This window comes from Candoia aspera, chromosome 10 (genome assembly GCF_035149785.1).
Source record: "Candoia aspera isolate rCanAsp1 chromosome 10, rCanAsp1.hap2, whole genome shotgun sequence".
In the NCBI taxonomy this organism is placed as follows: domain Eukaryota; kingdom Metazoa; phylum Chordata; class Lepidosauria; order Squamata; family Boidae; genus Candoia; species Candoia aspera.
The window spans coordinates 11,134,053-11,198,204 of record NC_086162.1 but is presented as its reverse complement, the minus strand read 5'-3'; the positions used below and the strand labels follow the sequence as shown (position 1 = coordinate 11,198,204).

Below are 64,152 nucleotides of genomic sequence, written 5' to 3'. Positions count from 1 at the left end.
CAAGGAGTGAGCTCAGCCTCAAAGAGCTTCAGAATTCAAGAAATGAGGATAAAAGTGGCCCCAGCTTGGTGGGAGAAACCATCCATCAGAACTATAGCATGGGCAAAAGAAGGAAGGAATGCAGGAAGCAAAGAACCACTGAAGGGTGAGTGTCCAGGAAAGGTGCAGAGGTGCCTCTGTGGGTCTACACAAAATTCCCTAACCCACCTCCCTCCCTATCTGTTGGACTACAACATCTTTCCTCCCCACTCAGCATGGTCCAGGGGTATGGGAATTATAGTTCAACTTGTCTGGAAGGCACCAGGCTAGGGATCCAGTTGGCTAGTTGGAGTTTCTTTGTCTCCAACGTTGTATCTGAAAAAGATCTTTAATTTGGTGATTGAACTGAACCATTTACTGGGACTGCAGTGTATATTGCACTATAACCCAATTTCACACAACACAGTAGGCCACCAACATCTCCCTCCCCCTCCCTGCATACACACATAACTAATGCTTAGTATGCTGTGTGGAGGCAGCCTCTAGATTTGGAACTGATCTGGTTAAGTATGTTTGTAATCATAGCCCAGGGGCTCATAATGAGACTTGCACATTCTGATGTTATTGCTGTAATTTGGTGGGGAGAGATAGTCAAGTGGAATCTTCATATGCAGAACATTCCAAAAGTAATTCCTGGCATCCTTGGCTATGGCTGGGATGACTTCAGCCTGACTGAATGTTGTGGGAGCTAACGTCCTTTAGATGGTACCAGAGTTGGAATAAAATGGACCAGGGATCTGAGTTGACAGTTGCTTCTACTACAGTTCTACTGGCTGTATTTTCACAGTGAGCAAAGCTTGGTTATAGGGATCTGCAAAAGTCCGTGTAGAATAGTTGGTTTTCAGCACCAATGAAAGTTGCACAGCACAACAGGAAACTTTCTCAATAGATATGCCTGTTATAAAATCCACTCTCCATAGCTGTTATCTCTGGATTTCCATAAAGATCCCCCACCCCTCAATCAAGTGTGGTAAAACAAGGGACAGCTGTGACTCGAAGGCATAATGTAATGTTTTTCAACCTTGGCAACTTTAAGATGTGTCGACTTCAACTCCCAGAATTCCCCGGCCAGCCATGGGATGCTGCTACAGTCTTTAAAATATAACTAGCTGACATGGGCGGAAACAGCATTCTGGAGGAGCAGTGGGATTTAACTCTCTGCTGTCCGTTTGGTCTCTAGTTTGGAGGCTTTACAGGTAATCCTCACTTAACAACCATTCATTTAGTGATGGCTCAGACTTACAGTGGTGTTGAAAAAAATGACTTATGACTGGATCTCACACGTACGACTGTTGCAGTGTTCCTGCGGTCAAGTGATCACAATTTGGATGCTTGGCAATCGGTTTGCATTTATGACTGTTGCAGCATCCTATGGTGATTTGATCGTCGTTTTCAACCTTCCCAGCTGGCTTCTGGCAAGCAAAATCAATGGGGAAATCACATGATGTGCTTAACCACGTGGCTTGCTTAACACCACAGTGATTCACTTAATGACCGCCACAAAAAGGTCATAAAATCAGGTTGGATTTGCTTAATGACTGCTTCGCCTAGCAACCAAAATTCTGGTCCAAATTGTGATTGTTAAGTGAGGACTGCCTGTATATTTACTACTCATTCTTTTTTAAAAAAGGCCATTCCTGTAATAAAGATCATTGCATGTTTCAAACAGTGTAAAACTTGAGCACACATGTTTTCATATAAGCTTTTGCCACCCTTGCCCGTGTTTTAATTTTTTCTAAAAAGAACATGGAGGGTTCCAATTCTGCACAAGACGCTAATGCAGACATGTTGCTTTGACCTCAAGTGAGGTATTTAAAGCAATGGGTGCATTTTTTCTTTGAAAAAAGAAAGCTTGCACTTGAAAAAGTAAACAGATCAACTCCAAACTCTTTCTGAAGTCTAGCTTTAAATAATTGCCATTATCATATTTTTCAATGCATATAACCTCAGGAACATTTTTAGGCATCCATTTATTTTCCAAACTGGTATTCTGGAACAGTTTCCAAGTAATATGCTGCTGGATTGCTTCCAAATTTCAGCAGGTAACTGAACTTCAGTGACAAATTCATGGCAGATGAAGGGAAGGAACGAGATTGTTCATCAAAGCGCCCCCCCGTTTGCTGACACTTGCTCTAAACAAGCTTGATAGTTATAGCCAAAGGCTTGCATCTGATGACAAACGTAGATTTGATTCAGAAACCGTGACAAAGTGAACGTCACCAATTCATCTGTTGGGCTTCCTCTACCTTTATTGCCCTCCTTTCCACTTTGAAAAATGCTGAGAATGTTCCACTGGCCATGTTGACAGGGCATTATGGGACTTGGGAATCCAAGATGCCTGGAGGCTACTAACTTCAGAAAAGTTGGCATAAGCTCTTTTGATTGTTTCAGGAAACAAGCAGCAGCTGAGTCACTCCCTGTTGCTCAGAGGGATCATCTTTCAGATTTTATTTTGGTTTCTACCTCAAGAGTTTTGGTTTTTTCTTTTTTTGTGCTGTTTTGCTTCCAGTTTCGGCTGCCAGTGAACACCAACCAAGTCTTCATTGCTCTTTGCCTGGCTTCTGCAATGGTTTGGAATCCCTTCAGTCACCTGACTCCAGGCTGAGAGTGGCAGAATTTTAAACTCAAAATGTATTTAAATTATTTATAAGCCCAACTTGTCTATCCTGTCCAACAGCTGATGATTCTCATTTGAAACCATAAAGGTGAAAGCATGTGATAGAAATCCAGTGAGCAAAGTCAGCATGAATTAAATGCACACCCAACAAACAGCAAATCTTGAAAACAGCAGAATTAATAATATGATGATCTTATAGCAGTCTTAAAACATGTGTGCTGGAATGGGGAAATAAATAATGCTTTCTCTGCAGGAACTGTCATGAAGTGGCTCTACCTCATACTAATGTGTACTACCCCATATGATGCCAGTTTAGCGGCTAAGATGCTGGGCTAGAAACCAGGAGACTGAGTTCTAGTTCTCCCTTAGGCATGAAAGCCAGAGTAATGGTATGTGGGAATGACCTTGGGACACAGGAGGGAGAGCCTCAGACTGGACAACCAGTGTGTAAAAGGTGAATCAGCCCACAGAAGGAAAAGGGGCATGGGAAGCGTTTCAGAAGGGACCCCCCCTAGTTTTCCAGAGAGTAAAAGGAAAGGAGAAATACTTTCAGTCTTGCAAGATTCTGTTAATGTAACCCATTGTTTCTCAACCGTGGCAACTTTAAGACATGTGGACTTCAACTCCCAGAATTCCCCAGCCAGCATGGGAGTTGAAGTCCACACAACTTAAAGTTGCCAGGGTTGAGAAACACTGATGTAACCTTATGATAAAGATGGACAGGTTCTCCTGTTGTGCTTCTTGTCTGGACTACCTCTCAGGGCTAACAGTCATCTGGATGACTTTGTCACACCTCAGTCATATTTTTTAGGTTATCAGCTAGAGAAGAAAAGTAGCAGTCTTCCATGCAGGAGCCCTTGGCTGTTGATTTCTGAAGTATTGCAAAGTATACACGGACACACCTGGAAGAGAGGGACTCAGCCACAGTTGGCTGGATTCACTAGATTTACCAAGCCATAATCTGTGTGGCTGGGTTCACCCAGCACGCTGATAGAAAGCCAAACCAGCCACATTCATTCTTCATCTGCTGTATGAACTCGTCTAGAGAAAAATCCTTGCCCTTGGCAGTCTAAAGAAAGAGTTCAGCCAGCTGATGCTGCCCAGAGCAACACTACACATCATCCTTGCGCTTCACCCCCGCTGAGTATGTCTGCTGGGAGTGGAAACCCCAAATGCCAGAAAGCGCCAGGTTGACTGTCTCCAACTGGGAGGGGTGTAAAGCAAAGATGAATCACTGTGCTAATGCTGTTGTGATCTCCACTTCCCCTCTGAATTCAACACTTGTTTTTAAAATCTTCCTCCAGAGCAAGGGAGAAGGATGTAAGCCCTGCCTGTGGGAAGCATGGTGTTGCAGAATCCCCAACCTCCAAGAGGCTGCAGAAGTCGGCATCAAAGGTCAGCCTTACTGCTGCCAGGGCAGATCACACTGAAAAGATTCTTCTCTTTGGGGGCACTTTTGGGGGGAGGGGGGAGGTATCACTCCGGCAGGTGCAGAAGACACCAGTTTGCTTCAGACCTTCCCCCACCTGGTCTCCTCTACATCTGCCAGGGTGCAATTTTTACTCAGGTGCTTTAGGCTTCAACTCTGTCTTACTGAATGACCCCTGCAGGCACATGTTCAATTGTTCTGAACGTTTAGAAAAATTCAGAGATGAGTTTATTGGTTACTTTCCCTGGATAAGGGTGCCCTCTACTGAGAGCAGAGTATAACTGTATGGAGCTGGGCCCTTGACAATGTGCAGTACTTCCTTTCAGTATATACAGTGACACAGGTAGTCAACAACCATTTGTTTAGTGATGGTTCAGATTTAAAACGGTGCTAGAAAAAATGACTTGCGACTAGTCCTCATACTTATGACTGCTGCAGCATCCCCACAGTCACATGATCATGATTTGGGCTCTTGGCAACTGGTTCACATTTATGACCAGCATAGCATCCCGTGGTCACATGATTGCCATTTTCTACCTTCCCTGCTGGCTTCTGGCAAGCAAAATCAATGGGGAACCACGTGATTTGCTTAATGACTGTGTGGTTCGCTTAACACCTATGGTAATTCACTTAATGACCACCACAAAAAAGATAAAATTCACTTAGTGACAGTTTCACTTAGCACCTGAAATTCTGGTCCCAATTGTCATTAAGTGAGGACTACCTGTGGTATCACACTGTCAGGTGGTTTTTATATTGATGCTTGTTGTCAGGATGGCAGATCTCTCTTTGAATACACGTTTCATTCATTTGTTTTAAAGGTGTTACTCTGCTTGTCTGACCATTTGGCAGTCTGCAAACCTAACTGAAGCATCATAAAATTGAATGTTTGCTACAGTGCCCTTAGGAACATGGAACACAAGTGAGTAAATCCATATTAGAGCAGAACCCTGATTCTCAGATGCATCACTGGGCTTCAGGTTGTGTTCCAGTGACTTCAAATCACAGAGAATAGGAAGTGAAGGCTGTCCGAGAATAAGCATTTCCACTGTAAGATCTGGATTGAAAGTTCTAATTTTAATGCTTCAGAAGTCTTGCAAAGCCTGTCCTGCTTATCTTAAAAAGAGTCTGTGCACATACAAGGAGTGGTGCTCAAAAGTCTTTGATGTACTTGATTAGTTCTTGCGAAGCTTGCAGAAATTTGACTTCTGCATAGCTTATTTCACTTATCTTTAGCAAGATAATTTAGGAACCTTCATCAGGCACCTCCACAACAAAATGGAGGCATGTGAGATATCCTTCGAACCAGGAGCAAGCTCAGAGAAATTACAACAGAAACTGAAAATCAAGAGATAATGCTGGGAAAAGTTGACATTTGCAGAGGTGTAGTTGCAAAGTCTTGAAGAGGGAAAAAAACCCCAAGGATTGCATAAAATATACTTGGAGGGCTTCACTACCCTAAGTAACCATTAAAAGGATGAATGGCATGGCATGGAATGCTATCAATATTTTAAACAAAATAAACGAACATGCAAGTTGAGAAATAAGCGCAACAAAGATCCTAAACAGGGAAAGGTATTTTGATTTGGTGATTCACCACCACTGAACATGGCACTGGACACAGTTAAAATGACCAGAATCAGCTCAGTTGGCTTGAGGCTGAAATCCTGTGTCCCCCTATTGTACAGCATGTGTGTCAGGCTAATGGCGGAGGGTGGCTTCCCTCTGCAAGGGGCCCAATCCGATATACTGTGAACGTAGCAGTTGTTCCATTAGAGAACAGACCAGACATTGCAGAAGTTCAAGCCTTGGCAAAGGTTTGGAGGGCAAGAACAAAAGATCTTACAGACCGTTGTTCAATGGAAGAAGTTTGAAGGGCTGAAAGCTAAACTAGAAAAGTCTGGGTGGTCCAATAAAGCTTCTGTATTTCACATACAGGTAGTCCCTGCTTAACTACCACAATTGGGACTGGAATTTCAGCTGCTAAGCAAAATGGTCATTAAATGAATCCAATCTGATTTTACTACCTTTTTTGCAGTGGTCGTTAAGCAAATCACCACAGGCGTTAAGTGAATCACACAGTTCCTCATAGATTTTGCTTGCCAGAAGCTGGCAGGGAAGGTAAAAAAATGGTGGTCACATGACCACAGGATGCTGCAATGGTCATAAATGCAAAACCAGTTGCTAAGCACCCAAATTGACTGCAGGGACATGGCGATGTTCATGTAAGGACCAGTCATAAGTCAGTTTTTTCAGAACTGTCGTAAGTCCAAACCATCACGAAATGAATGGTTGTTAAGCAAGGACTATCTGTCCTGTATTCTAATCTGCAAAATAGTGACTACTAGAGTTAAACGCACAGAGAAGCTAGGAAAGGATGCTATTAAGCAACTGGACACAACCCTTCTGTCATAGCTGCCCATTAGAAGCCAGGATGATGTAATGAGTCTCATGATGTCATCACTCACCTCAAGTGGCTATTCATTTGTTTGATGATGTCATGCGGCTTGTGATATTGCTTGTCCCTTTGCTCCCCCATAGTCTCCCGTGCCTTCATTGGTGCTGTCCTTGATAATAGGTAAAAGGATGGGATGTGTTTGAAAATTCTGCTGTTCCTTTGGAAGAAGCGGCACCAGACTTACCAACTGCCTTTCAGAAGGAAAGCCATCCAGAAATAAAGCCTGTTCACAGAACGTACTAAGACATAACGTGCTTTTTTTTTTTTTGCATTGTCTTGGCTTAGCGTGTTACACAATTCCAGTCCACACGGCTTGTGAATTGTGATTCATGGCTTAGCATTTTATATAAACTCAGCCAGCTGTGGTTTATTCAGGAAATCAAGATAAAGTAAATCGTGGCCTCTCATGGATCACAAATGCAGCCTCCAATGGGAAGAATGCCCAAGCACTTTGACAGCTGTCCTAGAGTTCTTCTGAGCCACAGACAGGCCTGGAAGGGAAGATATTTTAACTGGATGAGTAAAAATTGGCTTTCCAGAAAGCTGAAAAAAGGTGTCTCCTTGGTATATTTGTGGCACTGTTGGTGGTACTGCCAGTGTTAGATGGCAGGGGAACCTGTTGGGGTGGTTATGCTCTCAGAGCCTCTGAGCGCTCAGGAAATGAGAGCAACTTCTCCCTGCAGAAGGGTGTGTCAGTAACTAATTCAGTTCAAAGTAATTTTAGTGAAGCTCTCAAAATGGTTAGTAAATCTCCCCCCCCCCCGCCACAAGCCCCCTGCTTTTATTTTAGAGAGAGAAGTGTATAGGCCTAAAAAATCCTGAGTTCTTGTAGTTCCTGGCCTGGAGCCAGGGCTGCCTGCTTAGGAGAGAGTCACCTGAGCTGAGTGCAGTCTACCTCATAGCTCAGTGGAGGAGCATGGGCAGAAGGAAATTGGCTCTGGATAGGGCTGAGCAAATATTCCTGTATAAAAGTTGGGAGGGGCAGTGGCAGTCAGTGCAGATAATGTGAGCTAAATCTATAAATATGTATGTGTGTTGTATCTGAATCAACACTAAGGTGGGTCCTTTTGAGAGAAGATTTGGCAGGGATTTTATACAAGCAGCCCTTCCTCATGCTTTGCATACCGCCTATTGCATATTCAGTTTTCTGCATCCCCTTGAAAGAACTTGAAAGAACTTTGTTTCCTAGTCAGCGTAGATCTGGCTGGGAAATTCTGGGAGTTGAAGTCCACTCATCTTCAAGCTGCCAAGGTTGAGAAACCCTGGCTTAAAGAACTGAAAATAAAAAGAGTAAGGTAAAAATTGACACTGTTGTCTGGGAGGCCTCAACATCCATTCTGGACCCTCCACTCCTGCTGTCATTTTCTCTTCCCCAGCCCTTTTTCCAAAGAGGAAAACAGGAGCAGAGAAATGGAGGCGTGAGCTAGTTAGAGAAAACCTGGAACCTCATCCGGTTTTTTCTTAATATGGAAAGGTGGATTTGCAGCTGGATTTCCTCCCCTCTGCCCCTGCCAGCTGTCTGGACCTGCACCTGAAACAGGCCCAGCCTCAGGAACTCTACTGCAATGCATCAACATGCACAAGCAGCAAAATCCCACCTGCTTTTTCTGCAGTGGGTGAGTGGGGCACTCAAACACAACTGCACGGCGAGGGGCTGCTTGCCATCCTTCAAAGCCAGCTGGCTTGCCCGGGGGAGGATGCAGGTATGCCTGTGTGGTAGCTGCACTCCCCAAAGGTGCGTGTGGAATTTGAATAAGAGGATGCTTATTATCTAACGATTTCCTGCTACCTCAGCAGGTCCTCTGGGTAGGGCACCCCTGAGCTGTTTTTCAGTCACCAGAGTCAGCCCTGAGGGAAGACATGACTGCTCTCCAGGCATGGTTCACCTGTTGCAGGTGAAGCCACCCACTTCCTGGCCTGGCAAAGGGGCCAAGGAGGATTATATAAAAGGAAGCAGAATGAAATTAGGGCTGCTATAAATAAGAAAAATTCAGCCACACAATAGCAGGCCTGCCCCAGGAACATTTTTAGGTAATGGGATTTTTCACGGCCATAGAACCTGAATTCCTGAGAACCTTGACTTCAGTGTAAGGGCCAGGAACTAAGTGGTCAGTCCTCATGACTGGATTGCAACTTAAAACAGGTAGACAGGCAGAGTATTTTAAAGTGTCTACAGGAGGTGGGGTTCCTGGGCCCAGGATAGGAGTTTGTCTTCCTTTTCTGTGCCCACTCAACCCATTTTATAATTTGTTTGTTTGTTTGTTTGTTTATGTTTTATTTAAAGTCTGGGCAAAAAGACCTCCAGGGGCAGTTTACAAACTAGTATAAATATACAACAACACTCTATAAAATATTATAAAATAATCCTTAGATCTGAGAAGTCCAGCTAAATCATTCATGAAATTTTTATTTCTAAACTTCAGGGAGGAAAAGAATGAAAAATGGATGGGTGCTTGTAGGTGCATTCATCTTTGAGCGAGGGAGAGTAGTTTGTGTAACATAATGGGAACTGCCAGGTTTAGCTTAGCTTGTTATGTAAGCCTGGCCAATTGTAGTTTGTGAAAGAAACCGTGATTTAACCAACCCTGGCTTAGTGTGGTCTGTGTACCCATGGAGAGCATAGGTGCCCCACCATATCCATTTCAACAGTTAGTTTGTTTATATATACATATCTCAGTGGCCCAATGAATTTATTTGATCATATTTATTAAATTTGTTATCCTCCCAATAACCCTGTGAGGTAGGTTAAGCTGAGGGATGTTAGTGACCTGTGAATTTCATTGCTGGGTGCAGTGATGTGCTGATAAATGTACAGATAGTCCTTGTTTAGTGACCACAATTGGGGCCGGCAACTCAATCGTTAAGTGAAGCAGTTGCTAAGTGAAACTGCAACTTTCTTTACGATCTTACTTCAGCTTTCCTTTGCTTTACATACCCGTGAAGGTCATAAATGCGAGGATTGGTCGTAAAGTTACTTCATCATCACTGTCGTAACTGAATGGTTGTTAAACAAGGCAGTTGCTAAATGAGGACTACCTGTATAACAACTGGCACTGTGAGCCACCAAACAGCTGATCAGTATGCTATGTGTTGTGGCTCAGCTCTGCTCTCAACGGGCTTGCAAAATTCCTGAAAATTTATCAAGTGGCTCTTGTAAGCTGGTACAAACCAGCTCCAGCACCCCACTGGCTGGGTAGGATGCTGAACTTGGGTCTCTGCTGTCCAGGTCCACTCAAACTACTTTCTTGTCATTCAGCTCCTCTACCACTATTTCCCAGGGGAATGTGACACATGTAAAAAAGGATGGGCCTTTGCACACATGGCAGTGACTGCCTGTCAGCTCTTCAAGGTAGACCAGACTAGGAAACCAGAGTTACAAATGCTAATATTACTTTTATTATAAGGTTTAGTAACAGAATCTTGCAAGTCTGAAAGCGCTTCTCCCCTCCCTCCCTCCCTTTATCTTTGTGAGAGCTAGGGAGGTCTTGTCTGAGACGCTTACTCAGATTACAGTTCTGCCCCAGACTCAGATTTCTTTCATCTGACTGTTGTCTTGGTTGCGGCGCTTCCTCCTGTGCCTCAAGGTTATTCCTTCTGCCCATTACACGGCCATCTTCCCTGTATGATCCCACCTGCCTGATCCAGAAGCAGGCCTTGGCTCGGTTGTGTTCCAATTGCCTTTCCCGTCTCAACATTTTCCCTTCCGTTCTACAGACCCGCTCACTTAGCTCCTTGGAGCCCAGTCTCTGGAGAAACAGCCTCTTGAACAAGTTCAGAAACTTTGCTTGGCACAAGCGCCGCGGCAGCCATCTTGAGCTCTCAAAATGTGCTGGAAATGCAGCAAGTGATTCTTGGCCTTCAGGGCGGCTTCAGAGACCGGCTGTTGGCAGCAACATGGATATGAGGAGTAGGCCTGACCTCTGCCCTCAACCCCAAGAGCCTGAGAAGGGGAAACTCTCATCTCAATCAAGTGAAGAGGATTCTGTATGGACAGGTTTGGTCCCATCCATATCCTTAGACTCTTTGTATTGCTGGGCAGACAAGTCCTTCTCCACTGGCAATTCTTCTCTGGACTGTCCAACAGCGTCCGAAGGAGAAGCAGAAGTCCTGAGGGAAACCAGCAAGGCTCCCGAGCCTTTCTCTGACTGGGTTGAAAATATGTTGGAAGAGTATTTCACCTCAGAAACTTCCCTGCTTTCTGCTGTGGGGGATTCAGAAAACCCGAGGGACCACACTGGGCTCAGAGAGCCTCGGCATTTTGGCAGGGCAACCGGACTTCAGAGTGTTGTGGCAGGCCCACATGCCCAGTGGCCTCCGAGAGTAGCGGAGGATGTCAAAACCAGCCCAGCCAAGAATGCTTCAAAGATTCGCTACAAGATTATGATCACAATGACTAAGAAAGAAGAAGAAGAAGAGGAGGAGGAGGAGGAAGCCAAACCCACAGCTGGCTGTGGTGAGCAAGGCTCGCCATGCCACCCATCTGGGAAGGCAGCACTTTCTCTGGGGGTTGCTGAATTAGAGAAAACAGAGGGACAACGTCACCAGAAACCAGCCAGACCGGCTTCCCTGTTGTCAGTGTGCAAGGAATTCCAAGACTGCACTGGGCTGCACGGGGTGGAAACCTGTCAGGCACGCAGCTTGATAGTAACGCCTGCCACTGAGTGCCGGGCAGTTCCGTGGGGACTGGAGACCAGCCCAAGGGAGGGAGAAGAGCAGAAAGAAGCTGACCAAAGGCAGTCAAGGAATGGCATCCTGGCAGAAGGGACAGGGAATATAGCATTGGGAGCCTTGGCCAATAGGTACGTGGGGAACGGGGCTGGGAAGCTGGGCATTGCAGCAGGTTTCTTCTCTGAGCCAGCCCTGAGCAGCTGAGAAGGACTCAGGAGACATGTCTCGGCAAAGAAAAAGGGAAAGCTGGAGGATTGTTCCTCACAACACCCTGGGAGGTCCTCGATGCCTGTTGGTATAGTTTATCCCACAACAGCTCAAGTAGGGCATTTTAACCCTTGACCTGCCAGCAACTTGTGGTCGGGCACCAAATGAAGCCGTTGTCAGGGGAAAGAAGAGATGGAGAAGGAAGCTGTAGACAGCTTTTGGGGCAAGGTCCCGGCTGAGTTCAGGATTTCTGCAGAATGCAGGGTTTGGGGGAGGTGCAAAGGTAAGGAATCAGGATTCTCTCTGTCCCATTTGCTGCGGTCCTTGTGACATGCTTTTTGGAAGGAAAGCTCGGGTTGGATTGGAAGGGGATTATGGAAATTGTACTTCAGCATCACTGGAGGTGCTAGGTGGCAGACGGCTGGCCACCTTTATCGCTGGATGCTTCGATCACTGTATAGCTGAAGGAAGGGGAAGGAATGCCATTGAAACAGTGCCTTTTTCCTCTTTAAAAAGTTTGAATCCAGCTTCCTTCCGTAAAGCTGTATGGCAAATGAAATCCCATTGAGTTTGGAGGGGATTATTCCTTGGCAAGGATGCCCACGATTATAATTACGGGGTCTGCAAATGACAGGCACGCTTTCTCATTTCAGAACATTTGGATTTTGCAAAGGACTGGGAAAGAAATCCATGACTTGGCTGTTGATGGGGGCTGAGGTTTGTTTATTCAGCGGTTGCCTGGCCATCCTGAGCTGGTGCCCACTTAGGCATCACTCAAAATAAGGAGAAAAGAGAATGACAATTTGCATGATAGTTGTAAAAGTTAATTTATAGGTAGAGATGTACAATTGGAAATAATGTTATTTTTATTCATCATACGTATATGGATACCCATCTCACAAACAAGTGAGATAATGACTATAGTGTAAACAGACATTAAAGGTAACTCAACCTACTGGAGAAAGGCTGTGGCCAAGTGACAGTGCAATTCTTGCACGCTGTTGTTGATGGGTGATTTCAAAGCCTGTGTCCTTCCACCTTTTTTCCCCTCTTTTAAGATGGATTTAGGATGGGCAGCCCTTTAAAATCTATTAGCCTTTTGGAAGGCTGTGAAGGTCATCCTGTGGGTGATGCTAAGCTGCCTTTTAAAACAGAACTGACTATTGAACAGTGTTGGTCTTTTGCTTTAGCTGGGTTTCTGGCTGTCTATGTGAGTATTGTTTTAGCATGAGTGGTCTCGTGCTGTAAACTACCATAAGCTCGGAAGTGAGTGGTACATAAGTTATTTGTAGACACCCTTAAACGAGGAATACCTTCAAATAGAACACTCCCTGCCATTCAGATGAAAGTCTCTTTTCTAGAGCAGGACACATGACCCCCTTATTTCCTTTAAGAACTTCAAAAGATGTCAGTAATAAGCAGTGGTTAGTGGCCAAAAGTACACAGCTGTAGGCTAGATTCCAATAAATATTCACTTAACTGGATATTTAATCATGTCTATTGGACTCAGAATTTGTTTCTGAGTGGATACAGACAGAATTGCATTAGAGTCAGATAGAAGGTGAGTGCTTTATCAGCTGATGTATCTTCAGATAGATCCAGGCATCAAGCTCCGTATTCTAATTGCAGACAGATCCACACTGTTTCCTGTTTGTACTCATGATCTCTCTTGTTCACATTACTGGGGCTCTATAAAGCATGGAGGAAAGAGGGATGTGTGATGCCTGCTTCTTTTAGGAGGGCACTTGCTGCAGCAAATAGGAACACGGCAGAAGGAAGTTACATGCTTCTTTCTCAGTAACCCCTACGGGAGAATTCCACAGCGTTTGCCTTTTGCTGATGGGAATGCCTCCTTGGGTGAATTCTAGTTCAAAAGTTCAAAAATATTGGCTGCCATGTAGCTGAAGGGCTAAAAACTTGCCTTGGGATGTTGTCTTGGGAGAAAGGTAACAAACAATTAAAAAAATAAACAAACCTAAGTGTGAATGTAGCTTTAAACAGCTCTCTATTATTTCAGAGCCAAAGCCTCTAATTGAACCAAAGGTACATCTGTCTATTAATTGTTGAATGTGGCAGTCAGTCAGAGGGTAGAAACCTGCTTGGCCAACGGGAGATACAGTCACATCCCCTCACTGCCCACTATTGGCCAGAAAATATCAGAGGAAGAGGATTTGGGAGAAAGAAGCCCCTCTCATTCCTGTGGTCTGTTTCTTCTGCCTTCTGGCCCTTTCTTCCTTTGCTGGAATGGAGATCTCAAGCTTCATTCCGAGTGGAGGAGAGCCAGTGACGGCAGCCTCTGTTATGGACTAACTAGAGTTGGGCCTAGAAGCCTTAGGGAGCTTACAAAGGGAAAGGGCTTAGGGCAGTGTTTTTCAACCTTGGCAGCTTGAAGATGTGTGGACTTCAACTCCCAGAATTCCCCAGCCAGCTTGCTTGCTGGCTGGGGAATTCTGGGAGTTGAAGTCCACACATCTTCAAGTTGCCAAGGCTGAGAAACACTGGCTTAGGGTGTTCTAAAGGAGTACGCTTTCAGCAGGCAAGTAACAAATCCCCAGGTACCATCTTCACTGTCACATGTTTCATCCTTGGGAAAGATTCAAGGCATGGGATGTGAATCCAAAGCTTGCAAGTACTGGTATGGGCCAGCCAGCTCTTAATGGGAACGGGCAGGGGAGGCAGAGCTGGGGTGGAGGACCGTTGGGGAGCAGGAAGGGCCTTGCCTGAGCCCCCTAGGCCAGATGGAATACTCTAGAGAGCTATATTTACCCATGAGTTAAAGGCTTTCATGCTAGAATTAAGGCGTATATAGGGATATGGGTGTGTGTGGCCACCTCCAGAGCTTTTTTTTCCAAAAGCCAGTCATCAAACTAGTGACTGATTTGAAAGGCAATGGGAGAGTGCCTGCCAAGCCCAAACAGCTGCTCAGGATCAAGGAGGCAAAGTCAACCTAGAGTCCAGGAAGGTGGCTTTAATACTACTCTTAGGGGTAAATGCAGACTTGGAAAATGCAAGAGGAATATTTTAACGAGGTCATTCAGGTGGAGTCTCAGAATATTTTGAATCATTTCTTCCCGGGTTTGTTATCCCCTGGGCTGAGTTGCTGTTTATGAAATAAGCTACCAATGGTCCCTCCTGTCTCTTGGTTGTTTATGCCTAAAACTCCTTCCATTGCTCTCCCAGTTTTCCCACAGTCTCTCCCAGGGCTTCTTGGTATCCCTCCATCAATATCCTGCAAAGTTGTGGTTGGCAGGTGGTGAAGGATTGGCTGGTGGTGCTGAAAGCAGTGAAAGTGTACTCCTTTAGAACACCCTAAGCTAGGGCTTCTCCACCTTGGCAACTTGAAGATGTGTGGACTTCAACTTCCAGAATTCCCCAGCCAGCAAGCAAGCTGGCTGGGGAATTCTGGAAGTTGAAGTCCACACATCTTCAAGCTGCCAAGGTGGAGAAACACTGCCCTAAGCCCTTTCCCCTTGTAAGCTTCCTAAGGCTTCTAGGCCCAACTCTAGTTAGTCCATATCAGAGGCAGGTGTTAAAGGCATTGGAATGATAAAGATGGCAGCAGCTGCATGTCTCTCACTGACACTTTCTCTTCACAATGCTAGTCTATAAAATAACGCCAGGTTGCAATTTGTTTTCAACTTTGTGAAAACTGTAGCTGAAATTCCAGATATCAAGTTTGTCTCTTTAATTGGTTATCAAGCTGTTGCTGTTAGTTACAAAGCTAATTAAACAGCCACACATTTAGAGAGATGAAGCTAGGATCATTCTACTTTAGTGTCTGCAGAAGGGAACCTCTAGCCAAGCCATCCTCAGGAGAACAGAAGACAAAGACAAACAGATATCCATTTGGAAGAACTAAAGACTGTTCTTCCTAACCAATTCCAATGTAACTTCACTTTCCTTTCCATTTCCTTGAGTATTACTTGCAAATCACACCTAATCCAAAACCTGTAGGAATCAGAATGGTCTGATGAATGACATGGCTGCTCTGTTGTGCCAAATGAGTTTCCTATATTTGTCATTTATTGGGAACATCAACCAAAGTGTTTTGATATCCTTGCTGCTCTCTTAAGTGTTTACCATATTGTATTTATTACTTTATTTGGGCAGAATCGAGATTGGTACTATTCAACAGCTGGACTATTTGGAAAAAAAAAAGTGTAGGAGTAGGGGAGTGGAAAGTGGGAATACCTTCAAGGAACCCTAGAACTGACGTAAGTTTGTCCTTTGAAGATGAAGGCACACTTATAGAAGAAAAATCCCAGATTCGTCTTCTAGCTCTCAGGAAGACTTTGGACGCAATAAAAACATTGGTCCTGTTTATAGAGCACTATTCTTGTTTTTAAAAGATTTTAAGAGCATTCCTCAATTTAAAAGACTGTTAGAAGACTATCCTCCTTTGCAGGGCAATTGTAGACAGTCCTTTATCTGAAGCCCTTTATCTGAAGGACTATTAAGTATAAATCCAGTTTACATTCTTCACTAAGGTGAGATGTGTAAGATTTCTATTTACATAATTAGTGTCTAATATATGTACATTTTATGTAGACTGTGCCCTTTTTGATCTATTTTTGATAAGGCATTTACTCTTTTTTAGTTGTACGTAGGAAGCTACTCTTCTTCAAGAACTGCTGATCATTCAGACTAGATTGGCTACACTGTGAAGTCATCATTGTGACTCAAGTTAATCCTTGTATTTCATGCTCTGGGGCTTGGCGCTTCATAGATTCTCCACAGAACAGCTATGGGCCGCTGGACTTCAAATTATGCTAGTGAGCAAGGCACAGATGCAAATCTACTGATAGAACTTTGAGGAAGTACAGTAGATGATCAAGAATTACTCCCTTCTTGTCTTAAACTATCTTTTTGAAAGAAAGGAAGTTTGGATTAATGAGATGTAATTTTTTATGAAGAAAGATTATGAATTTCATTCCATTTTGGTCTGAAAACAACTTTCTGGCTTTGAAATTAATTCCAGGTGCTTTTCTTCTACATCAAGTTCAATTTAATAGATCTCTTGGGGAACGGTACTAGCAAAAAAAAAATCCATAGACACTGCAAGTCTGAAGCAAGTTGCTCACTTCTGGAATAAGGGGACTCAAGATTTGTGTGTTTCTGGATCTTGAAGCAGATTAGGGTAGATGCATGATAAAAGCTTCAACGTTTTATCATTTTAACATGGTTTTCGTCATGCTAAAATAATGGCCATACTATTTTGCATAGGGTGAAGAACCTTTAGGGTTTCTGCTGTGATAGCTATGCCCCTGCATTGAAATTTCAAGTACCCATATTATACATCTTATCTTCTTATCTTATCTCATCTCATCTCATCTTAATGTTGCCTATTGATTCCAGAGAAATAACCATTTAGTCTGTTGTAGCAAAATTGAATACAATACTTCAGGAGAATAAACCTGTATGGTATACAATTATTTTGACACTTTATTGTCTTATATAATCTGGCTAGAGAAAAGTGTTACTAGGCAATATAACATATATTCTATTTATCGCATACAGATTCCAAAATATTGCATTTCATTTACATCTCTAAGTAATAAATCCAGTTTTAATATATCTAGTACAAAGTGGAATTTCATGTTGATTTTACCTATTCATATATTTCATGTTTCATATATTTCCATGTGTATCGTAAAGAACCCAGATAATATCTATAGATACCTATAATATCTATTAATTCTCACCACACACCTCAACCATTTTAAGTAGCAAAGGACATGCTCAGGCCCACTTTCTGAGTAGAATTCCATTCTGTATTATAGTTTACTTATTTATTAGTTTATGAATATTTATTAGTCAGCTTTCAGACAGACAGCCCCCTAGCAACATACATAAATTTGATAAGAGTCCACTGGAGATGGGCAGCCAATAAATTTAAATAAATAAATAATAAGCTGTCCCTGTACTAATTTAGTTTAACTTTTCTGAATCTGATGGTCTTGAGATATGTTGCATTACAATCGCCTGACTTTTATCCTTTAGGAAAAGAAGTCAGCTGAAATACCCATTGTCCTTGTTCCCTGAAAGATCCTTTGATATGCATTTTCCTTCTTAAATTCCCAGTCACAGAGATGTCTTTCCTTTTCTCCAGACATTCTAGTCACTGCTCACACCCAGCCCTGTTAAATATGCATGTTTGCTCTTGCACATATATTTTAACATTTGTATATGTAAAAGCAGAACATTATCTTGGGCTTTGCTGCATGGCAGAGTAGGGCGTTTTGGTATTGCTGGACACCAATGAGGGAAATAGATGCTAGAGAATGGTTGCTTCATTAAAGGGTAGCTGGTCTACAGAGCACATTCCCCTCTAAGAGCATTTGCTCAAGTGACTTTCAAATGCTGTTCTATAGGGTTCCTCAGAAGCTTGCCTGGGGCGCTCCCTGATGAGAAAATCAATAACAGCCCATGGGCATCTTGAAGGATGATTTGTCTGTTTCTGCTGCTCTTTCCCTCTTTTATGCATCCACAAGAGAATGATGATTTGGCATATTCTAACTTACTCTCCCAATTTATGTAGGACTGTGATGATTCTCAGAAAGTTTGAATCAGCCTCTTCCAGCTGGTGGCTGGAATGATGGATGTTGTAATTTAACATATTCAGAGGTGACCATGTACCAAGTATGTGTTTTCAGACATGTACCATCTCCTAAGTATGTTAGGTGTCATGGAAATCTTAGAGCTTTGGTTAGGAAGTTAGCCAGGACTGTTTTTGTCTTTCTCCCAGAAAAACAATAGGCTAGGAAAACTCTTTTGACTTCCCCAAGACACAACTAAGTCCATTGCCACCTAGTGACCACAACATTATAATGATACTATCCCCATGGTTGGTTTCTGTAGGAGATATGCAGGGGTTTCTCAATTGATCTCTAAGGATAAAGTTTCTCAAAGGCCATTTCCTCACTAGAGATGTATAGCCTCTTCATAGCATCGTCTATCGTTAAAGTGATATAGAGCTTGTCCTCATTACTGTTATTTACACACAGCGATGGTTGGATGACCCCAGAAGACTCCTTAAGTTACTAGTAGGCAAAGCCTAAAAGACTTGGATAGATTATTGTATTTTCCCCCCAATGTTTACATTTGTCATTTTCTTTCCCTTCCTCATTTTATATTAGCCAAGTTCTGGTGAAGTGAAATATCAACCTCCATTCCTTAGAAAGCAGACAGAGCAAACAAGGGAGAGGAAAATCTGCGGAAAGAATGTCTTTATTCTCTGAGTTTCGGATTAAGTTGATCCTTTTTCAAGAAGGATGAACTTAGTCCAAAACACGTTGGCCATAGAATAAAGACATGTTTTCTTTCCCCGCATGTTGCTCTTCAGTCCAGTTTGGAACACTTCTAAAGAACTGCAATTTTCTAAGATAATGTAAGGGTAAAGAGCCCACAGTCTAACAGTCACAATAGAAAAGGAAAAGGGAAATGGGAGGTTAGAGGAAAGCCAGCATTAGAGCAGCTGCTACATGGTGACTACCTGGTGACTTCACAGACATGCTCCACTGGTTGATGGGTGACGCTCTTCTTGGAAGAGAAGCCAGGCAGGCTCCCCGTTGCCTTAGTGTCTTGGCAGTTTGCCATCTATCCCAGCCTTTCTCAACCTTTTGACCCCGGAGGAAACCTTGAAATGCTTTTCAGGCCTTGGGGAACCCCTGCACATTCAGGCTCAAAGATAGGCCAGAACTTATAAAATTATTATATTTGTTTCATGGGTAGGCCTGTATGTCTGCATTAACAGTGTTCTTAAACTATAAATAAAGAATGAAGCTTACCTCTTTAATGTGAATTCGGACAACTTCACATTAAAATAATTTTAAAAATATATTGTGATCTCCCAGGGAACCCCTAGTGACCTCTCGTGGAACCCTAGGGTGCCACAGAACCCTGGTTGAGAAACCCTGGTATCCTATCACATGCTGGGCAGTTGCCGGTTCTTTCTGGCAGGGAGGAACAACAAGTGTTTCACAAATGCTTCTTCCACACTGTCCAGTTGAGGGGTCCAAGGTTGGCTTTGAGAAGGTCCCAGGGACCAAACTGGAGGCTTTCTGCATGCAGAGAAGTCCAATATCATATGCCTACAGCCTTTTTCCTTTTCTAGTCTCCTAGGAAGAAGCAGCCTATTTTAATGTCATTGTGAGGGCTCCTTTTCTTACTTCAATACTGTTACCACTAATAATTAGCCTCGTTGTTGTTGTTGTTGTTGTTGCCAAAAGATTAATATATTAAGCATGTATTTTGTACAGTACTAGGCAATATTGGCCTTAATTGCAAGGGTGGAATCTGAATTCTCCAGCTGCTGTTTTGTTCTGGTGGAGAAGAATGTTATGTGAACATAGCAATTATGTTTGGTAACCTGGATTTAGTGTTTTGTGCGAATCTAGCTGCTGTGTGGCAACCTTCTCCAACCTGCTGTTTTTCAGTTCATAACCACTGCCTGGGAGTTACGGAACTGCATTCAAGATTAATGTGGAAGAGAGATTGTGAGGAGGCTGTGAAAGGAATGGAAGACAATGCAGTGGGCGAGTCAGTTTATCTCATAAATAATAATTCAGCCAAGGTTGAAGGAAGGAAGTTTTCAAATCCCTCAGAGGCTCTGCCTTAATTAACTCCCTATAAATGAGTTTAGGAGATTCCTCTTATAGTTTCCAAAATTCTGTATTTATCCCAAATTAGCATTAAAGAGACTTTCTTGAAATGTATGTACTTAGATTATCTCTAACGAGATAAATGTATCTCCTTAGATTTGCCCGGCGGCATGGGGCATGGCAGAACCTGGAAAAGCTGTTGGTGGTAGTCATTCCTCCTTTTTTGAATTAGGCAGCTCAAAATATCTGGACCCAGTAGGCTTTAGGTTGGCAGGACACAGAAGCATGTGCCTTCTTTGAGCTAATGCCCTATGCAATATTGAAGGGCCCATGGATTTGGAATTATAGATGGTGAATTAAAGAGAATAAAGGAAATGAACAAGAAATGCATACACCCATCATTCTTTCATTACTCTATATTTAGCATTGGATTATTGAAACTCCTAAAGGGTTGGCCTAATGTCTTGTATTTATTTTTGTAGCACTATTGTTCAAGGGAAAATCAGTTTAGTGTAGGGGTTAAAGGCTCTGGGCTAGAAACCAGAAGATGGTGAGTTCTAGTCCCGCCTAAGGCATGAAGCCAGCTGGTAACTTTGGGCTTGTCACTCTCTCTCAGCCCTAGGAAGAAGGCAACTCACTACTTCTGAAAAACCTTGCCAAGAAAACTGCATGGACTTGTCCAGGCAGTTGCCAGGAGTCAAGACTGACTCAAAGGCACAAATCATCATGATCTTGATCATCATCATCATCATCATCACTATAGAATGACAAGAACTAAATCATAGATGGGCAACCTTTTAAGTAGCTAAGGGCTGTATTTCAAGAAAAAAAATTAATGCATTTGACAGCCTTTGTGTGATTGTGGTATTGTGGTACAATACTTGTGGTACAATGAGTGCTCATGAATGGCTGAGTAAGGATATTTGAGTTTCGGCTGTGATTTGCTTGGGTTTTTTGAAATGACCTTCTCTTCAAGCAATTTTTAGGGATATTAGGCCAATCTGGTGGCTTATACCTTTTTACAGCAGCAGCAGCAGCAGCAGGAGCTCTTTTTGAAAATTGGTGGGAAACCATGTCTCTGCAATGTGGTGGTTTGCTCCTGAATATTGGGCTTCAAATAGAAGGCTTGAGAGCAGTCTATAGGACACAAGATTCTTAGTGAAAAGGGACAAGAAATAAACTAAAAGGCCTTTTGTAATTCACCAGCCTCTATACTTACTGTATGTGCTGTCCAGTTATGCAGTCAACCCAACTCTTCAGTAGGGTTAATTCTGCAGTTTGAAAAGACAGTGTTTTAAAATATTTTAAGACCATCAAATTTAGCACAGCATAAATGTTGGTGCTATGAAATCCACTTTATCAGCTGCATGAATATTCCTTATTTGGGGAATAGCTTGTAAATCAAGCATTTCTACCTTCTTCCCTCTAAAGCACTTGGACATTAAGAAAGGAGGCTTAATAAAACAATTAACGGCAAATCAGTTTGGACAACACATTGTAGAGGGCATCTTCCCAATGGTTAGATGGTGCTTTAGGTGGGCACCTTTGAGCCAGTATAGACTCTGGTGTTTGAGAAGGGTGTTGCTGACCATTCTCCATGGGCACCCCACGTGTTCCAAAGCCTTTTTTGCCTTGGAATCCAAAGCAGATAACCTTGGGGTGCTGTGGGGTGTAACATGGAAAGGGGGGTGGATGAGGACCACAGTTGGGAGGTGGTGACAGAAACTGAGTGAATAGTACTAGGACTACAGTGGGCTTTTCTTTTGGAGAGTGGAGTCATGGAGAGTGGAGTTTGGTTTTATTTATTTTACTTTGTTAAGCCTATTTTAAGCATAACCTGCAGGTTTTGTACGTTTCATGTCTCGAAATGACAAAAGTTCAAAATTTAGAGACAGATCTCCAGAGATTATAAATTGCCCACCCCCTGTGAAAAATGGAAAGATGATAGTTGCAGCCCTGTAACTCATTTTGTGGGGTTAAGCTCTGTTGAGTTCCTCTCCAGTGTTGGTCAGACTGTTCCTAGAATATTGCATCCAGTTTGGGGCACCACATTTTAGGGAAGACATTGAGAAAGTGGAACATGACTAGAGAAGAGCAAACAAGCTGATAAGGGTCCTGGAAGGAAGGGTTTATGAGGAATGGTGGGAGGTGTTGGGTACGTTTAGCCTGGAGAAAACTGCAGGAAGACACGGTCAGTGTCCTCAAGGATCTGAAAAGCTGTTATGTAGATGATAGGGGAGAATTTCTGAAGAGTTGTTGTAGGAGGACAACAAATAATGCATTTAAATTACAAGGAAATTGATGTGGCTGGATGTCAGGAACAATTGCTTAGAATACAAGTGTTCAGCAGTGGAACCGATTCCTTCGGGAAGTGATGGTCTCTCATCCACTGGAACTGTTGATAGCTGTCTGAGAGCACTGTTTTATCCATTTTCTGGGCCATCTTGAAGGGGCATCTGTAGCAAGAGTCACTGGCTTCAAAATGGCAGCCACAACCATGCCATTGAAGCTCCATCCCTTTTTACATGTGTGTAATGCGTGTGACTTACACTAAACAGGGGTGGGACTTTGATCACCCAGTTGCTCCTGCCATTTTGAAGCCAACGACTCTTGCTGCAGATGCCCCTGCTACTTTGGTGCTCCTTCTGCAGCCACCGCCCCATATACTCTTCCTCTTGTCTCTCTGGCATGCCATCCGGTGGGGGATCCTTCACCACCTTGCCCATCGCCCTCTTCTTTTCGGCAATGGGTGCTGCTCAGGAAGGGGCTCCATCAGGGATGGGCTTGCTGCTGAAACCAGTCTCTCACCATCTGACTTGGCAAGGAGCTACCAAAGGGAATATTGACTTTCTGGAAAGTCTTCTAGGAGGCTGATACTCCCCAACCAAAGAAACAAAGAAAACCAGAATTGCCAGGTTAGGGTCTGTTCTCTCCAGCAGTCAAGGGAGAAAGAGCTATAAAGACATAGAGCCCCGCAACAGCGGGGATCAAAATCTGCAGTGTTTAACCCCTATGAATGTTGCTAGAACAAGTGGCCCTGCAATAAGCTAATTGGAGAGCAGACCATCATTCTTCCACGGCCTGCCTCTCCATGCAATATAGAATGTTCACCAAAGAGGGCAGGTTCCGTTTCCAACTGAAAAACCCCTTTCCTCTGGTTCAGGCTGGCACTGAGTTGGAGGATCCACTGTGAGGACGGTTCAAGCAAGCTGTCTTAGTGGCAAGGAGGCAGTGTGGGTGGGCCTGATTTCAGCAAAGGTCTCCTGCAAAGCATGATCCATCTGCCCATCCAAGTCTTTGTGTGCAAACAATGATCACACATATACAAACAAGTCTAATTCTGAAAGAATTTTGGAATTCTGGAAAGATGCATTTGCTAGCATGGGGGTGAGTTTCTGAACTGACGTTATTGTTAGTGTTTTGAGAAGTTTTTGGTTCATGGCAATGTTGAATGAAATGGACTTTTCTTGATCTGTTTCAGTTTGCTTTCAGAGAATGTTTTGAAATAGCAATTGACTTGATCCAGAAGAGGTTGGATGTGGGGCATATCAGTGTTTCCCAATCTTGGCGATTTGAAGAGGTGTGGACTTCAACTCTCAGAATTTTCCAGCCAGCTTCAAGTCCACTCCTCTTAAAGTTGCCAAGGTTGAGAAACGCGGTATTACATGGTTCTACTCATAGCTGATTGTATACAGTGATATTGGAAGATTGTTGCTTTGCATGGTTGTGTTATTGGATCCTCTGAGTTCTGTTTTGCTCTCTACATTTTCAGCTAGGATGGGTCAAAACATTCCAAGCTCAAAATAGCCCTTCGAGTGTTTTGAACTCGGAATTAAACATTCCATGCTCAAGATTCATTAATTGAAATACATCAATAAACAACACCATGAATATGAAAAAATATAAAAGTAAGTAGCCCAGCATAGCAGTGGTGGTCCTTCCTGAGCAGAGAAAGCTTTGCAACTGTTATTCAAGCACTGGTCACACATTTTTTTTCTAAGCAATTTCCTTTCAGAGAATGTAATTTTGTGCAGACCTTCCCTTCATGTATGTATGGATTTTCACACTGTTCTATAATGTATGTACATTGTTGAGCACACTCTTTGAACTTTGACCTTATTACAAAGACCAGAAAATTTTAGTGTTGGGGCCAGTGAGTTTGCGTGTTCTTTGAGAAAAGTTCATATCAAAAATGAACAAATTTCTTAGTCACCATTAGTCCCAGAAAACTATATCAAATGGCCAGAATTTGAATAACTATTTTTAAAAATAAATTATTTACAGCCTATTCAGGTTTAAGGATGATGTTCCGTGGGAATGAATTAGCTGTCTTCATTCTGATTCTGCTAATGTACATTCCACTTGCAGGTATTTATGCTTAACAGCAGGTGGCAGCAGTGAGGTGATCTTGGGGATAGGAAAACCGCTAGGCAGGATCAGCCCTTAAATCAGGGCTTCCCAAACCTTTTCCTTCATTATCCAAAACCACTTATCAGAAAGTCCTTTTTACCCAGTATACGTAAAACACTTTAAGTCAATTTAAATGTCCCCGTTGTGATTGGGTAGTGGGTTTGTGTGTTGTTACCCAAAGAAAAACCACTTTTACCCAATTTTGGGTAGTCTACCCAGGTTTGGGAAGCACTGGCTTAAATGAAACACTGCTAGGAAATTCCAGGGATGTTTAAGATAGATGAGGGAATCGTGAAGCTTGAATAGGTTGCTGGATTCAGTGGCTGAGTTTATCCACTGTAGTAAATCATAAGGTGGTTTAAGCAGAGGTGAGCAACTGGCTGCTCAGAGGCCAAATGTGGGTGCTAAACCCCAGGGTATGGGCCCCAGAACTCCCTCTGGGTGAAATTCAAAACTTGATGATGCAACTCAGCCTTATTAACTAAGTGGAAAGCCTCACCAATCCTAAAACCCTTAAATAGACTGAACACATCTAAACACCAAGTTAGGGAAGGCATGCAGGGTGGGCTGCATGTGCTCTGCTCTTGGGCACATCACCAGAACGGGGCTTGGGACAAATTGTTCCCATAGGGAAGCATGGGGGATCTTTTTCCAGGATTTTTTCTCTGCAGACCTCAACTAGATTGAGCCCATTTTCAGAGTGGATCTTTCGTTTGCCTGCTGTTGCAGCAGTTTTCATTTGCCCAATTTGGTCCTGTTCTGTTCATTTCATTTCAGTGGCATTTGCAAGACTGCTGTTTTCATCAGAATGACTAAAGCAGCTCTGCACTTTGATGCCACAAGCTCCACCCCTTTTGGGCACATCTGTCATCATGACATATGTAGAAAAGGGGTGGAAATTGTGTCATGATGCCACGATGCTTCTTATATTAGTCTGACCCCCTATGGACAGTGCTGGTTGTCATGCTGTAGAGCAGTGTTTCTTAGCAACTTCAAGATGTCTGGTCTTCAACTCCCAGAATTCCCCAACCAGCTGAGATATGCAGGAACCATTGCCTAGGCAAAAGAGGCTGAAGCATTTTTTAAATCCAGAGCAACAAGATGACATTTGGAAGGGGCTCAGACAGAGACCTCCCTAATTCACTTGAATATAAGAAGAGGAAGGAGGTACAGCACAATCAGACTTACAAGATTCTGTTATAGCCTATATAAAAGTAGCTTTAGCCTTCCTGTGGCACTGATTTCCTGGTCTGGTGTAGTGGTGCTGACATCTGCTGAGAGATGCCCCTTTCCTTAAATTGTTTTCAACATTCTGTTGGCTTGGAAAGATTAAAAATGACCACCAGATCATAGCTTCTCTAAAACCAGGAAGAAAGGAAACATCACTCTGTCCATTCTTTATCATCAACCCATCCAAAGTAGTCCTGAGTCCCTATTCCTCCCCCCACACACAACAAATTAAGTGTAGCTGCTGTCCAGCAAGATGAAATACTGACTGTAAGGATATGCTCTAAAGAGCCAAAGCAGAGAGCTAATTCATGTCCACCCCCTGGGTTTTGGAGCAATGAAGGATATTCTGAACTTGAGAAGGCATCCATATTGTTCTCCCCTTCAGAACTGGGCATGGCTGAAAGGGCTCTATTTCTCTCCTGTACCTGGAAGTTGCTTCAGCTCTTGAGAATGAACCACTTAGACCAGCCTTTCTCAGCCTTTTGACCCTGGAGGAACCCTTGAAATATTTTCCAGGCCTCAGGGAACCCCTGCACATTCAGGCTCAAATACAGGCCAGAAGATACAAAATTATTATATTTGTTTTATAGGTAGGCCTGTATCTATGCATGAATGGTGTTCTTAAATTAAAGAATGAAACTTACCTTCTTAATGTGAAGTTGCCTGAATTTGAAATAATTTTTAAAATAAATTGTGATCTCCCAGGGAACCCCTTAGTGACCTCTTGCAGAACCCTAAGTTGAGAAACCCTGGCTTAGATGGTCAAAAAGTGATCTTGCTGGATATCCATGGCTGGCAAAGCACCCGTTGGGTCCAGAAGAACCTGGGATTTTTTAAAGCTGTCTGTTGCTGAAAAAAAGAGGAGAGGACTTCGTCTACGAACCGAGGTATAAGTGCCTGCTGTGGTCCTTCAGTGCCAAGCAAGAGCAGTTTTAATTTGCGGCTTTATCTGCTGCCACTTGGGAAGGGCATTTTACCTGCCTCATTATACCATACTGTCCTCTGTTGAATGTCATCTGGGCCTTCTGCCAACAGAAGTCAAGAAAGAACAGGAGTTGAATGATTTTATACCAGTTTCAAGTCTGGTGCTGATCACACATTTTCTCGGGGACCTGCGGGGCCAGAAGAGACTTTGGGTTTAAATTGGTAAATTGTTACCATTTCTCAAGTGTTGTGCTATTATTTGATTTTGAAATTGTCTTTACATTGTTACAACATTATCATTCAGGGGTGTCTGCAGGGTATGGTCCCCAAAGTCAAGAGGATGGCATCACACATAAAAAAATAGACCTTTGATCACACTGTTGTGGCCATCCTTTTCACTGTATGGCCCACACCCTGCAGACTCCCCTGGTGTCAGTCCTTCTGTTTCTATATTCTGTAATAATAATAATGAGTATATTATTTCAAAATGTGGTGAGGGGCAGTGTTGGGGAGCTTCCTGTTTGTCCAGCTTTTCAGGGTTCTGGGTATCTGCCCCTAAGTTTTGCCCCAGTGGCAAGCAGCTTTGATCTTTTGGAAAGAGTAAAATAAAAACAGATTTTAAATGTGGATGTAGTAGGTTGTGACCTCTGAAAGCCTACTGCTGGGTCTTGTATAGGTATAAGACATAAAGATCAGCTCTTTTTTTAGAAGAAAGGAAGTGCCTTTCTTGGTGGAGGCTGGGGAGATGTGGAATGCTGCCACCCAGCACCTTAAACACAAACACAAGTCTGACTCATCCTGGAAATTAACAATGCTTCCTGCTAAGTAGGTCAAGACACTCTGAGTGGTGCAACCTGCTTCTTCTACACTAGAAATGAAGGGCTCTGTCAATCTGGCTCAGCTGGATTTTACAAGAATCAGTCAACCATTCTGGATAGAACAACAGCAAGTGGCCTGTTGCTTAGGTTGCTGTCTTTGTTTTTGTTTTTTGTTTTTTTTACTTGGCAGGTTCTGAAGCAGGTGAATGTCCTGCTAGGAGAAAGGTGTCTTTATCAGAATTCAGTGTGCAGCACTAGGTCCTCCTGCAGATGGGACTCTGGACATTAGAGAATTCCCTGAGAAACATGGCTTGTGCTGGCGTGCTACCACCATGTGCTGGCCAGAGGAGGAACTGTGTTCAAAATTCAGACCCCTGCCCTTGGTGTGAAATAGCACAATCTAGGATCTGACCACCTCATTTTATTGCAGAGTGGAGAGGTCACTTCAGGACTGAGTTTGCACAACATACTAAACCTATTGAATATATGTGGAATGCATCAGGTTGGGAAAGCGCTATTTAGCATGTTTTCATCCTACTTTGCAGCCAAAGTTCCCATTTTTATAAGGCTAGATTCACACAAGATCCCACAGCAGATTCTGTGATATACAGGTATAATAAAATAAACATATTAAACCCTAAATGCAGGATAAGCAAATTTCAATCAGTGTATTCAGATACATGCCCAAGCAAATAAACTATATTATTGCTTAACAAGATGGCCTAGCTCATACAACATGCTTAGACTTTTGATGGATTCCCATAACACGCTGAACCACAAAGTCTCCAGTTCCACTTTTAGCCTATTCTGCTGTGCAAATCCAACCTGATTACTCCCAAACTCTGCAACAATTGGATGGAGCACCACTACAAATCCTGGCACCACTTGCTTTCTGGTTTGTCAACATCTGGGGTGCATATCTTGCTTATCTTTGCTATATTTGAAACCCAGTTCTGTCTCAAGTGTGGTGGGAATCCAGTATTCTCCCATATATTGCAGGACTCAATTTTTTCCAGAGCCCCAGCCAATAAGATCAGGAGTAGCTAAGGTTGACAAAAGCTGAAGACAATATCTGGAGGACCACAGATTCTCCTCCCAACCTTAAAGGACTTTAAAAAATAAATAGAGGGACTCCCAAGCTGCCCCTTGTAAATGCACCTGTGGGATCTACTCACAAACATGATTTTATTGTTTATTAAGGGGATATGAACTATGGCTACATCTAACTCCACTCAATCAGAAAGTAAAGCTGGAAGCAGCTGTAAATGGGGATCTCCAGGAGGGTAGAAAAGTCATCTAGGAAAATAAATGCCCCACCCCTTTGGACAAGAGGGGTAGGGCTCCAATGGCATGGTTGCAGTTGCTACCTTGACTTTTTTGAACCCGCCCCTGCACAGATGCACCTGCATTGATTTTTTTTTAACCAGTACGTCTTTTTAACCAGCACATCATGATTTTTGTAGCTGAGCGTGGCTTGGATAGGAAAATGACTCATAAGGAGTCTCATCTTAAAAAGACGAAATAAAATTCCACTGGTGACTTTTCAGATGACCCACACCATGCCACAATGAGCAAAGTGGGCAAAATGGAATGTGTTTGGCTACAGGATTGTTTACAACCAGATGTTAGCAAGCTTTAGTGAGTCCTAGACAACCTGTGACCTGCTGGAGATGTTTCCTCACCTAAACAGAGAAACACAAGAATGACCCCAGGTGGGCAAAACAGCAGTGGGAGCGGGAGTGACTTCTGATTCCCTGCCGCCGACTCTCTGCCAGCTTCCCCATTGACTTTGCTTGTGGGAGGCTGGCAGGGAGCATTGGAAATCACTCTTCCTCCTCCTCCTCGGCTGAACTGCCTGCCTTTGCTGGTAGGAGGGAAACAAAGGGAGCTGAAGACCACAAGGAAAACTGCACCCCTGCTCCCCCTCCTGGCATGTCCCCAAGGGCCACCGCCCTCCAGGGAGGAAGAAGGCTTACCTGTTGACTGCTGGTGCCCCCAGCCAGCCCTACCTCACCAGCAGGCATCCAAGCCACTCCCTCATCCTTCCCTTGCCAGCTGCCATTAAGAGATTTCAAATTTAAGCCTCAGTTCCAAAGCAGCCAATTGCCGCTAGCCCCTTGGGCCTTGTTGCTAGCCGATTGGGCACGGGGACCAGAGGGAGGCGGAAGAGAGGGCAGGGATATGCCCTTCCCGTCTTTCCTTGTGCCATGTAACTTATGGGTTTCTGGGAAGTGTAGTTAAAAGGTGCAGCAGCATTGAAGCAGCCACAACTTTGCCAAATAACAATCTCCCAGGAGTAGTGGGTCCTGGATTTTGGACACATTCTTTAAGTTAGCCCGTTTGAGGTACCTTGCTTCAAAAATTGTTGCCCTATGATGCACCATTTCACCCAACTGAAGGTTACAAACAGACACAAGAGTTTTAGTAGTATATAGATTCACATGATGCAAAGGGCCTGGCTAGGATTTAGCCAGTTCCTTTGTGTTTAAAGCACTGACATCTCAACTTCTGACCAGTTTAGCAAGCCAGCCAGAGATTTTCCTTCAATCTGGCACCTTCCAGATGTCTTAAGTCTTTGGAAGGATGGATATTGCAGAACCTAACAACTCTGTAGGGGCTTATCTTCCAGAAGGCTATCATAGCCCATAGGTTGGTCCTAGCCTTGTTCTTTTTTTAAACCATACCCAACTGGATTGACCCAGACTCAAAAGCACTGGATCCTGGACAGGTGTTTTCTTTATAACTCCCTATAAGGGTTGGGGAGCTGTTTTATTTTGTAAAAACAAACACCTAAAAGTGACACGTGAGTGCTTCATGTTTTATTGCTATCTCTGTACTATTACTAAGATAATTACAATTACTAGTTATTACTATTCAATTACTATTCAAATAATGTTTATACTATACTGTATACTATTTCTATTCAATATACTCTATTACTCTTTCCTATTACTCTATTTTCTATTACTCTATTACAGTTACCTCTATAATGTGCTCTATACTATTACCAGTATGCATCAATGTTTCTTTCTTAAGCCTGTTTTGCCTTAAGGCCCCTCTTTTTGAGATTTTTTCTTCTTTTCTGTTAATGGCCAGAAGGTAGGTCTTGCACCTTTTTTACATTGTGCTTTGTCCTGCTGGGCCTCTATATCTCCTCAGCAGTCCTCTCACATCTGCCTCAAAGTTGCAGCTTTATCGGCAACTCTGCCCTGCTGATGCCAGGGGAAACGCTCAGATGGGAGGGGAAGAAGGCAGCACAGGGGCCTGCAATTTTGGCAAGCAGCCTACTCTTCCCCACCTGCATTTCACTGTTGCTAGTCGGAGGACAGTTTTGCCATGCAAAGTCAGAACAACATAGCAATCCTGAACACTGGAAGGATTAGCAGTAGGAAGGGATTTAAACATTGGAGATACATTTACTTTGGGAAATCTTTGGATCTGTAATGGAGGGAGTTCATAATTAGACTGTTGAGCAGATTTAGAATTTGGATTTCATTCTTCGGGTGCTCTCACAAAATGGTGCCATGGGAAGGAGGTTCAGTCACAAACAACCCATTTATTGAAAGCAAATTAGCAAGGCTGCTCTCTCTGTCCACAGCCTCACCCCAAATGCCCTCTATTAATTCAGCCTATTTTTGTCTTTTCATGGGCAGAAGGCCACCCTTCCACATAAGGCATTAGACTGGTTTTTAGTAGGGACCCAGAGGCATCTTTGAAAATAAAGATTATCCTTGAAGCTAGCACCTCATTTCGCAGTATGCCTGTTTCATTGTTGCTGTTGTTGTCTTTAAGTAAGGTTCAAGGAAATCAGAGGGAGGAAGGACCCTGCCAGGCTCCAAGAGAAGTGGCACACTGGGGACCAGGGTTAATCATTTGCTTTCCTTTTCTCCCACCCCACCCCAACTCTAGCTTTTGTAAATCCAGAGGAACCTCTTGGGAAGGCAACAACAAGCAGCTTCAGCCTCAAAGGGGGGCAGATATTGGCAGAGACCTGCTTTGCTTTCATCCCAGCATGGAGAAAGTTGCCAACAGTACACCCTCTTGTCAAAGCAGGCCAAGAGGACATGCCCCAAGACCTCCGCTGCGACCAAAGAAAAATGCTCTTGACTCTCTCAAGAAGAATGTCAAAACTCCCTTTGGCAAAGTGTCAGCAGCCTCCCTGACGGTTGAGGGAGAAGGCGCCAGAACCAGCAGCCCCTCTAGAGTGTCCAAGCTGCTTGAGGCCTGGGAGAAAGGACTTGTGGGGATGGACGTCACTGGCCCAGCTCCTTCAGCCGAAACCAGGCCCTCCCATTCTCCCATACCTACCAGGCGCTTACTTTCAGCCCCAGATGATGCCCACTCTTCTCACCCCGCCAGTTCCAAGAATTCTGTTTCACCATCCAACTTGGCCTCAGTAGATGCCAAGCAACGCCTTTCTCCAGCAAATGCCAGGAAGTCTTGTTCTCCAGCAGGGAGAAGGCAATCCCCTTTCTCAGAGGATGCCAAGCAGTCCTCTTCTCCTAGTCCTCAGCGTCCTTCTGGTACAGCAGAAAGCCAGAGGTCCCACTGTCTGGGAGGTGGGGCGCAGCCTCCCTCCCTAGCACCAACGCAGCAGCCCCTTTCCCCAGCCAAGGCCAGGCAAACACAGGTGCCCCCCTTGCCAGCAGGCAGCAGCCATTCACATTCTCCAGTAGGGAGGAGATATTCGCCTTCCAGAACAGAGAACCAGTCCTCCTCTTCCCTGGATGATACCCAGCACTCATCCTCCTTGTCAGAAAACAGGTCCTCCTATTCTGTGGCAGATATGAGGCGTTTCTATTCTGGAGGAAGCATCAGACAGCCACCTTCTCCAGTTTCTTCAATGGTGGAGACCAAGCAGCCATTCACCCCAGCAGACAGCAGGAGCGTGTCTCCCTCATCAGATGCCAGGAGCTCACCTTCCCCAATAGGTGCAAAGCGTTCATCACCCTCCTCGGACACCAGGTGTCCATTCCACCCACCAGTCAATGGATGCTCTTCCTCCTCTGCAAGTGCCAGGTGCTCAGCTTCCCCAGCAGAGGTCAACTGCTTGCCTCCTCCACCAGATGTCATACCTTTATCCTCCCAAGCAGACAGCTGGCATTCTTTGTCCAAAATGGACACTGAGGGCTCACCTGCCCTGGTGGAGCCTAGAGGCTTCTCTTCCACAGCAGTTGAGGGGCATTCCTGCTCTCTCAGTCCACGGAGAAATTTTACAGCTCATGGGCCTGTGTTTGCTCAAGTTTATTCCCGGCCTCCCAAGCCGAAGGACCAGTTGAGGACAGAGGCGCAAGATGGCAAGAGTACCAGAGTTACTGAATCACCGGGAACAACTCTCTGTCATGCTGCTGTTCACAGTCCTGGAGATGCTGGATTTCCAAAAGAGAACCATGTCACAAACACTGATGGTCTCCAGGAAGAGAAGAATCTTGCTGTTTCTCCTGACAGTATTGGTGGAACCATGTCCCAGAAGGAAAGCCATATGCTAAATGGTGATTGCTCCATGGCAGACAGTAGATCCTTGAGGGAAAGCAAGTTGCCTGGTGCCATTGCTCTTCGATCCTCAGCAGAAAGTTCTCCATCCAGCACCCTCAATGCTACTTCATTCTCTGGATCCTCAGGGGGAAATCACATATCCTCTGCCACAAGCACTAAATTTTTTGAGGAGCCTTGTGTGTTCAAGCCAGTGCCTCATGTTGTGAGTTCCAGCACTGTAGCCAAATCCCAAACCCAGTGGTATGGGCCCAAGGGCAGCAGTGTGGTTGTCTTGAGAGCCAAACAACAAGTCATTGTGCCCCAACCTGGATACTCTACCATTTATCAAGCCGGGCGAGAGATTATTCTGTCTGCCCCTGGATCAGGGAACCCCAGCCAGGGCTGGCAAGAGAAGTCCCCTGCTCCAAGCTCCACCACCAGCAGTCTGCTGGAAGAAAACAGGCAAACCCAGGCTGATCTCCCTGATGCTGAGTCCCACCAAAGAATCCACTCCTCCTTCCCCAGATCTTGCATCTGCTCCATGCCAGAGTCACAGCCGGAGAATGGCATGACTCACTCTCAAAATGCCAGTGTGATGGATGCCCAGAGGCCAAGGTGTGTGCTTGTGCCGAGCCCTGCTTGCGCGTCAAACAGAGAGGCTACCATAGTCAGGGAGGGAGTAACTCCCTTCAGCACACCCCAGAGAGACTGCAGCTTGCCCAGCAAATCTGCCTCCCAGAAGCACAGCAACCTGTTCGCAGGGAGCAGGTCTGAACCAGAGCAAGGCATGCCCAATGCAGGAGACCCAATAGCAAATGGGTCAGATCAAGAGAGCAGCTTGTTAGGCGTGGGAAAAGCCAGCTTGACTGCAAACAGAAGAAATAAGGGCCCGTTGGACGCTGCAGGCGAAACTGGAATCTCTGTGGCATCTCAGCAAACTTCTCCAGGGCATCATGAAGCCAGAACGCAGGATGAACTAAAGGAAGAACAGCAGACTGCAGGCAAAGGTTCTCCAGTATTTGCACCAGAACAAAAGGGTCCCCCTGATGGTACGCTAACTTCCTTGTCATTGCCTGAACCTCCAAGGGGAAACACCAGAAGCAGCAACCAGACATCAGAACAGGAACCTGAGGAAGTGGAAATGGAGCATTTTGTAGACACCCTACGCAACATGGACCCTGCTGACCTCCGGAAGCCCTCAAAAGTCCTCCTGAGGCCTCCACGCCCTTCTATCCTTGCCAAGCCCAAGGTCCTTCCACCTATCGACGAGAACCACATCACTCCCAAGTCGAAGGTTCCTCTCCCAGCAGCATTAGGTGAGCTGTTTGTTCTGACTGAGGCAAACTCAGAGAAGGGAACAGGACCCAAGGGGGAGGAGCCAGGATGGGCAGAAGAAGACACGGAGGAGATTGAGAACCCTTATCTCAGTAAAGAAGATAAATCGTGGGATTGCAGCATAGACAGGAGATCTTACTCTTGGGAAAACCAGCAATACAAGACTGAGGAGGAGATTGGGGCTTTTCTTGGAAAACTCCAGCGAAGCCCAGGAGATACCAAGGGCAAAGTTATTGCCCCCAAAGCTATTGTGAATCAGACCAACTTGATTAGAAGCAATATTCTCAAAGGGACCTCTCTTTTGTCCAACTTCGTAGACCGAAGGGTTGTGGAAGGCAAGCCTTATTCTCGCTTGGACAACAGCTTTCTCTATAGCAAGTTCATCTCCCCAGAAAAGGCTGAATTCAAGGCCCCGACAAAAAGGAAGAAAATGAGCTCATTTGTCCAAAAAATCAGTAGAGAGTGCCAGATGTCTGCAAATGGGCATCAGGAGGATGCTGTGCACAAGGGGTTATCACCAACTGCACTCCACTTCAGGGCACCAGATACCAATGGCAACTCCAGGCAGATTATTCTTCTATCCAAGGAAGCAGAAACCTTGACCCAGTCAGAAATTCAGGTGAGTGAATTGATGCTGGGCAGCATGAAAACTAGGTCAAGTTGACTTTAATGCAACTGTTCTCAAGCTTGTGCCTGCACAATGTCTTGGTCTTCCACTCCCATCATTCTGTGTTCTTTGGGGATTTTGGGAATTGAAGTCCAAGGCATCTGGAGAGCACCAGGTTAAGGAAAACTGAATGAAAATGTTCTGTTTGGTCTTTGCTGGTGAGAGCTGTAATATGGTCCCTTGCCACATAGTGTGTTCAAGAGCTGGGCTGTTTGAAGTCTCTGTGAGTCTGTGATGCGGAAAAGAACATGTAGCCTGTTGCATGCAGACATGTTTTATTCCTAGAATCTCCACTTTCAGCCAGCTGTAGAACTGGTGGCACAGCTTAAGTTCAAAAGGATGATTACAGGACCAAACCCACCACTTTGCTGAACTGCAGAGCACTTATTGAAGCCATTTGACTGTTGTGCCTGAATGAAGGTCATTACTTAGATCTTTAAATGAATGATTACAGAGTCAGTGATGCTCATTAAAGAAATTGAAGAGAAGCCCAGTGGTCATCTTAGACAGGAGCAGAAATAGGTCTGCATGACAAGACCATGGCAATATTCAATTTTACAGAGCTAGAACCTCACCCTGAACCACAATTTGTAGTGTGAGGTCACATTTCATTCATTGCTGTACATGCCCAATTCCCTCCCCCTTTTCTTTATTTTTAAACAAGAATTTTCAGAGGTAAAGAGAGCAAGAAGAATAGGGGAGACCCAGATGTTTCTGGAATGTAATGCTTTGTCTTGGGGCATTACAGCCTGCCAGTTTCACAACAGCCTCCTTTATGGAACACAAGACACAGGTTCCAACTCGTTTTCCTTGATAAATATTTCTGCCCCCCGCCCCCAATTGCTTTTCTGCAAGGTCCTTCAGGCAACCTGGATTTCCATGCAGGGCTGGGTGCCATATGTTTCAGAGCTGTGGTTGTGCTGCTAGAGAAAGAAGAATGCTCCTTGTGCAAGCAAGAGTACATTAAGTGGGAGAACTTACTGTTGGCCTTGTGAAACTGACTTCAATAGATTAGGACATGGCTAGATGAGTTCTGTGATAAGACTGGCTTGAAAGATAGATGAGAACATAAACCAGGGGCCAAGGAGAGGATGGGGAGAATGGGCTGCCTTCCCTTGTCTGCTTTTGAAGCCATAGCATTATATCAGATGCACAGAAATGACAAAAGAGTGCTGCAGACCTGTGCATGTTGCTGGATAAATGTTTGGGCTTAAAAGAAGTAAAGAAGCAGCAGCCACTGAAGGCTGCAAAATGCAATACAAGAGAGGCAGTGTGGTGTAGTAGTTAGGGTGTTGGATTGGCTTTGGGGAGACCCAGTTTTAGTCCTTCTTCAGCCATGGAAACACCCTAAGACCAGTCCGTCTCTCCCAGCCCAACCTACTTCACAGGGTGATGGTTGTGGGAAAATGCAAAGAGAGACACAGAGTAGGTCACTTGGAGCCCCTGAAGGAAAGCTGGGGTATAAAACTAACAAGCTAAATAATACACTATTGACCTCCCAAAATACTCCCCCCCTACTTATTCCACAAATTTTTTTTAGATTTTTTTAATCCCGCCTTTTATTATTTTTATAAATAACTCAAGGTGGCGAACATACCTAATACTCCTTCCTCCTCCTATTTTCCCTACAACAACAACCCTGTGAGGTGAGTTGGGCTGAGAGAAGGACTGGCCCAAAGTCACCCAGCCAGCTTTCTTGCCTAAGGCGGGACTAGAACTCACAGCCTCCTGGTTTCTAGCCTGGTGCCTTCGCCACTAGACCAAACTAGAGATTGCAACAAACCTGCCTTGGATGTACACTTGAGACACAGAGACTTTTTGAAAATTTCCACCACGGCTGTTCTTCACATACTTGTGCAAATGCTGCCCTGGTATCTCCAGTAATTTCCCATTATTTTTAATTTTAGGAAAAGAAGCCTTTGAAGATTAACAAGCGTCCCAGCAAGGTAGGATGGTGAAAAGAAAGGGTGACTTCCCAGGATCCGGCAGAGAGATGATAAGTTGGTAGACACAAAGTTAAGATGGCCCCTTTCCCTTTTTCTTCCTGTTTCTTGCTCACTGCAGATCATTTTATACTCTGAGGCAGGCTTTGGAGGGCAGAAAAGAGAAATCTGGAGTGATGTCCCAGATGCCACTTCCTGGGAACTTGCAAGCACAATCTCCATTCAGGTGGTCCGAGGAGGGTAAGCAAAGCTTTGGCTGGCTCTGGATAAGCCCAGTGAGAGAATAGGGCCTTGGGTAGAAAAAGAAAACAGCAAGAAAAGGCTATAAAAAGGATCAAAAACCTGTGGTCTTATGTTGGTCTAATGTTGCTTGTTGTCTTGGTTGGACTAATGTTGCTGGACGTCAGTTCCCAATACCGTAATTATATTCCAGTTAAGATGAATAGTTCAGAAGTGCTGAAAGACCGCAGGTTCTCCATTCCTGTAATACAACACAAGGAGGTGTTATCATTATGTCACTATAAGTCAGTGTTTTCGACCTTAGCAACTTTAAGATGTGTGGACTTGAATTCCCAGAACTCCCCAGCCAGCCATGCTGGCTGAGGAATTCTGGCAGTTGAAGTCCATACATTTTAAAGTTGCTAAGGTTGAGAAACACTGGTATAAGTAATATTTATATTTATTTCATTTAGATCCTGACACTTTTCCAAAGAATGCAGAAAATGCCAATGCTTGGACCTTTTGTTAGTGGAAGGGGATGTATTAGAAGTATATACAATAATTCATGTTGTAAACAAAGTAAAGAAATGATATTTTTCACACTCTCTAAGGCAGGTCAATACAGGGCTGATGAAACAGGCAGGGAAATGCAGGAGTGTTTCCATACACCATGGCTGTATTTGCATGGCACAGTTAGGGAATTGGGCAACTATTGCCTGCATTGCTAAGCTTGGTTAATTTCAACCTTGGCTGGTCTTTTGGCTGAGTTTGCTGTGCAGTGCCAAGATGCTAGGATAGGGGAGTTTGTGGATCAGTTGTTATGAGAATTCCACCTTTGCCTTAATATGTTGTGTGAATCACATTGTCACATTAAACTATAATATGGTCCATTTGTTTGGGTCCAGCACATTTTAAGAACTCAGCCCTTGGTTTTCATTCAGATGGGATTAGGGCTTAATGCACTGTATGAACACAGCCAATGTGTCATCATGCTGTAATATTTTCTGCTACCCAAAGTGGTGATACTCAGCACTTTTAAGATCATTTAGATAAATGTATGTATTTATTTTATTTATTTATCAAATTTGTCACCACCCATCTCCCACCAGAGGGACTCTGGGGGGTTGTATGTATATACAGTATATGTACGTATATAAATGTATGAAGGATAATGCTATCACTGGTTATAGTCTTGACAGTGGTTTGCTCCTGTAGGGAGCTACGGAGATGACCTTGGAGAAACCATCCAGAAGCTATTAAGACAATAACCAGTGCAGAAGCATTCACTAAGCACAGGGAGGCAAGAAAGTATTAGAAAGGGACTTAGCCTGGCTTCCCCTCTGATTCCGAAGGTATAAGAGGAAGAGGAGATGAAGTACAATCAGACTTGCAAGATTCTGTTACTATATCATATCTCAATAAACTATAGTTCTAGTCTTCCTGTGAAGTCAGTTTCCTGAGCTGGTCTACCTTGTAGGGCTGACCCCTCCTTCTTAAATACCAGCTACTGGGGAAGAACAGTAAAAGAGAGCTGTCTCCCTTATATCTTGTGCATGAGCTTTCCAGATGAAGTGAGCTAGTTAAGTATTTCCCAGTGAGCATAATAGCTGAGTGGATCTTTGAACTAAGTGGTCTTTCCTATTGTAGCCCAACATTAATTATTGGATGAATGCTGACATTGTTTTCTGTGCCACTGTTGTTTTTAGTGTATAAAGCTGTGTCTATCTGAACTGTGGAGCTATGAAGGATCAGAAGGGCAAGTGGCAGGAGGATGGGAGAGTATCCCAAATACTTTGACCCCCTCCACTTTTGTAGTTGAAGCAAAACAATTTTGTAAGATATTTTTGATAAGTATTTCTATGCTTGTTCAGTACAGAGGAGAAGTATTCCCCTTTTAAGGAGCCTGAGAAAATTGGGTGGGTACCCAAGCAACTCCATCAACATCACACACCAATCAATTCAACTCTAGAATACAAGCTGAAAACATGGCTCTGATTGGGACTCACCAAATGATGTCAGTTTCTGGTTCTCTCCAGCTGGCTGATGTACGAAAAGCCCAGATTCCACGGGCGGAAGTGTGTGCTGGCTGAAGGGAATGTGGAAATCGCTAACCCTTGGAGAATGTACTGCAAGAAAGAGTCAGAAAGAGAGAATGCTCCATTCCGTATTGGTTCTCTCAAGTGGGTTGTGCAGGTAAGGGGGACTGAGTTCCATTTGAGAGTCTTTCTCTTTTCAGGGAGCTGGTTGGCCATGCAGGTTAATGTTGATGTTGGAACACTAAGAATATAGAAAGTTGCCTTTTGCTGAGTCAAAATTAACTCCTGTCTGAAACTTGAAGAGGTGGATTTTTCTCAAGCCTGCCTGGAGTTTCCAGTGATTGCAGCTTTGTCTCATTCTTCAGAGCAGGGAGAGCCACTGAAGGCAGTGAAAAGCAAGAGAGAAACCGATCTGGTTCAGTAGGGGGATGGAGAAGGCATCTTTGCACACGATGGAAAGCCAGTGGCTCAGTATCTGTGGTGGATGAGGAGGACATTGGTAGTGAAAGGTGCCACCAGGGGCACCATCATTTCCACACCACTATGTTATTGGCTCCTTTTGGTGGTTGGGTATTATGAAAATAAAATAAATAACCAAATTATGACTGTGGGTGGCTGAAGCTTGAATTTTTCAGTGCAAAGCATATGAAAGTGTTTTGGATGAATTGGTTGATGAATTAGGTCTGCCTTGATCAGTTAGGCTTGCCTTGAAAATTGTTCCTGAAAAAAAGTTTTACTAATCTGTTTTCTAGATATCTATGATCTAAAAGTCGTAAGAAATTGGAACATTTGAAGAGTTTTCTCACTTGGTTACCTCATGGTATCTTTTTTCCCTCTCACTCCAGATTACATTAGTTCTTGTGTGTAGTATAACGGTGGACTTTGACCACTGGGTTTGCAGCTCTAACCTGAGTACAAGCCATAAAAACTCTGGAAATCTAGACTAGCCTTTCTCAACCTCATGTCCTGCAACTTTGTTGGACTTCAACTGTCAACATTCCCAGCTGCCAAAAGAAATAAAAGTCCAACATACTGGAGGGCCAGGTTGGTCTAGATCAGTGTTCTTCAAACTTGGCAACTTTAAGATATGTGGACTTCAACTCCCAGAATTCCCCAGCCAGTATGCCAAGTTTGAAAAACACTGATCTGTATCAGAGTGGCATTTTTCTTCTGTTAGAAGGTTGTAATGTACATATAGACTTGGAGGGCTATAAGGAACATGACAGTGATGCGGCAGTGATTTTTTTTTTTTTACTTGGGGGATACATAAAATAGGTAAGTAAAGTCAACTAGAGGTTATAGTTATTCTATTTTAGACATTAATTTATTTTTAAAAATGTTTCACAACATGGGCCACAAAAATGGGACTTAGAAGCTGCATGCAGCTATAAGCCATGGATCACTCATTCCTGGTTCATATAATCTATCTACTAAAGGATTTGATGAGACTGTTGAAATATGTAACCCATTACTAAATGCTGGAAAGTAATGGAAATCAAGGTTCTAGCTCTTTTCCCATTAACAAGCTAAACTTCTTCTTTGCAGGATTACAGACTCCCCGAGATCAGTTTTTTTTCAGAGGAAAATGGCGAAGGGAGAAAACAGAGATTCAGCGATTCTGTGGAAGATTCACGAACTTATGGCCGACCCTTGAAGGCAGCATCTATCATTGTACACTCTGGCCTGTAAGGCTCTTTTTGTATGTCTATGATACACAGTGATGATGATTCTGGCCTGTAAAGCACTGTAAGACCACAACAGCTGCTGGAGGAGATTGATGACTGCTGCCACTCCCGTCAAAACATTTAAGAGCTGAATATGGTCTGTACCCATTTCCGCCCATTCACTTGGCACCCGATTGCCGAATTTTATGGAAATGAACAAGATGTGCAAGGAGGAAGTAGTACTTTTATAGAGTCCCTGTCCATTTCAGGAAAAGTAGAATCTGCCTCTGACCTAATGATTTCAAGATTCTGACATTTTGTGCTGCCCTTGACAACTTCCTATAACATGGTAGAGCCCTACATTCTCTGGTTGCAAGAAAGATGGATAGGTCTAGGGACGGGTGGAAAAGTAGACTTGGAGGTGCTTTGTCTGCAGCTCTCCCATCCATTTGGGAATTCAAGTGTTTATTTATTTGAAGCATTTAAGGACAAGCTCAGCAGGCCATTTTTGAACTTGCTTGGAAAACGCAGTGCACCATTGAAAGTTTTATACAAAAAATCCGTAGTTTTTCTTCTTCAGATTTTTCTTTTTTCTTTGCACACAATACACAGTTCTGTATACTTCTTGCTCTGTAGATATTTGGCTTATTTCTTGAGCTGGGGTAGGTTGCAGAATTCGAAAATGGGCGAAAACCAACCAATCATTGCCTTCTAATTCACGTATTAGTTTGGAAAGTGCAAATTGGGCTGGTTGACTTAAAGCATTAAGCAAGCAAATGCTGTTCGCCTGTCTCCTTCCAGGATGTCTCTGTGGATGTACAGTACAATTCAGTTCAGTAGGTACATAATTTATCATTACTTGTTTTGCCCGCTTTTTTACAGATCTCTCTATTCCATAGGTGGCTCGTTTATTCAAAACCATTCTTTGATGATGACCCATATGTCTTAGAACCTGGTGGGTATCCCAGTTTGCAAGCCTGGGGGGCAAAGGACCCCTCCATTTGCTCCATGCACCCAATTAAACTGGTAAGTATCCCCTGGCAGAATCTTCTTTATTTCTTTATGCATATAAGTATGTTAATGTCAGGCATACGCACCGTATACGCGCTCTAGCCCTAATGTACTAGTACATTAAATAAGATCTCTGTGAGTTGTTTGATCCTTTTTTTCACTGACTCCTTAATGGATGGCTGAACATCTCAAGAGGCAAGGTCATCTGGTCCTCAATTGCCATGTCTTGGAAATATTCTTTTTTTTTTCCCCTCAAACCCAGAGAATTCTATTACAGTGACTCCACCTGTCCATTTGCTTGCACTTTTGGCAGCTATGGTTAGGCTTACATTGGCGGCTGTGCTGGCTGAGGAATTCTGGGAGTTGAAGTCTTAAATCTTAAAGTTGCCAAGGTTGAGAAACCTTGCTGTAGAGCTTCATAGTCTTAAAAGGGAAATTTCTTCAACTGTAATTTGAGGCATACTGCAGGTGAACCAGAAATAAATCAGGCGAGTGAGCTGAGAAACTAATAACACTTGAGGATCCCCTAGATATGGGACTAATTTGGGAGCAGCACAAATCCCATGTGTGGAAATGCCAGAGGTTCCTAGTGTTGAACAAGTAAACAACATTTGTTTTGCAGATTGCCCATGTCTATTTGTTTCTTACAAGGGCAGATTTGAATACTATGAGTTCAGCAATTTTTAAAAAAATAAAGTGCCATTTTCCCCAAATGCATTTCACTGGTATTTCTTGTGCCAGTCAGCAGAATAACAGGTTTGTTTCTTTAAGCACACTTGTCACTAATTTGTTTAAGAAAGGTGTAGTTCCTGATCCAAATTAATGCATGCATGTTTGTGCATTTCTGCATTACTTCATCTTTGCTTACTTATTTTATTTAAGCAAGTGAGATGTGCAACCAAGTGTTGCTATGTGGAGTGCAAGTTCAGTGCACTTCATTCCACTCCCTTTCTTAATTTTCCATCTTTTCCACACACCCTCCTTCCATAAGCATGCTCAGTTCTGATTGGGCTGTTCTAGGAGTATCTCCCTTTACATTCTTTTTTCTAAAGAGTTGTTGTACTTTAGCCAACATTGCAGTGTCCTGAAGCCCACTGGCACTCCCATGCTGAGTGGCAAATGCAGTTTTAGCTAATTCAGCAATGACACTGGGAGACTGAAGTCATCTGCCTTCCCTTCTGATTCAGAAATCAGTAAGGTGACTTATGCAAGCAAATTCCTTTATTTAAAAAAAGGAATAAATATTGAACTGTTAGAATAGCAGCACAGTAAAACCATCAGCAGCCCTCTGGAACATTAAAGCTGTTAAAGGAGCAAATGCATTCAAACAGTCCAAAGGATTTTTTTTTTAAAATTACATACCCATTTTGTTTTGATTGAGGGGAAATGTAACAATTGTGGTTGTTTCTCACCCAGGTCATCTGGCAGGGGTGGAGGTGTCCAAAAAGTCAGGATGGCAACAACAAAATGCATGAAGTCCTGCCCCTTTTAGTGACACAGGTTAAAAAGGATCAGGCTTTGATCATGTTGCAGATGCCATCTTGACTTTTTTGACCTCCTGCAGGGCCCCTTGCTTTTGCCTACCTGTACTAGGTGAATGAAGTAGCTGCTACAACTTCCAGCACAGATAATTTCTGCCATAACATAGCCGTGAATGGAGTAGAGTGTTTTATTTAAAAAAAAACAAAACAAGCAGGTGGCAGTGCTATAAACTTGGTTTATTGGTTGACTTCTTTATTTTTAAGAGCTCAGGAATCAAAGCATTCTACTTGCACCAGTGGTTTGGTCAGATTTGCGTTTTCCTGCCTTTGAACTTTTCAATTCTAAGTGTACACCTTTTGTGAGGAAATTTGAAAGTTTTAGTAAGTTTTTATTTTAAAACTGGAGGCAAGACAGTTTTGACTTATGATTCTAGTGGCAGAGAAAATTCTTGTGCAATGGTAATTGGTAAGAGAAAATGTCTAGAAAATCAAGATAATGATGAGCTGAGATGGAAAGCAGCATGTATAGATACATTCACAGAATGTTCTCTTTCATTTATTCTCATTTCAGGGTTCCCCTGTTGTTGAAAACCCTGCAGAGCCCAAGGTAATGGGAATATGGCCAAGTTTGATCATTGGATAGAAATAGTTCCTGCAAAAAGTGGAGATAGAGAATCTGAGTTTGCTGCAAAACAGCACCTTTTAGCAGAATGCATAAAAAGATATTTTATAATTTGGGCATCAGAATCACCCTACTTTTATATGCACAATAAAATGAGAATACAAAATAGGCCAGTTTGTACATTTTGCAGAAACATACGGAATAGGCTTTGTTCTAGGGTGTTTGCAATTTACAGATTTCTAAAGATTTTGCTTTAGAAATCTCAGGAAACAGTTTTGAAATTTAGACCAGAGCTAGATTAATTCCATCAATGTGCTGAGTGTTTCTCTCATGGGACATATAACACATAATGCACCATCTTGACGCTATCTTCCCTTTAAAATCTGTCCTCATCTATCACATTCACCCTCTTTCAAGCCCTTGCATCTTCCCATACACTGTCAGCTACAATCTGTTTCAAAATTACTGTGCTGTCAGTTTCAGGATGATGCTCAGGGGACACACACCCACACACACACCCCTCTCATATAAACAGAGAAAATCAAGTGATAGTTTTCTATAGGTACTGTATTGTGAAATTAACTACAAGGGATTGAACCTACTTAGAAAGGATTAAGATCAGATTTGCTGATTAGATTGGCTTCTGAAATCAATAGTTGAACAACTTGGCAAGCAGGACATCTCTGCTTTCTACAAGGGGTTGGTGTCGGGAAAGACAGACTTCCTTTTTTAGAAAAAATCGATACCAAATGCACAGAAGTGGAAGAAAATAGTTGAAACCTGCGTATGTTCATAGATATAGATGAAAGGAAGATAAAAACTTGTTATGGTGTCAACAGTGAGGTAAACCTTACTCACAGCTTACACTGACTAGTTGGTTAGACCAGATGACCTCCCAGGTTCTTCTAAATTCTGTATAATTGTGATTCAGCTTCCTGAGAATTTCAGCATTTATTCTCTCCTCCATCCCAAGATTGTTTACTCTTAAAATTAGTATTAAAAATTTGCAAGCCAAGCTTGGTTAAATAAATCCACAAATGTCATCACATTCTCCATCATTTTCTCCCTAGGCTCTAATTTTTGAGAGGCCACATTTTCAGGGCCGTAACTGGGAAGTAAGTCGAGATATTTACAACTTAAAGAAGCCAGAAAACAACCAGGATTCCATGATGTCTACTGCCGGTTCTCTGAAAATCACGGGAGGCTGGTGAGCAATTTTGGATGAATTTCCTGGAGACAACAGGAAGTCCCTGTTGACTGAGTAGGCAGACCTTTGGTCCATTAAGTTCAGCATTGTCTATTCTGGTTTTATCCAGCCCTCCAGGTGTTTCTGGAGCAACAGTTCACTCTTACTAGAGTTCCAAATCAATGACCTGAACAGAACTTTTGAAATTAGACTGAACACCACCGATTGCTTCTTCCCCTACTTCTTTGTAGCCACCGGAACATTGTCCATCCATGTGATCAAAATTTGGTGGCAAAACACTGAGAATTGGTGTCATAATATTCTGCTGCTTTAAGGATTATTTTATTTCTTTGGGACTTAGAGTAGGCTTAAGATGTTAAAATGACATCAACTATCTAATCATCCAGAGAGACAAAAAGGGAAAACCCAGAAAATTATGCCCTGCCTACCCACCTGACATGATTTTCCCATTTCTGTGATGTTCTCCATCCGCAGCAGTTCTGGAAAGCAAAAACATTGGCCCGTCCCAAAAAAGGATACAGCTCCTTAGTTAGGCAAAGGCGAGCCAGCCTGGGCTTTAAAAAGTGGTTATTTGCTGATGGTTATTACTATGTTTGTTTTATTACAGTTTGTTGTTGCACCATATTACTGTTTTATTATAATACACATCTGTACATCCCTGGGAATCCATCCAGATGGATGTGATAAATCAAATAAATATAAAAAAGAAAAAAAATCATGCAAAAATATCATAGCAGTAACTGGACAGAAAAGTTACTAGAGTTGTACAATTCGCACTCAGTATATCATTGATAAAAAATTAACCATAAAAATGCATTAAATTATTTCTAACAGTAAGAAAAAGGATTTTAGAGACCTTTTTCAGTCTCTGAGCTGAGTGACAAACTCTCCTCTATTTCTCTACTAAGAAAGGTTCCCTTGTTTTCCCACTTGTTCATTTTCTCCCTCTCTCATTCCCTCTCTTTTTTTTAAAGATTAATTTAAAAGAAAAAAGTGAATACAAAAAGAGTATTTTCACTATATGAACCATCTATTGTCCCAAACAGGCTGGTTTGGGAAAGGGGAGAGAGAAGTACTTTTATATTCAGGAATAAGAGTATTTCCTGCCCCCCTCTTTTACTGTTGGTCTGTTCTCATCTTCAGTTGGGTTGGCTATGAGAAAGAAGGTTTTCGTGGCCATCAGTACCTACTGGAGGAAGGAGAATACTGTGACTGGACAGAATGGGGTGGCTCTAATGAAGAACTGGTGTCGCTGCGGCTGATCCGGACAGTAAGAATGCCTATTTGCTCACAGAATTAAAAATGGGAGATCTATAGTCATTGGGTCCTACAACCCTAACCTATACAAATACTGAACCTTTAGAGCAGCGTTTCTCAACCTCAGCGACTTTAAAATGTGTGGACTTCAACTCCCAGAATTCCTGCGGGCTGGGGTTGAGAAACGTTGCTTTAGAGCACGGGTTCCTAAGCTTTTCGCCATCAAAACTCTAGTGTAATCTTAATGTACACCCCTCCCCTAAAAATCCACACACCAGAAAGAACACAAATGAACAATGAGAACAATACAATGAAACTTTATTTTTAATAAAGGCATAAAAAATAAAAAAAGCAAACTTTGTGCCTCCACCACCAGGTTACTGACTTGAAACTAGTATTTTGGGAAAGGTGGATTTATGGTAACAATGTACAACTAAAAGGTTCTTCACATCTCCCTTGGACTTTCTCTGCTTCTCCCCAAGGGAGGTGCACCTCACAGCTTGGAAAATACTGCTTTAGGGCATTCTTTCAGAGTTTACAAAGGCTCTGCTTGAAGAACTCCAGTGAGGAAGAGTATTTCCCCAACAAAAATGTTGGATTATGGCTCTGTTCCTACTCTAGAACAGTGTTTCTCAACCTTGACAACAATGGCTGGCTGGGGAATTCTGAGAGTTGAAGTCCACACGTCTTGAAGTTGCCAAGGCTGAGAAACCCTGCTCTAGAGAGATTACCTCTGAGAGAGTGTGGGGTCCAATAGAAGAAAAATCCTCTCCTTTCCACATCCCACCAAAAGCATTGCAACTTCCAAGTGATTGTAATAACTTGATACGTTGTATTGATAGAATAACAGCCCTCTAGAGACTTTGATATCTATTATGAAAAGGTTTCAATGTTGTGGCCCTCAGGATAATGAATTTCTGTAGTCCTTGAGATAATTTGAGTTTGAGAAGGCTGTTCTGGGACATTGTCTCAAGAAGATGGGTGAATGCTGTTGCTACATTATGACACATTCATCTTTTTTTCATCCCTGGGTAGGACTTTCTGGACCCAGCCCTTGTCCTTTTTGAAGCCATGGATTTTGAAGATGGCCCCAGTGTTGAGCTCAGTGAAGCTCTGCCAGATGTTGAGCTGGCCAGCTATGGGACTGTGACACAATCCATCCATGTCCTGAGTGGAGTGTGAGTATTTGCTGAGGAAATGTAGAGAGTAAGGAAGATGACCTTGATGGAAATCGACAAAATCTGTTACCTAGGCAAAAGGGACTGAAACATTCTTTAAGTTCTGGGAAACAAGATACTATTCAGAAGTGGATAATGCAGATGCCTCTCTGATTCACTGGAGTACACCCACTCCTCGTTTAGCGACCAAGTTCCATTCCAACAACCAGGTCATTAAGTAAAATGTCGCTAAGTGAACACGTGACTGAGAGAGAGACAGAGACAGATGCTGCAAATGTCACTGGTTGCTGCTGTCTCATTCAGATAAATTTTCTCATACAGCAACACCAGCATTACTCTCACTCTGGTGTGCTTTGCCAGGCACACAACATTTGGTTGCAAATGTATGCTTGGTGAGAAAATCAATTTTTTATTACCCTTTTATTACCGTTGTATTTGCAAATGGTCACTAATTGAGGTAGTTGCTAAATGAAGAGTGGGTGTATAAGAAGGGAGGAGGAGAGGTACAGCACAATCAGGCTTGCAAGATTCTGTTTGGCTGTAATAATCCTGTGGAGTTGATTTCCTGGTCTGGCCTACTTAATGGGGTTGGCAGGAAAGGCAGAGACAGACAGATCTATACGGAGCAGGGGAAGGATGCTGATTTGGGCAACTGATTTTTAAAAAGACATTACAGGAAACCAAGAGCTAAACCAGAAGCAGGCAAGTGGGTGAACTATATTGGTGCAGCCTCTATAAAAATTGTTCATAGCCACGTCAGTGGAAGAGACATTGCAAAGCAGAAGTGGCATAATACTTTTATTAGATCAGTCAAAAAGCCCAAAGATGTGAAGTAGTCTTTGAGAGTGGGGTTAAGTATGCATGATGGAGAGACCAGCTATTTGCAGTAGCTAAAGTAGAATAGAGAAAACGTTGCTTATCGTGGGTAAGCTAATGCAAAAAGGTCCCTAACTGCACCCAAGGCCAAACTCTAACCCCGTCTTCTCCAACCTGGCATCTTCCGGATGTGTTGGGATGTCGACTTCCTAAATTCCCAACCAGCAACGTTAGCTTTCAAACTTCATCTCCCCACTCTGGCCAGGCTGGCTACAACATGAGGTTCTGTAACCCCAGCATCCATGGGACTGCAGGGCCTTGGTGGGTAACCGAGGGGATGGAACTGTCATCCCCACCAGACCACAATTTTTAGACTAGTACATGAATATGGAGCTTGAGATCATTTTATTCCCTTTTCTGTGGCCAGGTGGGTAGCCTATGAAGGCAAGAATTTCAGTGGGGAGCAATATATTTTGGAGAAAGGGGTGTATCGCAACTGTGAAGACTGGGGAGCAAGCAACTGCCGGATTGCCTCCGTGCAACCTGTCCAGCAGGTAAGGGCCAGAAGTTTGTCTTCACTTCCCTTCAGTTCAGACGCCATGTCCCATATCTTCAAGCCACAACTTTCTCTATATCCTCCCGCCTTACATTTCTGTACGTTTGCATATGGTCCCTTCCGCTGATATGAAGCAAGAGCTACGTTCCGTTAAAAAGGGGGAGGGCTCAAGGCTTTGCCCTTTGGGCTGGCATATCTTCAGAGATTAACAGCCAAGCAATGAGCAGTGAAGAAAATGTGTTAAATCTGGCTGAACGTAACATTTTTCAGAGAACCTTTTAAGTTCAAAACTGAGAAGGGGTTGCAATGCACTGGCCGTTTTCCTGTTTGAGCTCTTACTCACGTGGGAGTGGATTCTGTGGCACAGTTACACCTGTGTCCTATTCTGTGATAGCCAGATCATTTGATCAGTAATAAGATGTACACTTCTCTAACCTTGTCTAAATACTGTATCATTCTTCACTTTTATTTCCCCACTTCTCTCTCTACCAGGTTGGGGAATGCAACTTACACTTCGTTTCTGAGGTGAGCAGCTGGCACTGACAAGGCATCAAGGTGGTTTTTATGTCCCATTGCACTGTCCTAGCAAGATGAGCACATTTGAGTTGGTTTGGCCCATTAAATCAGAGGTGGGGAAGCCCAAAGCTATGGGGGAACTGTTTGTAGGCTCTACATGATGCTTCCTGAGCCCTTGCCACAATGATCCAGTTTTGCTTCCCTCTCCCACCCCAGTAACAAATAAAGTCTGTATTCAACACAACTTTCCTGAAATTTGGTAACGTTGCCTTTCTTCTTCTGGTAGCATCTTTGCCATGATTCCTGTGTTCCTTGCAGGCAACTGGCTACATAAAAATCAAAAGTGCAGCACACCTCCCCTCCCAGGTCAAAAAGGCTGCTTGCCCCTGCAGTAACTGAATGATCAGGTCCATTTATATTTTTTATAGCTATATTATTTTCAGAGAACTGGGATCAATATGAATCATATTGTTATGGTAATACATAAGGTTCATCAGTGAAAAGGCAAGAATCATTGTCCTTTGAATGCCTCCCTGCAGGCCTGTGAGCAATTTTTACGCCTTTGCCCATCCGCCCACAGAACTGCAGGTTGCTGCATTTCGGGCAGGTGAATGAGAGACCTGAAGATAGTTAAAAGAGAAAGAGTTTGTGCTCAAAAGATCAGAGAAAGGCTGAGCCGCTTGTAGGTTCAGTGAGACATATCCTCCTGGGAAAGTGCAATGTCAAACCTATACAGGTAGTCCTCACTTAACAACCATTTGTTTAGTGACAGTTCAGACAAGGCGGTGCTGAAAAAACCTACTTAAGACGCCTCACGCTTACAACCATCGCAGCATCCCTGCAGTCATGTGATCATGATTTGGGTGCTTGGCAACCGGTTTGCATTTGTGACCATCACAGCATCCCGTGGTCACATGATCCCCATTTTTGACCTTCCCAGCTGGCTTCCGGCAAGCAAAATCAATGGGGAACCATGTGATTCGCTTAACAACTGTTTTAGGTTTTTAAGTAATTTTATTCTATTTCTTTTATTTACCATATTTGCTGTACTTCGCTTTTATGATTAGTCTTAGACTACAAATACATGCATACACAAATACATCAGAATGCCACTTTTTGGGATTGCTTAAGGAGAGGCGGTTTTAAAATAAAAGTGATTTCCTTTCCTTAAGGAATCCTGAAAACATCACTTTTTAAATAAAACAATTACAATTGTGAGAGAGGTATTCCAAGCAACTTCTGTCTGCCTCCGCAATTTGTTCACATCAAGACATTTTTGTCTCCCCAGATCCAGCTCTTCTCAGATCCTGATTTATTGGGGAACTCCATGACTTTTAAGGAGGATCAAGCATCACTTCCAGAGAACTTCATCCTCAGTTCCTGCAGGGTCAATGGAGGCAGGTAATGATATTTCATCGGTAGGGCCTCCCTCATTCATTCACATTTTGTTCTTGCCATTCTGCCAGCTGTTTCATGCTCCAGATCACAAAGAAGCAATGCTCAGTTCTCTTCCACTCAGGAAAAAGGAGGTAGGATCCAGAAGTTTATACAGGAGGCAATTGGGGCATTTCTCCTGGGTCCATCCAAAGTACAGTTCAGAGAAATGATTTAATGGGTTGATACTTTCCATATAAGGCAGCAATATTCAAGTAGTTAAAATATAATTCTGGGTCATTTTGTGGGGTTTTCCCAGACAGCCCTGTCAACTAAGCCATTGACTTCACTGGGAAAAAACAACAGAGAAAAAAAATTACTGTAACATAGTTGCACCAAGAACAAGTGGGTGGAGAGGGTGCTTAAATCAACATTTTCCTCCTGGGCCTCTAAGGAACTTAATAAAACCCAAAAAGAAACTCTTATAGCTTTTTTGGGCTTACGTTTTGTATATGCTGTAATTATCAAATGAATTTATCTTCTTTTTCTAAGAACATCATTTCCATTTTCAGTTTCCAATCTTTCCAGCTATTATTCCCATCCAGAAATATGAGTGTGTTTTCAGTGGATGGTGGTTTGCTGTTCACACTGGGTTAATGTAAATTTTAAAGGGAGATCAGGTTTCCGTGAGCTCATAATTGTTCCTTTGATGAGTCCCTGATCACTGTCTCTGAAGTCAAACACAAATTGTCTCTTCTTAGCTGGATTCTTTATGATGACCACCAGTTTGACGGTGAGCAGCACATTCTCTCAGAAGGCGAGTATCCATCGCTGACCTCCATGGGTTGCAGCTTCACCACGGTTATCCACTCTCTGAAGAAAGTCCCTATTGTAAGTCATGACGACCTTCCTCCTAAGCCTTTATATGGAGTTCTTATTATTGGTTGCTGCTGAGAAAACTACATGGAGATGTCCATGTTGTTCCCAAGAGTCAAGTTTGACTCAAGAGAGTCTTTCTCTTTTTGATTGCCCAGTATTGCGAACAGTACGTTCAGAATAGGATAAAGAAGATCTTTTTTCAAATTAGGCACAATTAACTTAAGGAACTGCATGCTACAAGATATGGAAATGGATGGTCAATTAGTCAAAACGACTACAGCAATTTCATTGAGAGAAATCAGGGCAATTCATTGGGGCTGGGGGCGTCAAGAAGAGCATTGTTCATGGGCTTCTGGCAGTGCTGTTAGGTCACCGTGGAAAGGAGAATGCCAGGCTAGGTCGATTGATAGTCTTAAGGCGCTCCTTATGTTCTTAGGATACTATCTCCTGGCCAGAGGATTTTTCATTTTCTTCTGCATGATGGCCTCTCCAGTGAGAATTGTTGTATTTCTTTTACACCTCATTATGTTATGCTTCTCAGAAGTATTGGACTACAATTCACATCATCTCAGTCATCTTGATTATAGGCTGTACAAGCTGCAGACAATGGGAATTGTAGTCCAACACACTTCTAAAGAGCACCCCATGGAAAGGCTGTCTTATACTGGCCATTATCACTCTGCCTTTCCCCATTTTTCCAGGAAGAGATCTCTATATCAACCCCACAAAAGGAAATCCTATAGCACTTGAAACAATTTGTATCTGTTTTTATCATCTTTTCCAAAATCATTGACATTCTCTTGAATTCTTTTAACTGGAGCAGCAACAGCACACAGAATTTGAATTCTTTATCAAAATTCAGAATTGCATGCTGCCAATTGCTCCCTGAAGAGCGATCAGAGCACACTTTGAGACTGCCTACATTTTGTAGTTTGACTAAGTAGCCTCCATCTTGTTTTCGTCTTGTTCCCTGCTCTTCCTGCTTTTTTATAGTTCTTCTCTGAGCCTTCCATCTTCCTGCATGGACTGGAGTGTTTCGAAGGGAAGGAGATTGAGCTGAATGGTGAAATGCGCAGCCTGAAAGCCGAAGGGTTCAATAATCACGTGCTCTCTGTCCGAGTAAAGGGCGGGATGTAAGTAAAGAAAAAACAAGGGGTGGACTGTTGGCTCATTTCACTTTGCATTGAGTTTGTCTCCTTCCAGACCACAAGTTCAGCCCAACTGGTTATCTGAACCTTTCAATGTTGCATACATTTTTATGCATACTGTTTCCTCTGTGTGCATGTGTATCAGCCATTTCCCCCATTGTGCAATGCTTTTTATATGCATTTTCCTTCTAATATATATCTTTGGGTGCATATTTTTGCATTTGCTTTTGTTTGCTTGTTCTGGCTTTGGTCCTAAGCTTTTCCCAACCTGTTGCTGTCCACGTGTGCAGCTGAAGGTTTCTGGGTGTGACCCTTCAAGTCAGTTTTGACTCCTGGTGACTGCCTGGACAAGTCCCTGCAGTTTTCTTACAAGCTTTTGGAAGTGGTTTGCCACTGCTTGTTTTCTAGGGCTGAGAGCGAGGGACTGGCCCAAGGCCACCCAGTCAGCTTTGTGCCTAAGGCGGGACTAAAACTCACGGTCTCCTGGTTTCTAGCCTAGTACTTTAACCACTACACCAAACTGGCTCTTACTGGCTGAAGGATTGGGAAAACTGAAAGCCAACACATCTCGAGAGAACACTAATAGGGGGCTGTAAGATTATCATTTTTCAGGACATTATACTTTTCTCCTTGAGACTGATTGTGTAAGCAATCAATGTATCTTGGGCTTCTTTTGGAAAAAATCAGAACTGATACTGATCAGTGGGCTGTTTGCTGATGCCTTTCCTCTTATGTCCTGTTTCACTGCTGATTCCAATTCACAGCTGGGTGCTGTGCGAACACAGTGACTTCCGAGGCCATCAGTGGCTTTTGGACTGCACGGAGATCACCAACTGGCTGACATATAGTGGGATTCAACATATTGGCTCCCTCTACCCCATCAGGCAGGTGGGTCTCACAGCACTCTGATCACCTGGTGGGAGGGGGCCAAACATAGAGGGAATTGAACCAAATATATGTGACTAGCCAGACTCATCTTTATGCTACTTGTGCATGGCAAGGGGGTGTTAGACAGAAATAGGGCAAATAGATAGGAGATCATGGCCATTTCTATGCCCATTACAACAAAGGAATAAATACATATTGGGTCTAAATCCAAGAAAGGATTGTAAGTCTACAATAGGAACAACATCTCAGCAGCACACGTCGTTTTGGAAGGGCAGTGGATAAGTTTGTAAAGCAGTGGTCTCTCCTCTGCTGAAAAGGAAGCAGGATGGTTATCTCAGGAATGCTATACCGGGGCCAAGGGTTGGGCTAGAGGACTTTTGGGGTACCTTCCAACCCTATGAAAGCTGTATTCCTTTGCAAGCAGTATTCTCTTCCTGTGTTTTTACCCCTCTGTGTTCCTGTAACATCTACTGTAAGTAGGCATTCCCAATCTTGATTACAGATACTGTAGAGAAGTTATTGCACAGTAGAGAACTTGTTGATAAGCCCAGACAATTCAAACTAATCCACAGTGTGCCATTTTTACCTTCATCTCTCCTCTCCTTATGCAGAGAAGGATCTATTTCCGACTAAAAAACCAAGAGTTGAAGTCCTTCCTCTCTGCCCCAGATGATGTTGAAGACATGAAAGCTGGACGAGTTCTGGTTTCGGAGATCAATGACAAGAACAGCTGCATCTGGTACTATGAAGAGGGACTTATGAAGAACCAAGTAAGGGCCTTCATCCTCTCCACTTGGACAGAGATAGAGGTTGAGGGAATCAAGGATACATCATTCTGGTTCTAGAGTACCCAACCAATAATCCCAGGTCCAGGGAGGTTGTTTCCCAGTAGGGTCAATAGTGCGGAAACAACTAAGATGAGTAATATCCTAGATGTGGGACTTGCAACATAAAGCTTCAGAATGGAGTGTATCAGTTCAGGATTCCAACCATTTTTCCATTCCATTTTTCCCATGAGATTTCCATCCCACCTCCCCTATTCCCACCCCCCCGCCACGAGAGGAGTGAATAAAGCAATTCAACATGTTCAGCTATATTGGCTGCTTCAGTCTATTTTTCCTAAATAATCAGTGTGTAGTAACACATGATCCTGGAACAACTTGTAGCAGAATGCAAACTCTCCATAGAGATTTTTTTGCAGTGGCACCTGGGCCATCACGTAAGATCACATTGTTGCCCCCAAAGACAGACATGATTGTCAGTTAATCCACAAAAATGTCAGAAAAGCCATTTTGGATCAGGCCAAACATCTCCATAATGCAACATTGTTTCCTGAAACGGTAACTAGAAATTTCTGGCAAACCCCCAAAATTCAATTGCTTCCTATCTATGATCCTGGAGCCAGTAAGTGGCCATTGTGATTAGCAATCACTGACGCAGATGTATCACCCATGAATTTAAAGTCTTCTGATGGATGACCTCCACCACTAAAGGTCAGTCTTGCACAAGCTAATACCTTCCAAATACATTGGGGTACAGTCCCTATAGTCCTCAGCCAACCAATCCAACTGCTGTTCTACCTGGTGATTGTGGAGGTTGTCTCTAATGTATCCAGACTGGATCAGGTTGAGGAATGATCTCATAATTTAATGCTACTTTGATGACGAAGATAAAAACCACTAATATTTGGTACTTTTTACCAGAATGTGTAAAAATACTTAACCTGTTCTTGGTTTTCAGGTTGCACCTAATATGAGTCTCCAGGTGATTGGTCAGGCTGGGAAGGGCACCAAAGTGGTATTATGGTCTGAGAGCCGAGTGCCCCAGCAGACATGGAGGATTGATTCATTTGGGAGGATATGCAGCCAAATGTTTGATGATAAAGTCCTAGATGTGAAAGGTAAGAGAATGGGGAGTGATAATTCTGACAAAGGGCCAAAGGACAGTTTCAGAGGACAGGATTTAGGAGAGATTGTTCTGATAGGAGATCAGACCACGGCTTAATAAGCCTGCATTCACTTGAATTTCCTCCATCCCCAGGACCTGGTTCCTAGAAATGTCTTCTGTTTAAATTCATGTATTAAGTAATGGTGTATGCATGTTTAAAATGCCTGCTGTGTATGCACTATCTCTTATTAATATAGTAATATATAAATATGCAAATATTGTAATACAGTAAGATAATTCTTGATATTGCATGTGTTTAAAATGCCTATCTGCATTATTTTATAGTAATGTCTAAATACATTTGTAACATATAATACAACAATACAGTGCTTGATATTGTGTATTTATTATAGGTATTATCTCATAGTAATTTATAAATAAATATGTATGATAATGTATATTATAGTAATATATAATGATTGATATTGTTTAAATTGCTTATATGCATTACACATGTAATACATAATATATTATATTATGAAATATAAGGAAATATGTAATATATTATATAGCACTTTATATTGTGTAACTGTTTTAAAATATTTATAGGCATTACCTCATGGTAATACGTATAGTTACACAAATATATAGCACTTCATATTGTAAAAGTCTTTAAAATGCATATATATATATGTGCTATGTAAAGTGGAATACATTATAGTAATACAGTACTTGTGTTTAAAATGCATATATAGATAATGCGTATAAATATGTAATATATAATATACTATAATTGTTCATATTACATACAGTATGTGTTTAAAATGCTTGTCTGCATTTTCATAGCAATATTTAATATACAGTATAATATATAATGTAGCCAATTGCAGTAATATAGCACTTGATATGCATTATCTCATAGCAGTACAGTAATGTATAAATAAAAATGTGTCATAATATATAACATGATAGTATAGATTGCGAAGCCTTTCCGATGCCTTATAGGCATTTTCTCATGGCACCCCTCCTGGCAGCAGTTCAGCCGTTCCTCTTAGCTGGTAGCTGCTGTTCTTTGAGCAACGTCAGCAGCCACGTTGAAAAAAGAGTGGAGCCAGGGCCAGAAATACATTGAACATTAAAATTGAATGTCTTAATACTGCAAATAGGATTACTCTCCCTGTCTTTCTGCTTTCCCCCTTCTGTTGCATTAATGTGAGTGTGGGATACAGTAAGGCCACATGCAATAATGCAACAGTGCCAAAATCCTAACAAAATTGAGGCATACTTTTTTTTTCTGGGGGGGAGCATTGAGAACAAGTGCCTGTTACTGCAGATGGGCCTGTGGCAGAGCTCAGGTTGAGTGGAGCAAGCCAGCTAAAGAAAGATGTTGGAAGACACCGAGTTCCCACATTGTGTCTGTTATTTATGTAAAACTGTCCATCTCTTCTTTCAAATGCACCATGTCCTCCTTTCTTGCTAGGAGGCAGAACCTATGACCAGGATCATGCTGTCATCTGGGACTCATCTGAAGAGAGACCCACACAGATTTGGGATGTTCAGCTGCTGTGAAGAAGGCAGGAATGGGATCATGAGTAGAACAGGAGCTCGCCTTGCAAGTCATCCATGTTTTTTCGTGAACAAGTAGCATTTTGTTTGGGATGGAAAATGATAACCACGTGGGTGCTGTTTTGAGTCAGCGTAAGCCATCCTTCCTTTCCCAAAGCTCACAGTCTGAAAAAGCACAATTGTTTAATAGTACAGATCTGAGACTGACTTTCTCAGTCTTCTTGCACTGGACATTTGTTTCCATGCCTTTTTTTTTTTTTAGCTGCCCAGAGTGATACTTTCCAAGGTGCAGATTACTGTAGCATTCCAAGAGGTGAGTCATTCACTGCTGGACAGGACTGGGAGCAGCAGCTCAGTTGCTCAAGCAGGAAGAGGTATCCCCAGCTGGTTTGGATATTTAAAGAGAAATCTAATTAACATAAGAACCTATATAGGCATGCATGATCATGCTTGTCCTTTTTACTCTTTTTATTCTAAGGGAAAGGCCTTCCTACCTTAAAAATTCTATTTATGTAACTATGTACAGTAGGCTGCTTTTATAAACTTATCTCTCTCTGGTGGATTTGTTTGATACTCTTATTTCCCACTGAAACTGGCTCCAGGGATACGATGGCACTGGAAATATACAGGGGTATGGAAAAGTTTAGGCAACCCCTGACCAGTTTCCATGTTTCAGTAAATCCCTAAATATGCAGAAGCTGACACAACCCCAACATGGTTAAATGTGGCATCTGTCTGGATAGGTGAATGAATACTTACGTTTATGTGTAGCTGTTTACAGATTCTGAATAAGAAAACAGTGAATACAGGAGGTGCAGAGGTTTGGACACCCTTTCACACTTTGTAACATCTCCTTTGGCAGAAATAAAGGGTTCCAAACATTTCCTGTAGCCAGCTTAAAGTCTTTCTACTGTACTTCTCCATTTGGAATTTTTTTTCCTACTCTTCCTTGAAGAACTCTTCTAGCTTAGAAATATTCTTTTGCTTTATTGCATGTACTGCATGTTTGAAAGCTTCCACAGTTTTTCAATAATATTAAAATCTGGGGACAGTTAGCAGGCACATACCTGTAAGGACATAAAGTATACAGAATCTTCCACAAAGAAAAAGTTATTGATCATTCGCTGGGGTCTCAAACATTATCCAAATGTGAATAAAACGCCCCTTTGTATGGAGCTACTGATCATCTGTATATCTATCAAACCATATCAGTCCTAAGCATTTCAACATGACAGATGTTTATACAGCTGGTGACCGGAAGGAGAAGGATCAAAGGAATGATTGCACATCAGATCATGGCCACTGTGGAATGTTCCTATATTGTATCAGTTCTGCTCCTTGACTCTTCCATTTGCAATGGCTGGAAAAAAATATATTCTGCTTGCTGTTTCCAGCACAATTTGATACTAATGAGCTAGGGTACTCCAGGAATGGTATTTTATAATATAAAGCAGATTTTATATGTTTAATTAAAGATTTACAACCTGCATTCCCCAGCCCTCAAACCACCCCTTTTTCAAGATGATACCATCAAAATATTTTCTCCTTAGAAAAGAAATTACAAAATAGATGTATTAAGCCTCCAACAGAGATTTGTAGCAACACCTAATCTGTGAATCTGGTGTGCATACATACATGGGATTTTACTACTGAGGTATGGAGGCAGTGAAATAAACACAAGGCGGTCTCTTCTTAATTGGAACGTATGAGGCAACTTCTGACAAAGCTGAAGGCTGAAGGCTCTAGTGCAAAAGAGGAAAACAACTCTCCCATTACAGGGCAGCAACCAGTGAAAGAAAATACACGATGTATTTCAAAAGTTTTCATGCGAAGTAATCCTGGCCTGCTACATCCTTGGAGGTCAGCTGTCAGTCAAAATAGACAATGCATAGCTCAGCTTCCTCAATCTGAGTAGACAGATGAAATTAAAACTCCCAGAATTCTTAGCCAGTGGCGGCACCCAGCCAACCTTGAAAAAGCTAAGCAGGATTGGACCTAGTTAATATTTAAATGGGAGACAGCAAAGACACTAAAACTGTGGGCTAGAATAGAAAGTTGGAGAAGGCAGTAGTAAACCACTTCCATATAGTTCCCAAGAAAACTACCATGAGATTTAGCTATTCATCCTTACTGTGGAGACTCAACTTCATCATCACTGATATTCAGGAGTCTAAATCAGCACTTCTGTTGTTATAATGCCACCTGCTTCTTTACTCAGTTCCTACACAATATCTATTTATTTTATTTTAATTGTTTAATTGTTCTTTCTGATCAGTTCAAGGCAATATGCATACCTAATGCTCCTGTCTTCTGTTTTCCTTACATCAACAACAACCTGGTGAGGAGGGCTGGGCTGAGACAGAGGGCTTCCATGCCTCAGGCAGGACTAGAACTGATGGTCTCCTGGTTTCTAGTCCAGCACCTGCACCACTACGCCAAACTGGCTCCCGACAGACAGACTCAAAACTTACATTTTTCACAGCCTCAATGGAAGGTTACAGTTGAGTTACTGGAATAACTGCATCTCGTCATAGTTTCAGCCACTGGGGGTGATGCTTGCTTCAAACTGAACACTGTAGTTTTGTTGGCAAATCAATTTGCATGTCTAAGGAGGAGTGTTTCCCATAGTAACATTCCACAAATGCACATCCAGCAGAGCCACAACTGACAGGGGCTCCTCACAGGAATGTGTGAGAAACAAATGCACATAGCCTCTGCTCCGCTGCCTATGGAATTATTTTTGGCCCTGCCAAGCCTTTTAAAATGTTCCTGCATGTAATAAGAAGTGACCTTACATTAAGAGGAAAACTAGATCAATGCTCACATTGTTGACTTGGAGCTATGGAGAACATTGCAGGATTTCCATCCTCTTTAGGCTAGTGGGCATATTTTGGGGGTTACTAAAAACAAAAACAAAAAAACCCACTCTCCTACCATTAAACCTGTCATAGGAGGCTTGGCACAAAACATTGATTTAGCAGAATGCAAAGTGATGAAGTCGTTCTCTGCCATCCTCTTAAGCATTGTGGAGTCCTATCAACGCTCCAGCTTGCCCTGGTCTTTTCCTGGCCAAAAGGGCACAGTACAGTGGTGTCTTCCCACTTTCCTTTTCTAAGAATATCTATGCAGCTTAAACACTCCAAAAGCATTTTTGGAAATGAAAGTGATTCTGGAGTCTAACAGAGGAGTACTTGGCTTAATTGATGCCCATAAATGCTATGTGGAAGACCCCCGGTGTAATGGGGAAAAAGCATCTAATTGGACGTTGAGTTCCTTGAAAATGACTCATAAATCCACCAGGTTTCCCAACTTTCTTTGGAATAATTTTGCAGAGGCTTCATTCTAAGGAAAAGGAGAAACTCCGATTGCATTGGTGGCTTGATACCCCAAAACGAGAGAGTGTCTTCACCTTAATAGCAGTACAGAAGAAATGTCATGGCAAGCTACATCTGCTATAATGTCCTCTTTTCCTGTCTTGTTTATTTCTGGCCACCATCCCACCCAGGTCCTGGGAAGAAAGCACATCAAATGTGGGGGGGGGGGGGAAGGTTTTACTTGATCTGGGGCAGGTTATGACAGAATACGTTAAGGACCAAACTGCTGAACCGATGGAATATGGAAGCATTTGCATCCACACCTTGAACCAGCAGAAGTCAATGCAGGTGTAGAATGTGCTGTAGCAGAATTCCATTCCTGTAGAGGGATCCTGTAGAGCAGCGTTTCTGAAGCTCAGCAACTTTAAGAGTGTGGACTTTGACTCCCAGAATTCCCCAGCTAGTGGCTAGGGAATTCTGGGAGTTGAGGTCCACACATCTTAAAGTTGCTGAGCTTCTTTCACACACTTTGGGTACACAGCTGTAGAGGGATTGTTCCAGATTCCTGCTCTGTTATAAACCCCTGCTTGTAGAGTTCCCTCCTAGGTAATGGGTGACAAAGTTGAGCAGGTTGGCATTGCCCTTGAACAAGGAGGCAAACTGTACTGTAAGAGAGTGCAGGTGAGGGTCCTTAAGGCTCTCTCGTGGGCTGTGAAGAAGGAGGAGGCAGTATCATGTTGGTATTGTAGCTAGGTGAAAATGGGAAATGACTCTGTGGAAGGACCTGCCCTGGCGGTAGAGTTTGTGAATTTTTCTCGAGGCTGATTGATGCTCTGTGTGTGTGTTCAGCAAGGTGGGGTGGGGTACCTGAAGTGTGTGAAAGATGGCCTTTCCTCTCCCTCTGTGCCTGTAAATGCAGAGAAGAGGTAAGGCTGGGAAGAGGTAAGCAGGCTGTGGTAGAAAACTTTCCTATCTTTATCTGATGCATCAGTTTCATAGGTTTTATAGGCAATGGAGCATGATATATCAAAGCAGAGTCGGTGAGGGACATAAACATCCTGTTCTGAAAATTTTAAAAAAAATGCAAGCAGGAAACTGCTAGTGTATTCTTTTCGTTTTTCTTGAATTTCTTAAATCCTTCCCATCTTGCTTTGCAGCTGAACATAAAATTCCAACTGCAGGGTTTTGCTCTAACGTAAGATACTAGCACACGGAAACACATGGACACACACATCACAAAAGAATGGTTCAGGGCCCCCCCTCTCCTCCCCATGATGTCTCCATTAACCGGTGGTGGTAAGATCTTAATGACAGAAAAGTCGCCCACTTCCTGAACGGTGAGCTGTTCAGCTCCAGTGGGTGTAAGATCACCAGCTTTGTAGTGCTCTGCGGCTGTCACTGGAAGTGGGGAGCCTCTGTAGTAATGAGAAGGTGTTCTAGCCAGCTTGACACTATCTGAAGCTGCAGACAGCTTGCAAAAAACCAGTACTGCACCACAGTTTCCTGCCAGTAACAAAGTTGGGGGGGGGGGAATCACATTGTCCTAAAATTCTATGGAGGGGGGGGAGTCAGGTCAGCCCTAATTTATATTAACAATGGTCCCAAGTTTGGGATTAAACCTGAATAACATTAATTTCAGGATTGCTTTTTTATTGTTGATGGTGGGATTCATTAGACTACTGAAAATGCAAAATAGCAAATCTGGGTTTCTCCAGGGGCATATATCCAAATTAAATATAAGGATACAAGGTGGTCTCCAGAAATTGGTGAGGTCTCAGAAAGCTGGAGAACAAATATTGATCCCTGTTTTGTTTTTTTTTAAAGAAGCAGGAGGACTTGAGAAATAATAAACCTGTCAGCTTGACATCTGCACTGACTAAGTCCTTGAGCAGATTATTCAACAGTTTGTGAGCACTAAGATAGGAATGCAACATTTAACAAGAGCCAGCATGTGTTTGCTACAAGCAAGTCATGCCAAAATAACCGTATCTCCTTTTGGGACAGAGTTACCGGCTTAATAGATAGGGGGAATGCTGTAGACAAAAATAATGTACCTCAATTTCACAAAACTTTTAATAAAGTCTCTCATTATATTCCCATTAATAACATGGTAAAATATGGGCTAAATGAAATCATTGTTAACTGTAATTGTAGCAGGCTGAATGAGCACAGTGAGTTCTTATAAATGGCTCCACATCAGCTTGGAAAGCAGTACTGAGTGAAATGATGTAACGGGCACACATTTTTATTAATGATCTGGACGAAGGAGTTGAGGAAATGATGATCAGATTTGCCGATGTTGTAAAATTAAGAGGAAGGACTAACACTTTAGAAGAGAAAGAATATTTTAAAAGAACTCGACAGGGCAGAATGGTCAATAGGAAAAAAAGGGAGGCAATCTAACAGGAAAAAATATAAAATCCTGCTTCTGGAGTGAAAAAATATAGAAAGGGGAGGGGAAACCTGGTTGGGTAGCAACACATGTGAAAAAGATCTTGGTGTTCTAATAGATTGTGGGCTGAACGTGAGCCAACAGGGAGACACAGCTGCTAAAAAGGCAAATACTACAGTGGGACTATTAAGTCCAAATCATAGGAGATAGTAGTCTCTCTCTACTCAGCCCGATCTTTTTAGAAGAATGTAAGTTAGGAACTGAGTTTCTTAAGGTGTGATCAGACTGGGGTACATGCAATGAAATTCATCATCTGGGGTCTCCTGTTTTTGCCCTTCCCTTCTTCAAAGAATTCACTGTTATTTTACTCTTGTGTGAAGGTACCAAGCAGTCTTGTCCTGGAGGAGTTTCTTAAGTAGCCCAGACAATAAAAAAAAAGAAAGATTTGCCAGCTAGCCAAGAAGCTTTTATTTGAATCAACCTGTACATATATCACAGAAGGTAACAGCAACCAATTTATAAACTAAACTTTTATCTTGTGTCATTATTTTCACTCCAGACTGTTTTCTGCAAATGAGCAATGCAAAACTTAATTTTGATTATATTTCACATAAATGTGAATGTAATTACAATCAGTGACATTGTCAGTTTAGTTACTTCCAGTCTGATGAATAATTGTCCTGTTCTGTCTTGGTAAAAAGGATAATCTGGTGGGACCATGGGATCACCACCCAAGGCCTTGCCTTCCTGTTCAAGGGTTTGGTATTCTTGTCTTGAAATATTGAAGCTCAGGATGACCCCTCTTTCTTTGAGACAAGAGAAGGCTTCCCACAAGGCAGATTTATGGAAAAAGAGGTAAGCTGTCATTTCCCCAGCGATGGGGGTCATAGCTGCTTGAGAGAGCAAATTAGAGATACCCATTAAAGTGTACCGGATGGGACACCATAATGGATGAGCCATGATTATATGCATGTGTGGTTGATGTCCATTCCTAGACAGAATCTGGTGCCTTTTGTAGGGAAGTGCCATCTGGGTTATGTGTCCATAGAAGATGTGTCTTGGATATTTCATAACTCTTCTTACGCAGATTTCCTTTGAACAATGACAATCATGTACGCCATCTCATATGAATGCATGCACTTTAGGATCTACATCAGACATTTTCCTGGTTTTCTTTTCATTTTCCTGTTTAATTGGCCATTGCAGTGAGGAGTGAATCAAGAAGACTTGCAACCATGGATCCTGGTGGGTGGTCCATCATTATAGATTAATTGCAGCAAGAGCAGGATGCTGGCTGGACTATTAAGCAGTTAGCAATGGA

At 42.8% G+C, this 64,152-nt stretch overlaps 1 protein-coding gene across 1 annotated transcript; it reads left to right on the top strand.

Moving 5' to 3' along the window:
* Positions 1–31,412: 31,412 nt before the first annotated feature.
* On the top strand, positions 31,413–57,687 carry CRYBG2 (crystallin beta-gamma domain containing 2). Its single transcript, XM_063312286.1, has 19 exons — positions 31,413–34,829; positions 36,785–36,823; positions 36,942–37,060; positions 39,076–39,232; positions 40,621–40,760; positions 41,639–41,765; positions 43,803–43,838; positions 44,924–45,060; positions 46,204–46,330; positions 47,353–47,495; positions 48,739–48,865; positions 49,360–49,392; positions 50,672–50,784; positions 51,519–51,648; positions 52,630–52,769; positions 53,549–53,672; positions 54,284–54,442; positions 55,413–55,572; positions 57,040–57,687. The coding sequence occupies exons 1-19, from the start codon at positions 31,413–31,415 to the stop codon at positions 57,126–57,128; spliced, it is 5,517 nt and encodes a 1,838-aa protein (XP_063168356.1). The 3' UTR covers positions 57,129–57,687.
* The last annotated feature ends 6,465 nt before the right edge of the window (positions 57,688–64,152 follow it).

What these genes read in the sequence shown, in the direction of transcription:
- CRYBG2 (XM_063312286.1), top strand. Translation starts at nt 31,413, where the DNA reads ATGGAGAAAGTTGCCAACAGTACACCCTCTTGTCAAAGCAGGCCAAGA. An exon ending in CTGAAAATCACGGGAGGCTG is followed by an intron (nt 45,061 to 46,203) that starts GTGAGCAATTTT and finishes TCTCATCTTCAG; the next exon opens with TTGGGTTGGCTATGAGAAAG. An exon ending in CGCTGCGGCTGATCCGGACA is followed by an intron (nt 46,331 to 47,352) that starts GTAAGAATGCCT and finishes ATCCCTGGGTAG; the next exon opens with GACTTTCTGGACCCAGCCCT.